Below are 60,948 nucleotides of genomic sequence, written 5' to 3' on the forward strand. Positions count from 1 at the left end.
TTTGATGCACTGTGCCTGTTTTAGATTTGTTTGTGCGTACTGGGGTGCAACGAAACGACACAAGCTGGGTAAACGAGCAAATTCCCTAAACGGTTCGACTTGTCTCACAAAGGTCTGGAAAGTTTTGGGAACACGCCTACGAACGCCCTCGCATGGATGACTTTTGTCGTGCCGTGCCAGTTTTCAAAATGACAACAGGTAGGAAAAGTGCTGGTTTTGCAGGGGTGCCGTCTTGAAAGCTGATGGATTGTGAGGATGAGGTGACCTTTGAACTGTCCTTGAGATAAAAGTGCAACAGACAGAAAGGTCTGCAACGCGTGCATCTTTACTTCCAACAACTCCGAGTGATTTTGTGATACGAGAGCTCATTCCGACCAACCAGCCGCCCCCCCACCCCCCAACTCACACCCACCCATCCACCGTTCTCTTTCACTCTCTCTTCTCTTCCCCCCCCTGCAATTTTCCATAATGCCTTACAGATTTTACACTCAATCCACCTTTGCGATGACAAGGCTTTGAGGAAATCCAATTCCACCAAGCTGTTTTCAGAACTTACTCTCCACAGGCACACACTCTCTCACACACTCTCACACACACGCACACACCACCATCTCCACAAATTAGTCAGGGAACAAATTACCTGCATTCTGAGTGTGATCCCACGCACTTTGCCGGCTGCCTTACACAGGTCCCCTTTTGAAGAGCAGCCATGTGATTTCTCTCTCTTTTGCCCCGCAGGCCCCTTTGCCTTCTGCGAGGGATTCTGGAGTTGAATTTTAAAACTATGTATGGCTGCTGCCTGCGCTTATCAGCGCGTGCACAAGCGGCATGCAAATCAGACCGGGATCACACACCGCATTGGAGGCCTGCACTCAAAGGCAAGCTTAATTGCTAATTGGGTATCTAGGTGTGAAACTCCCGCTGCCAATGAAAAGCAGGAATGTGGATGTTTTAAGGCCAGTGGTTGAACTAATTAATTTGAATGTGAATGTTATTAAAATTTGTGGATTCCCTGTAAATTCTACGGGGGGGAAAAAAAACAGCCCAGGAGAGTGCTGTGGCAGTACTTTTAACAGCAATTGGACATGTTGTGGTCTGGTTTTCGTACGGCGTTAGCGGTGGTGGTTTTGCAATGTTGATGTGGTCAGTGGAGGAGGTGTTTACACACCGCAGTCACCATACAGCAACTCTGATATTTGTGAGGCGTACAGCCAATGAGAAGCACATCAAGATGTTAGAGATGCACCGATACTGATATCTGATATCGGCTATAGCTGGATCATTATTATGACAAATAACTGTTCAGTACATTTATATATGTATTTATGTGTAACATTTTGTTTTACAAAGTTAAGAAAGCAGAGAACTTAAGAAAGTTTAGGTCTAGCTTGATGTTGCCTTACAGTGAGGCCTATAGCTTATTGATTGAACACTTGTATTGGATCGGTACTCGGTACTGGCTGATTTCGGGAGTGAAAGGGATGCATCGACGCATCCCTTTAAGTGTCTTCTGTGAGGGACAGACTTTAGTTTCTGATTGAGCTATGATGTTTCCTCGTGCACACAAAGCACACTTAAGTTGTTATTCATATCCTTCACAAATGATGAAAAGAAGTGTTTTATGCATCCGGGTAACTGGATGTGATCTCACTGGCTGCCTTTTGTGTGATTGGGAAGGTTATGATCAGTCAGGCGCTTATGAGTGATATGGGTTTGTGGGTGGAGGGTGTCACAGGGTGTGGGTGTGTGTGTGTGTGCGTGTGTGTGTGTGTGGGGGGGGGGTTTGGTATCTTTTCACTGAACTTTGGACTTTGTGGGTCTTTTGTGTTGGATGAGGGTTTGACCTGCTGAACAAAAAACTGCTGCTGAACAACGGGCATCAACACCAGGAGGACGGTGGAATAAACACTGCTGCAAAAAGGGGCAAAGGCCAGCTTTTTGCGCGTGGACCCAACTCGTATAAATGGACGATCCCTTTTTATTTATTTGTGTTGGGAAGGATTCGTTTTATTCTGAAAATGCGACACTCGTACCTGCCGCTGAAACAGCGACAGCCCAGAAGAGCCGCAGGCGCTCCGATGCTAATGTTGTCGGGGGCTTTGACTTCTCCCAGCCATTGCGAAGGAGCAGCTCCGTGTGACAGCCACGGCGCCGCTCTCTCCCCCCGGTGCTCTCCATCCCGCTTCTCACGCCTCTCCGCGTTCGGGCAGGTGCGTTGAAAAAAAACGAACAAAAAAAAAAAAAAAAAAAAAAAAAAACAGCCGACCGCTTCCTATCTGTTACCGTAATGGACGAGACGGACATCATGGACTTAACGCATCAGAAAGCGAGGAAGCGACCGCGTCCAATCAGTTCCGCGGACGAGTCCGTGCACGCTGCCCTCAAACGGCTGCCGATCCGGGCGGCGGAGTGCAGGGAGCCCTCGCTGATGTTCGCCGTCAGAGGGGAGCCGGTTCCCGCAGCGTCTCTCAAGCAAAATGACCACTCGCAGACTTCCTCTCCGAACACAGTGATGCCGGCGCAGGTAAACGCGTAAAGTCCGCATTTGTGTGCGTGTGTGTGTGTGTGTGTGTGGGAGGGAGGAGAGGGGGGGGAGAAAAAGTAGAAATTACGGTCGCTTTTGCTGGAGGAGCGAAGTGACAGACACAGGTTTTATTGGCTCCGGTGTGTGAAGAGATTGTCTTACTGCTGTCCTTAAATGTAGAGTGCGCACTATTGTCACGTTTTTGGTTTTTTTGGAATAGCACGCACGCAAGTTCCCCTGCGTCCTGCTTTGGTTTTCATAGAATGTTTGTAAGATCTAACGCTTTGATAAATCCTCAGAGACTGAGGTGTAACAGACTAGCAGAACCCCCCCCACACCTCCCCATCTTCACTCGGGGTCTGAAACTTTAGCAGAAGTAATTCTCCTCCAAGAGCTTAACAGACATTTTCTCCTAATGGTGTTTGTAGGTTAGCAGGCGACTGTTTCTCCAAATCCTATTACAGTGTTCACATCAAGAGTCATTATTGCTCATTTCCATGTGATTGATGCTCCAAATTAATTTGGTTTTGGAGATTATGGCCCACAGGAACGGGTGCTTGTGGATTTTTGGCAACATCCAGGTCAAGGTCAGGCTGATCTAACTTGCAGAGATGAAAAAATCTTCCCTTTCACTCTTGACTGAGGAGTGTGTTGTAATACAGAAATATTAAAAAATGTTGCCTTCGTTTTTTTGTTGTTTTTTTGTTTCCAAATTTGAATTCCCTGATTTATAATAATCACATCCTTTGTGTTTTTTTTAGATGAAAAACTGAATTTAACACCTCTTACCTGTGTTAACATTTTCTCCCCCGTGTCATATGTTTACAGGATCATCGCTCCAGCATGTCCCGGCCCATGATCACTCGGTCACCGGTGTCTCCCATGAGCAACCAGGGCATCCCAACACCTGCACAGCTCACCAAGTCCAACGCCCCTGTGCACATTGATGTGGGCGGACACATGTACACCAGCAGTCTGGCCACATTGACAAAATTCCCAGAATCCCGGTGAGTCTGCTCTACCATGCATCTGTGTTTTAAATGTGTGTGATGGAGTATTTTTTTATTATTTTTTTGGTTTGGGCTGGTAGTGAAGGCTTGTGTCTGGTACTCGGCTCGAAACTGGGAAGGAGATTGCAGAGAGAATCAGCGTCTTCTTTTCAAGCCAGATTTCCCAGCGTCAGAATGTCATCCTGTTTAATGTTTAATGTCATCCTGTGACATTAAACAGTCAAATGTCACATCTCGTCAAATCACAGTGATGTCTCATGGGTGCACTTGGCGGAGAAACTGAGTATAAACGAAATGTTTACTCCCTCTATCCAACAAATCTGCAGCGGCAGTTGCTTTTGGATTTAGCAGGTAGTATCGCAGAATGTTTCCTTTGTGTAAGTTGGAGCCCACAGTTATTTCGGGCGGTAAACAATTTGTAGGAGTGCAGAATGCAGTGCACAGACAAAAGCGACTTGGTTATTCTGACAGATGTCACAGCAGCAGTAAAGGGCCAAAGGGCATGGGGGCCATCTGGAGCCCGGGAGGCCGCACTGTCGCTCCGAGGTCTATGCCCGAGGGTGACTGGCACCCTGCCTCAGGCAACCAGCTACCAGCTGGCCCTGACCTTTTCAGACCACCTCTGTTTTTTCATCTTTTCCTTTCTTTCTTTCTTTCTTTCCTTCACTCTTTCATTGTCTCTTCATGTTTCATTCGTGTCTCGAGCTCGGTAACGTGTGCATGTCTGTGCAAAGGTGTGAAAAACATTTCAGAGCTTGATAAAAAAATGAGTGAGTCACATCCCTTTGTACATGCTCTTGCTTCACAGTATCATTTTTTTTTTCTTTTTTTCCTCTCTCCCATGACGCCCACTATACAAGCTGAAGAGCAGCGTATCGATAAAGCATACTATTAGTTCACAACTAAATGCAAATATCAAGACATGTAAGATTCTTAATGTTGACATGTTGTCCCCCTCCCTCCCTCTCTCCCTCTGCCTCCCCCCACCACCCCGCCCCTTCTCCGTGGGTAGAATTGGTCGTCTCTTTGATGGCACAGAGCCCATAGTCCTGGACAGCCTGAAGCAGCACTACTTCATTGACAGGGATGGACACATGTTCCGCTACATCCTCAACTTCCTCAGGACGTCCAAGCTCCTCATTCCAGACGACTTCAAAGTGAGTGGGTGTCCATCCTAGAAACTGTAAAGTCCCATCAGCCAGTCAGCAGTCCCACAACTTAGCACACACAATGAATGCTAAGGCCGTAGAATGCCTTTGGTCGAAAGGCCTCGTTGGGTTGCTGGAAATGGTTCCCAGCCAACCAAGCTCAATCGTAATACATTTACTCATCACAAGATGCAGTTTTGGTCCCCTCCAGCAGTTAGTGGCCAAAGATTATTTTGAGATATGTAGGGGGAAAACAATAAGCCTGCATCAAGGCAAATAAATAAACGTCCTGGCACCCATGTGGTAGATTTCATCAGCGCTCTGTGTTCTTAAGCCAAGTGTCCATCCAGGGTGAGTCTCACTGTATGTGACACATTAGCATTCCTTCCCCCCCCCCCCCCCCCCCCTTTTCTTTTTAACTCTTATGTGTCATTTAGTCAGTAATTACTTAACTTGCCCCGGGAGAAAACAAATAACCACATTATCTGATGGACTGTCCACAGGGTGACTCAATCACTGCAAAGTATGTCAGCTAAAATAAGCAAAGACAAAAGACAGGCTCAAGTTCAATCCAAGGCCACGTTCACATTGAGCAGATTTAGAGAGGAGCATGAGAAAAGTGGAGTGTGGTGAGATTTAGGCCCTGCAGTCCTGTGGGTAAAGGATCTGCTCCTTTACCCCACGCAACCCTGTGTTACATGTCGCACCGCATCTCCTCTGCTCTGGATCTTTTGTAATTTTTGCTGAATGGTGTCTTCGCTTGGGTTTATTGCTCGTTCATGTAGAACAGCGGTTTTCAAACTTCTTTGCGGTTTCCTTTTACGGTTTGGGTGTACATTAGAAAGCAAACTGATTAACTTATTCTGGGGGTTTTTTGGAAATCATTTTGCTCTCTAGTACAGCAATATTGTATTTAGGCTGCCAGTCTCATCCTATTCAGTTTAGTCTGCCTTAAAATACAGGGGAAGTATCTTTGTATAATATATATAAAATTGATTTTGTGGGAATGCTGGAGGCAATTACCGGGCCTCGTATACATTTTTTTATAAATAAACAGGAGAGATTATGGGCTATTAGAATAATAAGCATTTTTAAATGAAATGTCAAACTACAATTACTTTTGCACACATTACTCAAAGTATGTGAAAAGGTTTTTTTTGCTAATCACAACCCTTGCAGTGTTGACCCTATGACCCAGCATGAGTCACATACTGTTCTCACTGTTATTATTTGGTAAATATTTCCATGTTTTCACAGTGTTTTTATCTTTTCTTCACAAACTCTGTCAGATGTGAAAAAAACATTTCACTGGATTAACATCAAACTGAAATTGAAACAACATTTAAATGTTAACCTTTAAAGTATTATTTGGAAATATTTACTTTTGTCAGACAGGAGACAGTAAAGACCTGATTACATGGTCAGTGTCTCAAACCTTTTTAAAACAATTGGTATCAAATACAAAACGTGTAACTTGACCCGGTAAAGTGAAAATGGACACAAACAGAACGATATAATATCCATGATATCCTAAAATGCGACTGCCTTTGCCCCGTCTCCTACAGGACTACAGCCTGCTGTACGAGGAGGCGAAATACTTCCAGCTGCAGCCCATGCTTGCTGAGCTGGATAGCTGGCGCCATGACCAGGAGCTGGGCCGGGTGTCGCGCCCCTGCGAGTGCTTGGTGGTGCGCGTGGCACCTGACTTGGGCGAGAGGATCACGCTCAGCGGTGACAAGGCCCTGATCGAAGACGTGTTTCCAGAGATCGGTGACGTCATGTGCAACTCTGTCAATGCCGGCTGGAACCACGACTCCACGCATGTCATCCGCTTCCCACTCAATGGGTACTGCCACCTCAACTCCGTCCAGGTAAGCTGTGGGTGTTTTCTCCATTCGGGTGTTTTCTTTCCATCGAGTATTCCTCGATAAGCATACACATTTAAAGTTTATAAAGTGTTTTTCTATAATTTTCCACTCACTTATATGCCCGAGGCATTGACTGAGGTGGTGATCTGTTCACCCAACTTTTTTTTTCATCTGCAGTTATGCTGTAGACTTTAAAATTTTTACTGACATCTGATTGCAAAATCTTATCTTTTTTAATCTAATCGAGTCACAAGAACAGCCTTACGGGGAAAAAAACGAGCTCTTTGATGAGTTCATCAAAGGATCAATTTAGCAAGTCATCATTACACAAGTCTACCACCATCTTTACTTTTCTGAGATCCGACCGGAATAATGATTTGGACTTCGGCTTTGGAGCTGGTGGATGGTCAGATTTAATATCGTGCATTCCTTTGCAGTGCTCAAGATTCGGTCCTTATCTCACCCAATTGCCTTCCGTTTTCCATATGCAATAAATAAACACATTTGGCTAAATCCATAAGTCATTGCGATTGTTTTAAAGTTGTGAGCATCAGATCCGACCTGCACAGAAGCAACAGTAAATGGGTTGAAGGTGTATTTCAACCCATTAGGAGAACGGCTGACACCTTGAATCATAGTGGAGATTCATGTGAATGCTCAAGGTGGCAACAGAAAGAGGAAGTGGGCAATTTGGAATGCAGTGAAAAACTTAAGCTGACATTTTGTGTAAGATTTCTTACCAAATAATAGATCTGCAGATCCGCAAGACTCATGCAGATTCACCTTAATACCGGCAATTATTTTTAAGGTTTGAAGCAAGTGGTTCTACACCAAAAAAAAGAGAAAGTTAGAGAAGTAGTCTTGCCGGCTATTTTTGTGAATCAAAATGACCCTTTACTGTTGTTTTGATTAAGACTTTAAAGGTGTTGGGAAAGTTGTGATTTCTAGCGCAGCAAAACTATAACTTGAAGTCTTTAATTATCCAAAGATATCGTTCTATATGCTGTATTAAAGGATTTAATATGATCCTTTCACAGGCATTATGAGGTCTAAGTAAACCATCCTTGAAAGCCAAAACAAGACTTTAAAAAGAAAACTTCTACATCAAGTAAAATGTGTTAAATTCATCTATTATATTCAGCATGTAATTGGCAATATTGTATTCCCCTGGTTATATATTGATATTCCACTAATTTATTGATAGTGAAATGCTCAGATACGCATCAATAAACGATGGACGAAAAGATTTCATAATGATTTTGGACTGTGTCTCCATCTGAGGAAGTCAAATCTCCATCTCCCTCGGAAAAAAAACACACACACGCACACACACACACACACACACACACAAACAAACCCCGTCTCTGAAGTGTGTGAGTCGTGGAGAGCAAGCAAGAGAGTGAGCATGCTCCCTGGCAGGTTGTCCCCAGGCAGGGCCCATAATCCTGTTTGGTTATTAAAGCACGCCGGCGGTGGATGCTGTATCTGCGGCTAATGGAGGCAGGGCGGGGGTTTTGAGAGAAGGAAGGGGGGATGGGGTGGGGGGCAGAGAGAGCTGCCAGCAGTAGGGGGACCTTTGTAGTTTTGGCGGAGGCTTGGGCCTGGGGGCTGGGGGAGAAATGGGGAGAGGGGGTTTTCGCCGAGCGGCCCACACTGAGCCAAGTGGCAGAGAGAAAGCCTCAGAGCTCCCTGGGGCCTCTTCATTGGAATGTGATCCTACAGCCCCCCCGGACACGTCTGTAGATGTCTGCGAGGCTGCGAGATCAGGAACAGCTACACACGCACGCAGACAAACACACACGTACTGCGGAAAACAATGAAAATGAGGCACGAGGCAAAAACGAGAGGCTCTTGGTTTTTTAGTGAAAGTCTTGTAGAAGTCTCCAAATTCCCGTCACAGGCCGTATGTTGCAGCTCACTCCCAGAGCAGCTTCCAGTGCTAGACTTAGCTCTTACTCTTCAGCATATAACTAAAAGAGTTTTCGGATGAGTCCGTGCTTTCCAGTTTTACATTAAACAAAAGCTTAGAGGTGAAATGAATGTCTGAGCATCCTCCACGGATGATTATCGGGCATCTTGACCAGGTTGGCAGTGATTAAAAGCACTTGTATTGCTACTCACGTCTCTTTCTACCCCATTCCACCTCTTCCAGGTTCTAGAGCGCCTCCAACAACGTGGCTTCGAGATCGCCGGCTCCTGCGGCGGAGGCGTGGACTCTTCCCAATTCAGCGAGTACGTCTTGAGGAGGGAACTGAGGAGGACGAGTCAGCGAGGCTCCAATTCGAACAGGATAAAGCAGGAGCAGCTGGACTAGAAACCTCCCGAGCAGCAGGAGGTGCTAGACTTTTTTCTGTGGCAGCCAAGCACTCGATGCTGCAGAGCTCTGTGGACTCTGTTTTTTTTTTTTCGTTTCCTTGTTGATGTTTTTGTTTTCTTAAACTTGAGAACCATCTAGAGAATTAAAAATGAGGTGCAACAGGAGATTTTTCTGCCATAAGAAGATACAAGACATTTGATAAGTTTGAGATTGCAAGGACATTTGTGAATGTCTAGCCCCCATAAACCAATTTAAAAAGGATTTATATACGCTGGATCCCCAAAACAAAGTTTGTTTTAAAACTTGGAGCCTACATTAGGTTCAATATGATTTCTATTATACCCATAACATTTTTAGAAAAAGGCTTTTATTGCTTATGTCGTATCTTGCATAGCTTGTCACCAGTGACTTGATTTTGATGTCTAATTTTATCCCTCGCTGTATAAAGGTCACTAATGTGTTGCTTACAGTACAGAATGTCTCAGTTGTCATAAACAGTTAGTTTCAACAAAGCATCTTTTTCACAATTAACATGATGTTGAATATTGTGATGCCAATGAAGTGGGGTTTTTTTTTTTACTTTAATGGAAGTTATTTTATTGGATTATGCCATGAAAGAGTTGAAATTAGTATCATCAAAACGAAACATCCCAGACCATTCTGTACGCAGTTAAAAAAATATACTTTAGTGAATTATTATGTCACACCATTTGCTTTATTAGGGAGTATGAATTAGTTACCCCCATGTGCTACCTTTGGGATTATTGAATTGGATCATAATATTCATAAATCATGACCTGTAAATTTGATCATTGTATATGTGTTTGTGTTTTTTACATTGAATCTTTTTAAAGCAAATGTGTTGCCTCGGACATGACTGAACGGATTATTGTACCACCCACTCTAAGATCACTTTTACTTGTTGCACATATTGAAGTTGGATATAAAGTATTTCTAACATGACTGACCCACCTACGCTCCCTAGATTTGAGTAAAGAGGAATGTAGCAAACAAAAAAAGAAGTGAAATAAATCTCAACTAAAGTTGTCATGGTGTCTGTTTCGCTGTTTGTACATCGCTGTAGGGACATCGCTGTAGGGACTGCTATCACACGTCTGCATAGTTACATAGTATTTCCTTAAATCTGAATTTACTGCATCTGTCCTAACTCTCACGATTCTTTATTGCATCCTGATTGTGTTCAGTGTCAAACAGGAAGCCAAATCTTTTACATTATGTAGTGTTTTATTTCTCTAAAGCTAACTTTACCAAGGCAATATTGTACCTTGGAGGATTTATGCTGGTGCATCAGTGACTGCATGGGGCATTCTTTACTTAGTTATATTGAATGAAGCTGACTTCTCCACGCAAGTCCTGTCAGTTGTGCTTCCACATATCCCTGCAGGGCCAAAATCCAAAGTGAAATCCCACACGGAGCCCTGTCGTCTTGTCTTCATCCCTTTTGGCAGAATCTCCACTTTCTTTGGCTATCTGCGGTTTATGCTATATGTCTCCCTTTCAGGCCTCTTTGCCCTAGATTCCCTTTTGACTGACTGTTATTCTCATAGGCCAGAGGTGCAACTGTGAGTGGTACACAGCGATGCTTTGCTCTCAATCATAAAATCAAAGTATTCACGCAGCAGATATCAAACACATCAACACTCAGCTAAAACTATTCTAGTTTGCAGAGTTAAAATAAGTTCAACTCAGCATTTAATGTTGGAGGCGATATTTCACTGATGGATCTTTTTAACAAAACAAAATACAAAATTCTCAAATATTCAACTTAATAATGAACCATCTTATTTTGTTTCTCCACAAATTCTCAGTATTGATCAACATACTACGTGATAAATATTAAAAACATGTAATTTTTATTAACTTGCAAATATTGTTTTCAAGAATAGTTTGACATTGGGGAAAAGAAACCTGTAGTCGTTTTCTTGCCAGGAGTTGAATGAGAAGATGGATATCACTCATTTCTGTACAATAAATACAGCCAGCAGCTGCTTAGCTTAGCTTAGCACAAAAACTGTAAAATCACAGTGTATTAGGTTTGCTTCTTGTTTTTTTTTACATATTAAACATAGATATAACCTGTTAAATAGTGAGCTTTATAGGTGCTGATGAGAGCCAAGCTAGCTGTTTTCCCTTGTTACCAGTCACTGTGCTAAGCTAAGCTAAGCTAACCGGCTGCAGGCTGTATATTTATTGTTCAGACATGTTAGTAATTTCAATCCTCTCATCTCATTAATTCTCCTAAAAACTCTTCCTTAAAATGCATGTTGGTAAAGATTGTTTTATAATGAAAAATATTGACATATATCTGCTTTGCCAGTTTGAAAATCTACATGAACCCAAATGGATAAGGTCCTAAAAAAATGTTGTTGTCCTAAACTAAAACATTGTTAAGGGTGGTGTGAGAGAGAGAATGGACATGTGTTTAGTTTAGGATTCAGCTGTACTTTTTTTGTGCACCCTATGTGATTTTTAAGTGTGTTACCTGTGGGGCAGCCTGAGTATAATGAGACCCTGTTTAGCCCTCTTCTCACTTCCTGGATTCAGACTAACTTGAAAAGGAATTAGAGATATCCTCCTCTCCCAGCCTGTTGGAGAAAAGATGAATGGTATTAAGAGGCTGACTTCAAGTCCTTTAGAGGACAGGGGGGTTGAGGGGGGGGGGGGGGGGTTGAGGAGAATAAAGTAATTTGAGATCCTCCTCTCTTCGGTGGTGTGTCTGTGATCATGTCTCTCTCACTCGCTTTCTCTCTAGTGATTATTTCCAGTCATCAAAAGGCAGAGTAGGGCCTGGAGAAAGTGGCTGTGGCCATCTTTCCCTCGCTCCCCAGGCTCTGCTTACTCACCACTAGTGAAGGTCAGTGGATGGACTCATTCACCTCGTCTTCAAATCATCAGCCCTCACGATGCTCACTTCTATAGCGCCGAGCAAGCAGTGGCTGCTGCTGCTAATGAATGTCCTAACTAAATACACTTATTAGCTGATGTACTTTGTACTCTGGATTTAGTCTTCTTTATATCTGCAGTCCTCTGTCTCTTGTTCTGCGTTGATCTGTAGGTAATATTCTGTACTGTAGGTGCCTCCTACCTTTATTGAAAAAGCCCCTCGGCCATTTTATGCCAGCAAGATAATTATAAATGTAACCCGTGGCAAAATAGCAAAACACAACTCCCACATCTCTCCCTTGCCATTTCTGTCTTTCTCTCTCTCTCTCTCTCTCTCTCTCTCTCTCTCTCTCTCTCTCTCTCTCTCTCTCTCTCTCCCCTCCTCCCCCTCCCCAAGCCTCCGGAGCTGATTTCAAATTTTCAAAGATATCTCCTAGTGAGGCTGAGAGATTGAAGGCTCATAAATACCTTTATTATAATATAATGGCCACATATTTCTGGCCATTATTTCTCGTGGAGAAATTAGTTCATCTGTTTGATGAATGCCTGCACAGTCTTTGGGGCCTTAAATGTTCTTAGATGGACAATCGCTGGTAGGATAATATCTCAAATGGACACTCTCCAGTGGAATAATATGTCACAGTGGCTTTGCTTGAGTTATAGAAATCCAAGTCTTAATGTGAAAAGGCGCCGGTATAAATACCAAAAAGGGGAGCTCAGCACCTGTGCTGATGGGTTCTTGTGCTTGAACTTGCTTCAGATGAAGGCAGCATGCAAAAGAGAAATCACTGTTCCGTTTCTTTCTGCAGTAATACAAACTCCTTAACGTCCCCCAAGTTTTTTTTATTTTGTGGGAGCCCTAAGGCAACTTGTAATAATCCACTTTTAATGTATAACAGATTCTAACCCAGTAAGCTTTGATGACGTCCATGGTTGGTTTGTCAGCTCGGCCGTACAAGATATTCTGGCAGCAGCACAGTTTCTTGGACAGTGAAGCAACAGTGGAGGTGGATGGTGAGCCAACATTTTTCCTCCCATGTATTTGCTAATTTTCTAACAGTTTCCGTGACTCTTCATAAATAGTACCAAAACACCACTTTTAATAATGTAAACCTTACTGCAGAGATTTAGGGTCTCGAGAAATCAATGCAGCGGTTTTAGTCTCTTGTGAGGGGCAAGCTTCAAAAACACTTTATCCTACAATTCCCAGAATGTTTAAGGTGCAATGTGCAAGATATGGACATTAAAAAATTTACTGACATTATCAACAGAATGTGAAGTAACAGTGTAGATGTTATCTCAAAGACGTCTGTATATTGGGTTGCATATATTTCTACTGAAATGAGCATGCTAACCAGCTAGCCCCAGTCCATCTTGTCTTTTTCCCCAAGAGGCGATATTGAGTCACTTTAGCGTCCAGTCTGCCCTCAGCTCAACATGAGAGGACAAAGTGGAGCTTCCCTGGGGGCTTGTCAATCACGTTGAAGAGACAGCCCCTAGTTAGTGGAACAGTAAACACTAAGATGGCTGAAGCTCTTAAGAAAAATGAAGCGAAAAACTAATGGCAACACAAACTGTACTAAAAAACCTTCCAAACTGCTTCAGGTTTTGATTTGGGTATTTTCCTGCTGCTATGGTTTTGCTAAAACTAAAAAAAGTTATAAAAATTGTAAAATAGCAGTTTTAATTTGACTGTCAGAGTTTCAGCACGTCAGTCGAATTTTACGTATTCTTGTACTAGTTATAATTAGTTAGATGGCTTTTTAAAAATTTGTATTATTGATGACTATAAATTCAAATTGTATGGACCCAGTAGTAGATGATTGGTTCACCACCAAGATTGGAAGTTTATACATTTTTGAGGACATTGCAAGTTTTGTATGTCTTCGGAGGAGGAGGTGTCACAGTCTGGCTCATGCCCTCTGACTTTTTATGCCAGCCCAGTTCTCTTGTTCTCTTTCAGTTGGTCTTCAGTTATGTTTGGACATCTGTACCAGTTTGCCTCTGTCCTTGCCTGCTGTTTCCTGCTTTTTATATTGGACTGTAGTGTGTAAGCTTTTCTTTAATAAAATATTTGTCTGCATTTGGATCCATCCTCTGTTGCCTGCTCTTCAGACCATGACAGGAGGAGGGTGGGAGGAGGTGAAATGCTGCCTCCTATTTGTTTGATGCATGAGGCCAGGCATTACACATTGCATCTTTTGCAACTAACAGTCTACAGCCATGCTAGCTGCTCTGTTAGGTTTTACTTAGGCCTAGTGGTGCTATGAGATGATACTAATGTCAGCATGCTAACTTAAGCTTACAATCACAATGCTATAATGCTTATGTTTAGCATGTATTATATTTACCATGCTCACCATTTCAGTTTAGAATTTGGCATGCTAACATTTGAATAAACAAATTAGCACTACACAAAGTACAACTTAGGCTGACGGAAATGTCATTAGTTTAGCATGAACTGGTCATAAACCAAAGTCAGAATCACCAAAGTTATTCCCAATCCTCCTAAGGGAGACTTGAATGTCTGTATTCAATTTTGTGGCAATCCATCCAACAGTTGGAAAGACATTTCCCTCCAAACCACAAATGTTAATCACAAACAACATTAGGATGGATTTTCTGGTAACCATGAATGTTTGTGCAAATCCAGCTGCTACCCATTGATAACTGACATTTTTGACCTGATGAAAAATCAGGGGATCACTAAAGTATCTAGGAATCATCGTATGGGCTGGGCACCACAGATATCTGCACCAATTTAATAGTTGCTGAGCTATTTCACTAAAGATCCTCACTAGAAGAGTCAAGCTGCTAGATGTATTAGAGAGAAAGTCAAGGGACACAAAATCTGAGGGATTCTTTTTCTGGGGGCCATGAATGTCAAACTTTTTTTATTTGAATAACAGAGAATCAAATGGAATCAAATGGGTAACCACCCTAGTTGTTTAAAATAATACACTCTTGTTAACTCTCTTTTATCAAATTTACATATTTACTTTTAATTATAAGTATTTAATTAAGATCATGTCAGTGTACAGTACATTTCCACCAATCTCTACAGTGTTATATACATGTATCCTGCACCATGGTGCAGAAGGAACACACTTGGCTCCCCTCCCTTGTCAATAACACTACATTTTTGTTTCTCCAACCTTCATCCGACTCTCTACTCACCTCCTGGTGATTGGGCTGTAATATGTGACAGTGCTCCATGTGGAGGATTTGTGGTAGTGCAAACATGCTGCACTTTCCATTGTTTATTTATCAGTCAGGCCTTGAGTTATGGTGCACTTGCAGTGAGGAATTTTAGACCGGACTATGGTCGCTGCAGGCCCCTTGGCATACACTGTACACTGAGAGGGAATCATTTATATTCTACTCCAGAGGTAACAGAAGAACATGAGATTGGGAAACAGCTCAAACACCACTCTGCTTGTGAGGCTTAAGGCACAGAAAAAAAGTCAAGCTGTAGTTTTTTTTTTTTTTTTTTCGGGCTGCAGAGCATATTCAAGCAAGTTCTGTTTTTTTTTCTTTTCTTTTCTGTTTTTTTTTTTTTTTAATAGTTTCTCCAAAAACCTCTCATACATATGCTGTGCTCAGTTCTACCTTCCTGGTCACACATTTTACTCTGAAGCTGTATGGCTCAATGGAGGTGTGATGGAATGCTGGCTTTGGTGAAAAATTTCAGCAGCAATGAGATCTGACCGGTGAAGCTGCCTGTAAATGCTATAGGTGCAACATTCTAACCTGTATTGAAAAAGCCTGGAGGGCGTTTTAAGCCATTGAAATAATTGCAAATGTATCCTTTGGCAAAAACATCAGCAAACATCAGAGCCCCTCCTTCACTCCATTCCTCCTTTCTCTCCCTCAATCCCTCCCCTCTCTTGGTTGAGAATTAATAAGGGCTACCTATTCTTGATTAAAAGGTCTCAACCGCACAATTTTGCTCACCGGTAGCGCCCCTCCCTGCGCCAGCCTTTCACATGGGCAGACCTGCATGTTAGGAGTGCTCTAATGATTCTGGAGCTTGCCATTCGAGGGCCACCCATCCATCATAGCGGTAAGGCCAGCGGCTTTATTATAATACAGAGGACAGACATGCTCTGAGGCTATGTGGGACACAATAGAGGTCTTTCAACAGACCTATAAATACATGATCTGTCAGAGTTGCTGTCCTGAGGGCGCTCTCAGCTCGGCTCTAGCCCTCAGGTCGGCCATCACTTATGCTAAGATATGCGCCAGCCCCCGGGCTAAGGCTAAGGCTCAGTTCATTTCAGCCCCTCATCAACCACCACATTCTACCTCCAGCCATGAGAATAAATAAGAACAAGATGAAAAAAAAAAAAAAAAAAGTGATTCATTATGATGGAAAGCAAAAACCTTAACAAAACAAACAAATGGAGGGAGTGAAAACAAACAGTGATAGCCTTTTATGGACTCTTTTGGCAGCAGCATCTGAGTAGTTGTTGCTGAAAGAACACAGAGGGATTTTTGAACCAACAACACACTTCAGTGTTGGGAGAAGCCTGACCATACGGGATACATGCTGAGACATTCTTTTTTATGGTTATTTCTTCTTTGCTACATTCTTAATCCTGACAAACAACACCTGCAAGTGTGTGCACCAAATTGTTGGTTTAGAGAAAGAAGTGGGAGATCACTGTCTCCCCTCAGTTTTTCCTCCCAACATCCTGCTTTTGTAAGTATATTTTAAGTGATATATGCAGCTCCTCGCCCACCTCCTCCTCCTCCTCCTCCTCCTCCTCCTCCTCCCCCCATTCCCCCTCCTCACCTTATCTCAGGTGAGAATCTCCTCTCAGCATTGCCCCCAAGCCAAGATCAGCAATCTGGGTGTTGGGTGTGTTCTTTTAGAGATTAGTGCGGATGGAGGCTGTTGCGTGTTAGAATAATAAACAGGTGAACACTTTAACGCTGCATAATTCTCTATCTCGGCGCCACCTTAATGTATTAAAATCGTATTCTTCCTCGGGGCAGGAAAACCAGCAGCAGATTATGTCCAGGGCACGGCGAGTGGAAACCCAATGACAAATCCCACAAGTCGCACACAACAATGATCACCTGGGCAGGCGGTTGCTATTTATCATGCTTTTCACCAAATCCTGACATGTTGAGGGTGCGAGCCGAGCTGTTTGAATTGTAAGTATTGCTAATGCGACTGGCGATGTGGTAATGTCATGTTCACACTGGGACGCACTTCGCTGTGTCTGCAAACAACTCCTCACTCCAAACACATGTTCACGTTCGCACCCCCCTAAGTTCTTTGCTTTTCCCATCCAGACTGGGCCCACTCCACCAGCCCCCTCTTTGAGTACTCCAAGGGTTATTCCGGTCCCCTCGACAGCCGAGCCAGGTAGGGGGTAGTGTTCATAATAGCTGGTGTTCTCAGCTTTAGATTTTAGTGCCCCCTCCTTTCACACTCACACACACACACACACACATGCACACAACAACGCCCCCTGCACCAGTCTCATCCACCCCCAAGCGCTCCCTCCCCAACTAACTCTTCTTCTTCTTTTTCTTCTTCTTCTTCTTCTTCCCCCAGATCTCTCTTTGCCACAGCTGCTGCCTCCCGGCCTCGCCCAGAGTCTTCAGGAGGCTTCCCAGCTCCCTCTCCTCTCCCCTGCAGCCAAGAAGGGAAAGCAGGCAAAGGAGGAAAATAAAACTTCAGGCACACCACGCAAGGCCATCTGGGTAATCTTGTTCAAAAGGCTTGAGGTGATAGCTGCAATTTACACAGGCAAAAAAAAGAAGAATAAAAAAAAGAGAAAGAAAAAGAACAGACCTCATTTCCATACCTACCAGCCTCAAGGAGATGAAATTGAATAAACTAAGAATTAGAAAAGAATTACAGTAAAACCAATACGGAATATTCAACATTAGTTCATTTTGTCCTTGTACCACCCCCTTCCTTACACACACACACAATCACACACACGTATACACACACACATACATTTTGTGATTTACCAAGAAAGAGAACAGTTTGGGTGACATGACGGTGCCATGGACAACTAACAGAAGCACACACACACACACACACACACACACCCACATGCACACATTCACTAAAACACAGCTCCACTCAAGTACACGTGCAGACACACACAAATACACACACACAGAGACACACACACAGCCGAGGGGGGAAACAATATTTGTGATGAAAGCAAATCAAACTGAAATCCAACATGTTAAAGTCAAGTTGATTAGTGTGAAAATGTAAAAGCATTTTCAACTGGCATATCCCACAGTCATAAAGATATGTTAATTTGCAACTTAATGGCTGAAAGCATCATTTTGCTTATATAAACCTTGAAACATCCTGCTTTTTTTTTTTTTTTTTTTTTTTTAAATGTGCCTTAATTTAATGAAGTAAACACCACCACAAAACAATAAATGTCCCAATTAAAATACAGGCATGAAGAGAAGTGTCTATTCCCCATTTTCCCCCCGCGGACATATGTACTCAAGCGTGTCCGTGCATTTACCCGCACGCAGAAGCATATGCATCGTGTGCAGCTCGTAAACATCATGCTTTCACATTAACATATGTGCAATGTTGTTGAAGATGTAGGTTATCTGGTGTGAGATCCAGGCTACATGTTTATGGCGATATCACTGAGCGGGCTAGGAGTATGTGTGGTTTTTATGCAAGTGTACGCTAATGACGCTGTGGTGTTACTGTATAATTAGTGCATAATGTAGTCACGGTTAACATTCATAATTGCATGCATGTTATTTGAACATATTGTGCGTTGAAGGCAGGATGTGCCATCACTCTATTCTTCCTTCCTTCTTTGCCTGCCCCTGTGTCTGTATGTCATCTGGCCTGCTTCGCACCCCCCGGGGGGCATATCCCATCAGGCTCGCTGTGCTCCGATGTGTCCCGACAGACCTGATGTGATCTGAGTGGCTGACGGGTTTGTCCCTGCTGCCCGCTGTCTTTTCTCTTCCCTGTTTCAACCCCCCTCCACCGTCACACACACACACAAACACACACACACACGTGCCTAAGAAACCCACACAACCTGATGCAGGCTGACCGGGGTTTTAGCACCTCCTGTGGAAAAGCCTCTGATCAGTGCACGCGTCGCCATCCCCCTGCATATTTTTCTTTCCGACATGCACGCGGTGTCTCGCGACAACAATCTCCAGCTCCATCTTGAGTTTCAATTTTACCGTGGATAATTCGAGTGTGGAACACGGTTACGTGCTTCACTTCCACTTTTAGTATCCATTTGAATGAGTGCATAAATGTGAACGTTCAATTATGAAACCCCGCTGGAGAGAAACAATGCCCTCTTGGTTCAGTAGCCATGTTACACGCACGCAGAGGCCTAAGGGGATGCAGAGAGAGTGGGGGTTGGATACCATGAGACTAGGGCATCAAACTGGGGCTTAGAAACAGAGATATACCAACTGGAACCTTATACCTACAGGCTGTGTGTGTGTGTGTGTGTATATATATATATATATGTGTGTCTGCTCGCATCCTTGTGTTAACAAAAACTCACACATATGGAGGAAGCAAGTGTCATACTGAGGAAGGGAGAATGCTGCATAGGGGAAATACTGTTTTGTTGAGGCTCTGTGTGTGTGTGTGTGTGTGTGTGTGTGTGTGTGTGTGTGTGTGTGTGTGTGTGTGTGTGTGTGTGTGTGTGTGTGTGTGTGTGTGTGTGTGTGTGTGTGTGTGTGTGTGTGTGTGTTTGAATATAATCTAATTGCTTACTAGTGGAGGACAAAATTGTTTTGCCTCGAGGTATAAGTATGGATGGCGCTGATGAGAACTGGTCTGATATCTCAATCCACCAATCAGCTATGCAGGGCTGCCCCACAGCCTACCTCTTAAAATACACGTGCTAATGCTGCGTATGTGAGCGTTACATGTTTCGCTTATAAAAATGTGTTTCATGCTCTAAAGTCTGTGTTGGAGTACAACCGCAAACAGAGAGCATCAGGCTTTTAGCCTTTAATTAAAAAAAAGATTGGGGGGATTTTGTATTGATATTTCTCTGCACACTTCAGGCACAGAACTAGAACGCCCCGAGTCCTCAGTAATGTTTTTTTGATCAATGATTAACTACCTTAGTCGGGATCGTAGATCACCTTTAGGTGCTCCTTGCAAGCTCGTTTTGTCTTGTGGCTAAAATGAACCACGACATTGGAGGAAATGGCTGCAGAAATGGCTCAGGGAGGACGGTGACGGAGCAATGTCATTATCCTGCTTGTGTCCATTCAAGCAGCAAGCATTTGCTTGAATTCAAGGTAAAGGTCCGATGAGACAGGTGCCTTGTATCACTAATTTGCTCTCAGTGACCATTGAAGAAAAGACAGATGGCGTGCTTAGTTTCACTGTAGCGCTCAAACTTTCTCCACATGAGTAATGTTGCAGCTATACTGCTTTAAGATGACACATAAGGCTGGCCGTTTCTGACATGATGTTTTGACACTGTCAACTCGGAAAATTCTTCCCTCAAAAGCCCAAGGACATAACCGCCATTTTTTTTTAGGGGAAGGGCAAATGTGACCTTATACCGCCTGTGATCATTCTAACCGACTCGCCGACATAAAGGGAGGGGTTTCAGGAGGCCAAGCAGGTCAGGAGTCACTCGAGTCATGTGACGACCCCCAGGGCGTTTGTTGGGAGTGACAGGGAGACCAAGAAGCAAAGCTGTGGTGTAGCTGCAAGCCCACGGGTGAAAAGGAGGTCAGTGGCCACAGGAAGCAGTGCAAAAAGTGCCCAGAGCTACTGCCCTTAATGAGAGCACATCCCCTGGGGTGTAGATCCCAGCAGCCTAACTGCCACATGAAAAACTCCAATCTATACGGAGAGCTGCAGGCACAAGAGAGCAGCCATTTTCATGGTCCATTCCCTAAGCCAGGAGCCATCTTGTGAGGTAAATAAAAAATAAAAAATAAAGTTGTGCACCGTGGTTATGAGCCAGTGCTGTTCACACCGTGCTCCATGATTCCTTCTCTCATCGTTTGTTCGGTTTTGAAATATCCTGACTGCTCAAGTCTCAAAAGGCGCCCTCCTCCTCCTCCAAAGTATTGTAAATTGATTTATTAATAAAGTTTGTGTGCTGCCGAGGAAACCAAGGCTAATAAAACAGGAGCCCTACAGGGCGAATGGGGGAAATGCATTTGAAAATAAACTTTGAGTAACTCATTAGATTAAGAAAATTATAAGAATAATAACCCCGAGCACTGCCCAGGGAGGGAAATCTCATTAACAGGTTTTTCGATTCCTCCTTTCAATACATTTGTTCAAAGTGCCAGGGCGCGTTCAATTATCGCCCGCCCTCTCACCTCCGAGACACAGGGTGACGAGAAACCCCAGAGAAACCCGCGGGGCAGGGGAGGGGCCGTCGACACGAAGCACGCGCATATCCACACATGTGCACACATGCGGTTTCACTTCACTCCCCCTTGAGAAATGGGCTTTCTGACCATTTGTTTGATACTGGCAACAAACAAGACCAAGAGCTGGGGGGCTACTCAGGCAATGCAATCCCACTCTTGAATGAGTATGAAACACGCACCCATGTAAACTCTGAGGTCTATATACATGTCCAAATGTTCATATCCTGAAAAGAAACAACAATATTTATTACACCCGACCGAAACTGCTTTCATCCAGCAAGGTTTCATGAGAGCCATCAAGAGGCCCACCAAAAGTTTCTTTCTCTCATGTGTTTCCAATCTTCCTGTTGGCCTTTGGGCTACATCCTTGAGGCAGGAGGTTTGGAAGGCTATATTTGCTCTGGAACCATTTACCGTACCCTCCTCCTTCTCCAGACATGGCGGAGCGCCGGAGGGGGGCTGCAGCTCGGCCCACCTGGAGTGCTGTGTCTCCACCCAATCCCAACAACCCCCCCTCCCTCTGATGGTAGTCGCCAACACTGTGAAGCATTGCGTTGTGCCTCGCAGGTCTCCAACTGCAGCGACTGCTTGGAAAGACGTCACAATCTGGAGATCAAGATTGAACAGTGCCAGCTTCCAAAACACCACTTTGTACGGCACAAAGCTGAGAGAATGGATTCGAAGCATATGTGGACAATTGAAAGATTGACCACAGCTATGTTATGGCAGCGCCCATTACCATTTACAAGCTGTTTTTAAAAAAAGCAGAGACAAGATGCGAGATTCAAAAGAAAGTTGAACTCTATGCTCTAAGTGCACACTGTACTATTCCAGAGTTTATTTCTGGTACCAACTGGCTAACAGTTTGCTTCACAGCAGCAACACCTGGAGCTAGCACCTCTTGCCAGCTAATATTCCTTAAAATAACTCTCAAGATCCATGCAGAGAAGGTGTAAAATGGACTTGTAATCAACTAAGACAGCTAAGTAGATTGTTGATTAAAAAGTAAGACTTCAATTAAGCCATATGTGGTAAAGCTGCCTGTGCCAAATTCTGCAGGCAAAAAAACCTATTTATGTTATATCAGAAAAACTTGTTTTTTTAACTTCTGCTAAGATACACTATTTCCACTTTAAAGAATGCATTGGTCGATGTAACCATCTTTTGCCTATCAGTGTTTCCAATTAATGTGTAGGTCTAATAGCTAGTGCATTATGTGTGTAATTGTGTACTAAACTGCAGAATTGTTCGTACCCCCGTTCTAATAATGATGAATCCTGTTGTCCACGTAAATTGAGAGCACACGCCAGTTGGTCCTAATAAGCAGATGTAAACACCCTGCCACTCCACATTAAAGGGAATGAGACTGAAGGGTGGTGTGCAAACACAGAAATTGAAACCCCCAAATGAAAGGTCCAAATAGGGCAGATTGCCGGACTACAAAAGTGAAAAAAACCAAACATTCAATAGCTCTGAAGTGGAGGTACTTCTTCAGGAAGCGAATGCCAAACAAGCTTACTGTACTTCAAATGCAATGACATCAGTAGTGCAAATAGGCTACAAAGCCACAGCTTGGCGGTGCTTTATACGATTTTAACAGGCCTAAAAAATAAACATCATTACAGAATATAAAAAAATAATTTAAAAAATGAAATATATCAAGTTAATCCATTTGTTGTCATATATGAAATAAACCCAAATGAACACTGTAAACGGACTACCTGATTACTAAAAGCTAATTATTTAGACAACATTTGCATAGGAATGATTCTGTCCCAAGCTTTTTGATCTATAAGAATAATTACAAATGATAAAAGATATTATTGTTATTCAAATCCTTTGTTATACAAATGTAGTATTGAAGGAAATGCAATAACCTCTTATTTTGTACAAACATGTCAGCAGTGTGCTATTGAGTGTGCGTAGATTTGGTTCTTACCTGAAACAAATTGGGAATAAGAAGCATTGGTGAATGAGGCTTATTGTTGCTTTGCTGTAGAATGTGATTTAATAACAAATTGTGTACAGAGCACATGTATGATGACTATTTGTTATATTTACTCACATTGTACACAAGGGTCTGTTCTTATGTAAACAGGGCAGATGATTTGCAGATAGGTACAAATATAAAGAGATGACAGTCTCTTAACTTTAGGCAAGAGAGAAGTCATTTCTTTTTCTAGCCCTCTAGCAGCAAACCTCGGCGTCATTCATTTCCATTTCTCTGTTGTCTATGTGACTGTTGAAACTGCAGCGTGTGCTTGGCTTGTTTCATTTTATATCCAATGGATTGGCATTTAGTGTGACAGAGGAAAGGAGAATAAGTGAAAAAATCAATCCTCTGAAAATGGGTTTTTCGTCGGGGCTGCAGTGTCTGATGTGGGAAGTTTATGAACAAGGGCACACAGTGCAGTGGCATTGATGCAAAGCACCAGAAACCAGGACCAGACGACATTATCAAACTACAGAGCTGCAGTCCTCAGCCAAATATTAGCAAGGAAAATAACAGCAATTTTGGAACCTGCATGTAGATGATGTGCATTTAGACCTTTTTTCCAGCAGAAATTTTGAGTTGTCACAATAGGAAAACCACAAGGGGTAATAAATAATATTAAATATGGCTCTGTTCTATTCGTGTGAGAGTGAATGAGCATGCACAATACCAGCACCCTGAAACTGAAGCAGCTGAATGGAATTTAGCCATCGTTCATTTCATTATTTACACCTGTTCTTTTCCTACTGTGACAAGTCAAAATGTCCTCCATGAATAAAGCCTACCTACAGGCAAAGAAAACAATTCATTCAGCGACTGCAATTTTGATATTGTGCTACAAAATGTATATATATTTTTTTCATATCTGCCATTTGTGTGTGAATATACATACAGTATGTATATGTGTTTGAGGTTAACAGTTTAAAGAAACTTTAAGCCCAACCATAGAAGGAGACATTTTTTTATTGTGTTTTATAGCCACAAACTAAGTTGTGTTACTATTTAGATATTTTTACAGTATATGATATCTGCTGGAGGTCAACTATCAATTATTTTCATTTTGGTTAAAAAAATTGTAGAAAAACAAAGACAATAGCAGTAACACTCATTGCCTGTAGGTGGTGCAAATGTATAATTTAGTTTGCCTGTAGGTGGCGACATTAATGTTTCTAATTAGGATTAATATCGCATTCACACATGGCGATTTGTTGCTATATTGATGGAATACATATATTCAACAAAATTGTTTTGTGTCTACTGTTTCGTGTAATTATTCTAGTAATGCATGAAACACAGCTTACTCTAAATAACTCTCTTTGGTCTGAAGCAGCTATGTAACATCCACTTGTATGTCCTGTTGCGAAGGACGCCAACGTTTATTTTAACTTTGTACCATTGCAGGTATTCTTTTGTAATTTTCTCGACCCGCCACAAAAATGATATCCGCTTTGCCGTCTGCCTGTTTCCATGTGAATGCAGCCTGTGTAAACGGCCTGAGAGTGACTGAACAACTCTCTCTGGTGGAGAATCTGCAGCGTGCTAAATGTGAATTTGAGTTTGTGGGTGAGTTACGAGCAATTTAATTATGTGTTTCGCTAACATATATATAAAAATTTAAAATAAAAAACATTGAGAAACAAACGTTGCTCTGTCTATGGTACTCACAAACACTTATTCCCTGGCTAAGATTACCCATTTGCTGTAGGCTACACAGTATAAGGTAAAAAGCAAAGACCGAAAGGAGTAATGATGCATTCATGATAGAATGTAGAGCAGAATACACAGGCATACACACACACACACACACACACACACACACACACACACACACACACACACACACACACACACACACACACAGACACACACACACACACACACACACATACGCACAGCCAAAGTTTTAGTGCTTAGTTTTGATTCAGCTCTTCATTAGCCACAGGGCCCAACTCCGGTTAGCTCCAGTATTAGGCTCAATTAGAACAAGATCCAATTAGAGGGCTCCTTTCCCCTGGGGCAAGGAGAGGCAGGAAATGGAGACTGAGAAATGTATAAGTCGACAACATGCGGACACAGCCAACATAAACAAACTTACTTTGTTGATCTCTGCTGTTGCTACGCAGGAGTCCTCTGGGAGTTAAAGCCCTGCTAGTCTAAGCTATGAGATAAAACAAAATAAAAAAAAAGCCCCGCAGCAAAACATGAACTCTGTGAACACAAGGGCTCCGACACCATGAAGGGAACGTCTGGGCCCAGAAAATGAAAAGCCCACAGGCGTTTTCCATTTACAGCTAAAAATCCAGCACTAGCTCCTAGCCAGGGTTAGTATCAGACTCTCAAAATGAACACTTACACTACGGGGGGAACAAATGAGTAGCTTTATATCGTCGCTCTATTAAATCTGTCGGCTAATAGACATATACCTTACTACTGACAGAAATCAATAATGTACAATAAGATAAAGGGCATGGAGGAAAGAAAGAAAGAAAGAAAGAAAGAAAGAAAGAAAGAAAGAAAGAAAGAAAGAAAGAAAGAAAGAAAGACGGAAAGAAAGATAGAAGGAAAGAGGGAGAAAAAAACAAAAGCATAATTGGTAAAAAGAAAAGACAAAGATCCAACAGTGTGATTCGGAGCTCAGTATTTCTGTCCTCCTATCAGTATGGTTAGAGGTGGTGATGGCGGCAATGTTGTGCGAGCTGTTCGGGCTTGCCCTTGCCTCAGGCCTCTAGTGTTCCTCCCCCGGGCGGCGTGTGAAGGGAAATGGTGTGTGGTGCGAGGGTAAACCTTGACCTGCCTGCCAGGAGGCTGCACACGGAATGAAATGAGCACAAACAAAGCAGAAGAGGAGGAGGAGGAGGAGGAGGAGGAGGAGGAGGAGAAGGAGGAGGAGGAGGGGTGTCAGACAGCAGCGGAGGAGGTACATGGCTTAACTTGTATCACCGCTACACCCCCTTTCGTTGCTTTCTGATATGACTCTTGAGTGGCAGGGTGTACACTATACATCTGTGGCGGGACCCACACACACACACACACACACACACACACACACATTTCTCTGATTGGGAGCGCTCAGGTGTTGTGGGTGGCATCCTGGTAACGCTGCGAAGATGGAATGCGAAACATTTCCCTTCATGCTCTGCCAAGTTGTGGTTCAGGGAAAGATGGAAATCCCATTATGTCGCATGCCTAACTTGGCCCCCACAAACTCCGAAACTCATTTGTGAAATTGGGTTCAGGTCTTAATGAGTTGCAAAGTGCTTTTGGTCTTATAAGTCTGCAGAGGATATATTTGTTGAGACATGGATGTGTATCAGTTCTGATTTTGAGTTAACTTAACAACCAACTGTCAAGCTGTAAACCTCAAGTTGCTATTCTATTCTGATGACAGTAAATATTGTATTTGAAGATATCTTTATCCCGTGAGGATTATAATCGCTGTAAAGCAGCGTGTTGACAGAGGTGTGCGTGCCACATCACCCTGCTTACCTGTGAAAAAGCCCAGTGAAATCCATTACATACTTTAGAGACGACTCATGAATGGAATAATTAGCACAGCATGCTTTCCGCCCGGCTGGAAGTCTCTCTCGATAATGAACAAAGGAAAGGAAATTAGCTTTTGTCTCATAAAGTCACAACTTCAAAGATCCCTGCCATTGCATTAATACAGCCATAGCCTGCAGCAGCATGGGAGAGAATAAAATAAGCACTCTCACTCAGACCCCATTCCTATCAAGGTCTTTCTCAGGACAAATACCGGGAGCTGGGCTCTTACAGACCACACACACACAGACACAGACACAGACACACACAGACACACACACACACACACACAAACACACACACCGGACTGGACAGGATCAGTAAGTGAAATTAGGAGAAAAAAGGTATGCAAATCCACCCAAGCCAGCTCTCATAAAACAGTAAAAATGGATTCCGACTTTAAACATGGTTTGCATTAGTGAAAAAAAAGAAACAAAAGAAAACATTCTCCAGGTGTAACACTATTTCCACAAACACTCCCTCCATGCAGCTGGATGTACACTTAATCACATCAGGTCAACACTTGGGCCCGGGGCTTCCCAGCTGTGGCCTGGGTGACCCGCGACCGTCGTCTCGCCTAACTGCCGTTCCAGTCAGCTCCCCTCGGGAGCGTGAGTGGTACAGTGATCTGGTGCTAGGTCATCCTGCCTGGCACAACAGCATTACAGCACAGTTAAAAAAAAAGGGCTAAACAGACCAGTGTTTGTGGTAGAGCTGACACGATCAATGGGGACAGACGGAGTTTAGATCACAAATTGAATCAATGTGAGGGGTTTTCCTAATAACTATGCAGTATCTGTATGGAAAGTGAAAGCACATTGTGGACAAATTGCATTAAATATTTCAGTTTTTTCAAAAATAATATGATTCAACAACAATATGACTGGTTGCTTTCAACTCTCAAGCTGTACCCTCAACCTCCTCCTCATCATCATCAGTGGTTTTTGTTCCCAACAGTTGTTATCGCCATCGTCTCCGAGCTAAAAAGAAGCAGCTATGACGACCACGGCGAGGTTTGTCCGAGGCACTCTCCCCGCGCGCTATCTGCTCCTTTATCTGCCAGGATCAGTTGTTAGTGCTGGCAGTTTCCCTCTCCTGTCCTCTGGAGAGAGGTGGCTCTCAGCTGGAGAGAGGCGCCGCAGGCTATGCACCGTCTCCATTGTGTAGAGAGACACATGGAGGACTTGAGAGACTCAGTGCAGGTGCAGAGAGGAAGAGCGAGAGGGAACACACCTGAGGGGGCTGATTTTTATTTTAGTTTTATATATTTTTTCTGTCTCACAAAAGTCAGGCTTGTTTTTTTGGAGGGGGGCCTTTTAGGCGCAGGGACATTTGTTGTAGGGGAGGACAGATTTACTGGAGGTACACTAGACTGGAGGGAGGGAAAGAGCCCCTCAGTTAGAATGCTTCCCCCTCTAACTGCCAGAGACATTTGGTTACAGACGCGGGCTGCCAGAATAATATATTTTTCAGCGTTGAGGACAACCTGCAGGACAGCGCTATCACTGCTACCAAAACAACGATTTCAAAGCAGCAGTGAGCAGTTTGGACGTTTAGAGCGGTATGATGAGGCGTGAGACTGTTAGGTGCGTGAGGTCAAAGCCCAGGCTTCAATCAGGGTTAGGTCTTCTTGTTCGGACAGGTCATAACAAGCTGATGCTGATAACCTCACCTCAGACTGGGAGCTCTCCTGTGAAAGTGATCCTTTTGCTAACTGTTTGTTTAAAAGCTGACAGGCTACAAGAGTCTCTGTGACAGCATCTATTCATCTCGGGGTGTCAGACAGAGAGAAGAAAAAATAGAGGGAACGAGGAAGGGATAGAGAAACGGAGAGAGATTGAGAGAGAGGAGGCGGATGAAGAGAGATTGAGAGAGCAGGCCCAGTTAGAGTAAATGGTGTGCTTTCACAATAGGCTACATTTATCTTTAGCTTTGAAACACCTTCAGATCATCTCGGAAGCGATTTCAGAAATTCATCTGGCTCAGTGACTGAATGTGTACTGATGTTTTCATCACTTTGGTTTTAATTATATGTCTCACTCAGCACAGTCTTCCTTCTACTCGGCTAATTTAGATTGAGATCCTTCCAGGCTTTCCCCTATCTTTCATTTCCCTCCCCTCCTTCTCTCCTCTCTGCATCCCATCAGCCCCTTTGTAGAAAAAAAAAGAGGAAGGGAGAAAAAAAAAAAAACCTTCATGTCTGTGACTTTCTTGCCCTCCAGCATATGAAGCCCTCTTTTATTTTGATCATCGCAGCACAATGGATTCATGCCATTCTGGCAACTTTATTCAGTATCAGCCCGAATTTACATACTGCTTAACAAGTTTGTGCGTGACTGTTGATGCCTCTGATCAAAGTGCTTTTGGAAATCTTTCTCATCTGATTTTTTTCCCATCCTTCATTTCAAATGCATGCTGCAGACAGGCATCTTTAACTCAGGGGCAAATAAAGGTAACCTTAGTGCTGCACAAGCCCAAATGTCATCCAACAAGGAGGGCTCATGTCCTGGGGATAAAGATAATGTAATCTAAGCAGTATACAGTGTGTGACTGTGTGTCTTTGAGTGTGTGTGTGTGTGTATCCATGCTAGCCTCAGTGTTTGTTGGAGGCTTGGGTTTGGGGGGGGGCGGAGGAGACAGGGGATGACAAAAGTCAAAGCAGTCATGTGTCATTTTCGGTGCTGAAGGGCTGGGACCTGCCTGCAGGGCTGTCCTCTCTGTCAGACGCACTCACATATCTGCGCTGAACTCTCTCGCTGTCTCTTTTTCCTTCCTGCTCTCTCTCCATCCGTCCCTCTGTCTTCATCCGATGCACGCCCGCATTTAATGCAGCTGCATGTTCGTGCACCGACACGCAGCGGTTCCGTGCCCTGAGCAGCATGCAGCAACAAGGTGGAACAACAGTTTGTGTAACAAAAGATAATTTAAAGCAGCACATCTCAAAAACTGTAAACATCTGCTTTGGATGCATGGCATGCGGTGACTCATTTCATATTTCTTGATTGTTGCGACTTGATCACATCTGCCACAAGAGCAAGACTGGGAGGGACATGATTGGTTCCATGACCAGTGAGACACTGTGAGAGCAGAGGAGGATAAGTCGGGGGGGGGATCTTTTGACAAAGATCAGGTTGTAAATCAAGATATCAGAGGCCGATTTACAAACCAATGGCCCATAAAATTCCCATTGGGATAGAAGAGGAGGCTGCACACACACAGAACCCATTGCAAGAGCCCAGTAGCCTCCATTTACAAGTACATTCGTAAATATACGTGGCTACTAGAGCAAACAACGGAATTGAAAACATTAAATAACTGGAAAGGGAAAAATGGATTCAGAAATACAATGAAAAGAGGGCGTGGGTGGAAAGAGAGGAATCGTGGGAATGCAAGATTGCACCTCCCTCAGGCAATCGAATTATCCTATGGGCTGATGGTTCCTCCTTATGCGTCGGCTGACATTTTCCTGTAACCCCATCCCGTGTAATGCTATGTGATGTGTGTGACTGGCTTCTGCCACGGCCCTGAGAGGCCACGGAGCCCCGGGGCCATTTGCTTTTGGCCCGCAGCATCTTGGGAATTGTTTATTTTTGCTCTGTCTGCTCCCTTTTTTGCCTCGCCGTCTCAATTTTCCCCCCTCGTCTCTCCTGTTCTCCCGGTTTCTCGTCCTCTCTTTCTGGCCTACTGGTGTCTACTTTCAATTAGAGGGAGGATGCACTCGTATTCTCCTGCGAGACAAAACTCCCTGACAGGTGACTCTTGAGGGGTAACTCGAAACCATGCCTTTAGTCTCTTCACACAAACTGTTAGTATCCCAGCACCTTTTCACTGGACACAAAGGTAAAAAAAAAAACACACACACACACACACACACAAAAACAACTGAAGCTACCGGTGGTATCTGTTACTCAACTGTATATGTTGCTCTGTGTGATGATGATGATGAGAGTGGAGGGTGTGTTCAAGAGAAAGAAAACAGATGAAAATCAAAATGTGCTGTGTGTTGTGCGAGGGAGAGAGATAGAGAGAGATAGAGAGAGATAGAGAGAGAGAGATAGAGAGGAAAGAGATTTGAGGACAGAGAAGATGAGATGTGTGATATGAGATAATAGAATGATATTCAAAATACATCCCTGGAGCTAAGAGTTGAAACAGAACATTAAAAGAGAACATATTTTGATCGCTTATGGATATGTAAGCCAGCACACCAATATGCCCAGACTTTACTTCATACTGCTGCAGAGCCCTAAAGGGCATAAGAAGAGGAGGAGGAGGCGGGCCCAATCCCTGCTAATACACAAATAGTGTATGTGTGGAGCTGTCGACATGTGACAAGCAGAAAAGGGACAGTGTTGAGAGCCGTAGCCTTTTATGACCCAACACACTTTGACAGCTTGGCCATCGCTCGAGGTCACGAGCCGTGTTGCTTTTTCATCTGACAATTTTGTTAAGCAAAACAACCCTCCCTCGATGGATTCAATTATTCAGAGAGCTTTTGTGGCTGCGTGTCAAAGCACGGAGACAACAAAAAAAAGATGTCAGTGGCCCCTAGATTCTGCTCGCTGTTAGCTAGAGGAGTCACACTGTCAATCTGTAGTACGAAAAGTGAGATGAAAGTGTAAGCGATATGATGGGGAAGGCTGCTTTTATGCAACACTGCGCTCTGCTGGTGGAAGGTGATTACACCTTGGGTAAATCAGCAGCAGTCTTAACAGAGAGACTAATGTAACCTCGGTTCCACAGGGATGCTAATGTCTAATGCTTCTACCCTTGAAGCAGTTGCTTTATTTGGACCTAAGGACATTCGGCACTGACAAAATTTTATACATCCCAGGAGGGGCATACTTTGAAATATGGCCACAGGGCGGCACATTAGAATGACAAAAATGTAGATCCTCAAAGTGAAAACTGCCTGTGACTTGGAAATCAGCGAGAGAGAGGAGTAATGGTTTTTTTTTTTTTAGGAGAGGGCCACACTACTGGTGTTAGATACATCCAAATAGGACAATCAGATGCAATGTTTTTCCCCCGTTGTATGTTCTATACTAACTACAACATGAGAACACTCTTTGCCTAAAGTGTAAGTGCTTGACAGATCAAGAGAAAAGGAGATGTGGGCACAGTTTGAAAAAAAAAACTGAAAAAATATGTTGTGTGTTCACATTAATAGTGTTTGCTATGTGTATGTGCAATTGGCCTGTAAGCCGTGTCGGCGTGTGTGTGTGTGTGTGTGTGTGTGTGTGTGTGTGTGTGTGTGTGTGTGTGTGTGTGTGTGTGTGTGTGTGTGTGTGTGTGTGTGTGTGTGTGTGCATACAAACAATGCACTCAGTCGACAGCCCGCAGCACTGCTCATTCTTGCTCGGAGAGTACATGTCCTCGGGCCTCGTTCCTCCGTCGATGACCTCTGGTGAAGCCATTATTTTCTGCATTAATGATGAGCAGCAGCCAGCGATGAGAGAGATGGACTTTGTCCTGAGGCACCGCAGCGCTGATTATGGGCAACAACAATGCCAGCAAGAAAAAAAAAATAAAAGAAAGAAGAGAAAGAAAAAGAAAACTCTTCCCAGAAGCTGTTCAAAAAGACTTGGAGTCTTAGCGGCGGCACAAAATAAGCTGCTCTTGCTCGATGGACAAGATGGATCAGATAACCTCTGTGGCTACAGGATTATCTCGACTAAACTTTATTCAAGTTTACCTATAGCTTGTTTTGTCCTCTGCTGGATTCAGCACCTGCCCGTCAACAAACCAGTGGTTGTGACATCACGGTAATCTCGTCAAAAATCTGACCTGGAATGCATTAGTGTGGAAGCAATTAGCGTATGGATGAAACGGCCGAGTGATTCATACAAACCCCGTTTTTTTAATCGCCCTCCGAGGATTTAATGACATTACGTATGGGAAGTAATAGACGCTTAATTGATCCTCTGACTTCACCCCAAACACAAACCTTTAAGACGCACAAACAAGACAAAGTGCAATTGCTCTAGTCGAGGCAGCCGGGGCACCCACTCAGGAAATCCTGGCTCGGGGAGATGACTCTAAATGAAGGACTTTACCATTCACCATTATGTCTTTGGTGAGAGTCAGAGGGAACCCCCCGGGGCTCTTCAGCACAGCACGGCACAACTTTTCAAAGGGCTCCAGATTAAAGTCACTGAAAGTTCCCACTGGGGTCTGAGGCCAGGATCCCATTAAGCAGCCCTACCACACCGCCGGCCATAATTGTGTCGTTGAGAATTCAGAGCAGCGCTTGCTTGATAAGCGAATTTAGGGTGAAATAAAAAAAAGAGCGGCAAAAGGGGGTCTCGTTGGGCCACCATTAGACACTTCATTCGCTCATCACTAATTTGTTTTAAATGACTGAGGGAGAGGTGAACACTTTATAAAGAAATCCGAGATACTTTTTTTTTTTTTTTCCTCACCCAGTTCCAGGTCTGTGCGACAGAATGCTGATAAATGAAAAACAGCACTTCTACGGTAACAGTATACTGCCGCTAGTGCCGTTTTAAACTGTAGTTATCTTTATCGCAGTACTTGCTTTGTAGTAGGATAATCGATGAAGGGAGGAAACTCATTCTTCTGCAGTTTTTTCAAGTCCATATACTGTCCTCTTAAAGAAACCGAACAGTGCACTACTAGCTAAGACCATATTACTCACTCCTATACATGGACACAATCTAGTGAAGCCATTTGTTATTACAGACTGAAAATAGTTTCATAAATAACGTAAAAACATGTTATAAACAAGTCAGCTTTTATTGAGCATTTAGTTTCATTAGGTTTCTGAATGTTACAAACGGGTTTGTTATTTCAGGTTTATCATCGCTTTTTGGTGTATGATATAAAAACATCTTGCAAGCGTAGTTTAAGATCTAAATCCTAGCTTGAAATCTATGTATGTGCTTTTAAAACATCAGTCAACTAAATAGATGGAAGTATAGGAACTTGATATTCTTTGCAGGTGGCACGTTATCACTCGGAAAGAAATGCCAAACATTTGAACAACATCAACGGATCTCAGGTTAGGATTCCGGTCTTCACAATGAAATGAATGAGAGAAGAAAACCCTTTGAAACTTACTAGTATAAGCAACCCGAATATGCTATTTTCATCCAAGTGCAATAATGAAAAAAAAACAAAAACTCTTGGTTAACTGCTTCAAGTGGATTTTTTCTGTTTCTTCTTCTCTGCCTCTTCCTCTTTTTCCTTCTCAATCTCAGCCACCAGGGTCTCAATTTCCTTGGATTCCAAAATCTGAAAAGTGGCCAAGAAAAGCAATTATTAGCCATTAAATAAAAAAAAAAAGGTTAAAAAAAACCATCAACAGCACAAAAAACAGATATAATATGCAGCGACTCACCTTCAGTGGCTGATTCCGTCTGATAACAGCAAGTTCAATATTTTTCCCTCCTGACTGGACAACCTGTGACGAAAACAAATACCCGGCAATCAGCATAGATTAACTACTGCAGCCTCCAGCATATGTTCATGTTAAGGGTGTTTAAATGCAAATAAATACAGAAAAAGTAATTGATTACTGTAACTCAAAAAAACACCACTGAATGCACATATAAAAAGCAAAATGCCTGTGCTTTTATTTTCTTAAATTTCTCCTTTTTTGGCTGCATGTTCAGCTGAGCACAACAAGCAACCACGCAATGTCATGCTTGAAAACCAAACAATTATGGCAGATCACTTCCTGGTTCACATCTGGAAGCAGTTGGAGCTCTTTGATAAAGTCAGAAGGCAAGTATTAAATTCATGCCTGGGTAGAAGGAAACACTTTCGACGGCATCATTTCTCCACTTTCGGTTTTGCAGTATTTGTGACATGTTATATCAATTTGAAATTGAAAAAAATAGAATGCTTTACAATACAATTACCTCAGTGTTACACAAAATGTTCAAAATCAAAGGCTAAATTTGACCTTACCTCAAGCAAAGCTTTGATAGCCAACTTGATTGTTTCATTGTCCCCAGCAATGGCTTCATCTGTGTAATTCTTCTCCAGGAACTCTCTCACAGTTTTTGCGCTACGGCCGATGGCATTTGCCTGTTTTTTCCCCCCATTAGAATCAGACAAAAATGTATTATTAATCAAATTCAACAAGTAGAATACAAAGTAATGTACAAAGAGCAGACTCACTGACCTTCCATGCATGGTAGGTTCCTGAAGGGTCCGTCTGATACAGCCTGGGAGTTCCATCATCATCAAAGCCAACAATTAATGCAGAGATGCCGAATGGCCTGCGCCCATTGCTCTGGGTGTAGCGCTACAGATGTACAGACAGATGTGACTGGTCATTCTTAGAAAACCTTTATTCATATAAGCAAGCCTATGGTTCCCGTCGTTGTGAACTATTCTATTAGAGCACAGCAACTAAAACGATAAGCTTTTTTCATGTTCTTGCCCACTGAATATGAAATATTACAGATGCCTTTTCAAAAATGAATAGTAAACAATAAATCATGGGTAAGAACGTTGGGTACCTGTTTCAGTGTAGCTATGTAGCGTGTGATGTACTCCACTGTGACTGGGTCCTCAACAGTTAGCCTGTGGCTCTGGCACTCGACCCGAGCTCTGTTTATCACGATACGGGCATCTGCCGTCAGACCTTGAAAGAAAATAGAAAGATGTTAAATGGCTATACAAACATATGGGTAAAATACATGTGCTACATAGATATGTGTAATGACGTATTGTTTGAAACAACTTTTCATAGTCTAGTAGTTCACTATGCCATGTTTCATGATAAATGTATTATTCGGTTATTGAAAAGGTTTTGTTGTTTGAGGTACCTGCAAAGGCCATGCAGACGTGCTCGTCCAGGGCACATATCTTACGGACAGTCCTTTCCTCCTGCAACTTTGCCACAGATTTCTTCTCGACACCGAGGACAACGATGTCTTTACCTCTGATTCCCACCTGCAAAGAGAGAAAACATCATAATGACTTTCAGAACTTGGCATCACAGCACATTCCACTCCCAGTGACAGCCAATTGTTGATAATACGCATTGAGTAGTAATGAGCAAATATCGAAAACGTCAAATAAACTGACCTAAGACTCGGTTTCAATAAGTAGGTTAACTTTAATTAGTACAGCTCAGTAATTGTGTTTTTACCTCAATTCATCTTTGTTATCAGAGGGGCTATTTTGATGGTTTAGATGTTCATCAAACACACTTATAACGGTCAGGTCTTTTATGTAGGTCTAATCAACTAAATTGGCTGAACTTTAATCAGAGTGCTTACTATTACACTTAAGATAAAAGCTCTTCTATACATTTAAGGGGCTTGAAGGGTTAACCATAAATAACGCAGGATTCGATGGACGGACACAATCCGACAGGTATCGGTAGATGTAGTTCTTCCATAACTTCCTTTATAGGCTACAAAGTTAAAACGAAGTACAACAATGTTATTGTTTTAACAAAATATGATTTCGCATAAAACTGCGTAAAAATCCAATATTGTTTTAGTCAGCTAGCTGTAGTTGATCTTATGGAAACCGAAACTATAGTGAGTGACACAGCGACAAAATGCTCGCTAATGATCCTTCTCATCTTCAGTATTTGACGTTAGCCTAACTGTTAAAAGTGCTTGTTTAAGGTACATTAAATATTAACAGATGAGCAATCCAGCAAGGTCGTGGAAAATAACAACTCTTGGGTGCATTGGATTATGTTATGAAACAAAATTAGCTAAATAGAAGAGTAACAAGGGTGTCTGCTAGTCGCTAGCTTAGCTGGTTGGCTAACTGCCGTGTGCTAACACTAGCTTGAGCATTAGTTTCATTTTAGCACTTACCGCCGTGGAGCCTTTCTTTACAGCTTCTTGTGCATACTCTACTTGGAAGAGATGACCGTCGGGAGAAAAGACCGTGATAGCTCTGTCGTATCTTGCCGCCATTGAACTGCCAGACAAACGACGATACAGTCACAAGAAAAGGTGAGACTTGGACCAAATGATTCAGCTAGTTAGCAACTTGTGTAGCTGTAGCTGGCTGCCCTGTGTTGAGAACAGCGCATGCGCATGACCTCTGAACTGGGGCGATACCAACACTAGGGTTCACGCGTTTGCCAGAGGAAATGTGCAACTAACATTTGATTAGAATCCTCGCTATTTGATTTGCTGTGCGAAACAGTAGTTTTTTATATATTTGAAAGTTACAAAACGATTTTTTTCTTTTTTTTTTACGTTTTCTTTGACTCTGTCAACTTCATGACTGAGTCACTGTGCAGTGAGAGTTACATGTGGGTGAATTAAACACATTAAACTATGATTCATAGACATTTGTATCAGATATTATTGCATAAGTGTGGCATACACTGCATTATTACTACTAGTTAATAGAAATGGCTTAAAGCTCTGACTGTGTTTCCCCTTTATGTGGAGCATCCCATTTCCCGTGGCCTTTTCGACCATACCTAGACTGTTCCACTATATGAAAAAATAGGTGAAATCCCGATTCAATTAGGCCAATTTATTCAGTCTTTCAACTACATAAATAAATATGTTTAAATATAATAATGGACCAGGAATTATTTTGAACATCGTGTGACCCTGTGTAATTTTAAAATAAAAAATCTCAACTATATTTTCAAACGTGCTTTACGCACCCCCCCAGAACGGACCACTGCATTACGAAATTGAATCCTATTCTGAACTGCTTGATTTGAGTTCTACCGATTTGCGAAGTGTGTTAGCTACTTTTGACTTTTATGCTCACGTTCGCTTTAATTTCATAGAGTATCACCATGTCGGTGGCGTTTGCACCTCACAGGCAGCGCGGGAAGGGTGATATAACACCCGCTGGAATACAAAAGGTAATTCATTTGAGCGCGTCTCAGAATGGAGGCAACGGTGTCGGACGGGGCTAGCGGGTGAGCTAACCCATGTAGCAGTGGCCGCCCGAGACCGACGGTGAATAGATCGGGAACAGTTTAGCGGGGTCAAAGCGCGGCGAATACGAACCTCTCTAGAGTCAGGACGCCACGTGTGGAGCACGGTGGTTAGGTCGATTGGTCGGACTAACGCATAATTATATTTCTTATGAATGAGGGCCTGTCGTTTTGTTAGCGGAGGGCAGCTAACGTTAGCTAGCAGGACGCGTCTTTTGTTAGCAAGAAACGCACACTCATTTCACTAAACGAACCCGTCCTCCCCGTTGTTTCCAGACCAAGGCAGACTAACCTCCAGAACATAGAGGGGCAGCCATACAAAATGACTCCGCGTCTCTAATTGTAAATTGTGTTTTATTTCCACACACAAACACATGGCATAAATCTATGCATTTGCTGTTGCAGTTACTTGACGAAAATAACCAGCTGATCCAGTGTATAATGGATTTCCAAAGTAAAGGCAAAACAGCAGAGTGTTCACAGTAAGTTATAACCCCCCCTCCCTCTTGTATGCACGTAACAGCCACTTTAAGTTCACACTAACTCATAACCTGTACTGACGACTCTCCCCCTGCCCAGGTATCAACAGATGCTGCACAGAAATTTAGTGTACCTGGCCACGATAGCAGACTCCAATCAGAACATGCAGTCTCTCCTCCCTGCTGTGAGTATTGGTCCTTGCTGATTTGTATGAGTGAGTGAATTGTGCTAAACATTGTGACCTCTCTGCATCATAAGGTAATGTTTTAGCTCATGTCCAAAACGAGTCTCGTTGCTATTGGTTCAGTTCAGAACCACCTAAGCGATATTCAAGAAACCTTTAAAAAGTTAGGATTCTGATCAAAGAAGTCAAAGCAATATTACATTTACCTAGAAACAAGAGTCATGTTACAGTAACAAACAGTTTAAGTTGAGATGTATAATGTCATGTTTTTTCTTATTTAATGTCAAATCTAGTCTAAGAGGTTGAAAGGTCAGATGCACCAGAGTGCTCCTCTAAGTATCAGTGTGACCTGTTGAATTCATGCAGTTTTTATTCATGGATGCACACCCAGTATGAACTTCTTCTGTTCCCTTATGTTCGTTTTTTAGGTTTGCTTAAAAGCCCATTCATTTTGAAAGAATCAGAATCCGGTGTATTGCCAAGTATTTTTTACTTACAATGAAGTTGCTTTGTTGTATTTTTGCATAACCATTAACATAGTTAGAAGGAAAAAAGCAAATACTACAAAAGTAAAGAAATGGAGATTTAAAAAAAAAAAGTGCAATGATATGAAAAAATACTATAAAGAGTATGTACAATACATGTGTTTTTAAAAGTAGTAGCTTTGTGCTGAAATGTGCTAAATATTCAAGTTCAGCAAATTAAGTATGAATAGTATAGTCATATATCATAAAGCTGCAGTACATTAATTGGATTTAGAATTAATCAAATAATAATGGTATATGTTTAAGTATAAATAGTATAGTCATATATCATATATAAAGCTGCAGTACATCAGTGGGATAAATAATAAAGGTATATGTTTAACACTTTCTCCGTCATTTATGATTCCTGGTTATGACTTCATTAAGAGCCGTTAAATCGGTGATTATGTGACTGCATGCCTATTTATTGTCCCTTTTTTGAGTACAGTATCTTTTAAAACTGCTGGCTTCATTGATTAGTTAAGGCACATCTGTTATGTTGTATTATAATATTTAGTTCAGAGATCTTTGCTTTTATCTGCTTGTTTTACTTGAGTTTTCTCTTTTGAGTGGCTCTGGCTCAGATGTGTTTCTAGCGGCTGATGTGTGTTTTTTATGTCTTTGTTGTGCGCCTGCAGCCGCCCACTCAAAACATGCCCATGGGCCCTGGTGGGATGAACCAAAGTGGACCCCCTCCTCAGCCTCCTCACGGTCACAACATGCCCTCTGAGGGTATGGTCAGCGGTGGCCCTCCAGCCCCACACATGCAGAACCAGATGAATGGACAGATGCCTGGTAAGTGACTCCCCCTCTCACCTTCCCTCTCTCTCCTTTCTCTATTTTTTCTTTCCCCTTCTTCTCTCTCAGTCCCTGTCTCACTTGGGTTGCCTAGCAACACCACAGAACTGTGAGGGAGGTCGCACTGCTGAAGGATGATGTCACCAATTTGCCAGCATTGGTGGTCTTGGACTTGACCTTCGTTTGATCATGTTTATCCCTCCCTCCTTAGTATCAGGATTATTTTCAGTTTATGTGTTTTTTTTCGTTTTTCGTTTGCAAATTTATATATTTTAATGTGTCCTAAAAAACGCATAAAAGAAGCATTGATTGCTGCATCACGCAGGGATTGTAAATTCTCAAGGGTAAAAGTCTAGGACCATATTAAAAACCAGAACATGTTCCAACTATAGGGTGCTTTGCATGGTAGCGTTCACCTAAGGTGTGCCATGATGTTGCCTGGACTTCCTTTGAAAGCTTTCAACAGTTTATATACATTATATACATTTATAACAATATGTTATTACCCGTAATCTTTAGATGATTTGAGGGTAGGCATCATCTTTAAGACAGTTTGTGTTATCTTTGTAGCTCCTATATCACAAAAGAGTTGCCCTCCATTGGAGGTTGTTTTCGCTGCCAACTTTCTATTCTTCATTTAACAGATCGGAACCTTGCTGTTCTCTGATCTGCTCTTTTTTGCCATGCTATTGGAAGTTTGTGAAGTTGGCAATGTCATTTTTAATATTATGTGTTACGCACATAGCTTTGACTTTGTCACTAGTGACAAATGGTAAATCCTTAATAAATATCCATATTTTTACATTTAAATATTAAAGATTCACTTTCTTTTTGTGGGTGGATCAGCTTTAAATATTGCAAGCGAGGAATGAAAAAATGCAGACACAGATGGACTGATTGAACAGAGGTACAGGGGATACATTACAGTTGATAACAGCTTGGATCAGATCATTTACGCTACACAGGAACTACAACAACAATTGTCTCTCGCTGACCCATCCCTACAACCTGCCTGATCGGTACTGCACATGTGAAAATTAGTACTACACACCTGTGATCAAACACTCTCTACACTGTCAACAACAAATCTGTGCTGAAATTGGCAGGAGGAGAGCTGGTTAAGATGTTAGCAGCTAGTGAGCATCAAAGTCCTGCTTGGCTAAATACGTAGCATATGGCTAACTTCAACAGAAGTTCCATTGATTTACATAACGATGTGTTCAATCTTTATTCAGTAAAAATGAGTGATGGGTGAAGGTAAATTATAACTTTCTCGTGCTGTAGTTTTAGCAGCTGAGGAGAACAATGAAATAATAGATCCATCCCTTAGATATATCAGAATGTGATGGGAATTACACAGAAGTTTGAGTACTACATACGGTTATGGTTTTAAAAGTCAAGTCATGAATCCTCTCTGCTGTTGTTTTTCAGGGCCTAATCACATGCCCATGCAAGGTCCCGGTCCAGGCCCCAACCAGCCCCCAAACATACCCGCTGGCTCTATGAATATGCCCCCCAGCAGCCACGGCTCGATGGGTGGTTACAATCACGCCGTCCCTTCTTCCCAGGGCATACCAGCTCAGAGCCAAATGAACATGACCCAGGGCCAGCCCATGGGAAACTATGGGCCTCGGCCAAACATGAACATGCAGCCCAGTCAAGGTAAGGCAACTCATTTGTTAGTTTCCACATGGTTGTACTTTTTGATTTCGAGTGCCATATCACCCGTCTTATTCGTGCTTCGTCACCCACCTGCATTTGATAAGCCAAATACTGCGTTTATGCTTTTGGGTGCCTAGCAAAGTTTGAGAGTTGACTCTTTGTTGGTGTGCCACAGGCCCCATGATGCACCAGCAGCCTCCCTCTCAGCAGTATAACATGCCTCCTGGTGGTGCTGGACAGCACTACCAAGGACAACAGAACCCTATGGGCATGATGGGTCAGGTCAACCAGGGGAACCATGTCATGGGGCAGAGGCCGATGCCGCCTTACAGACCCCCACAGCAAGGTATACCCCTCAGTGTGACTGTGAAGTGTGCAAGTTGTGAGCGTTGGCCCTTCTTCTCCCCTAACCCGCCCTCCTGCATTTCTTACTCTTGTTCTTCTCAATTTTCCCTATTTCCACTTCTGCAGCTCACAGACATCTTGATGACTAAACATGTAATCTAAAGCCTCCCGATTACACAATTAGCCGAGTGACCAAAAGAAAGCTATCTAACAGGAATTAGCGGCAAAGGAAATCCATCCTCTCCACTCTTCCCCTCACACAACCGATCCAACAACACCTTGAATCTACTTGTGTGTATGTTGTGTGTATGTGTATGTAGGACCCCCTCAGCAGTACCCAGGGCAGGAAGACTACTATGGAGACCAGTACAGTCACGCAGGACAGGGAGCCTCAGAAGGTAGGAGAACCCTCCAGTCACTAGGAGAGAAACCAACAGAAAATAAGCCCAGGATTTGTGTTAAAACACAAATGATGCAAAGAGACTGTGACAAAACCAATATTTCAGTTTCTTCATTATTTTCTGGGAAACCAAAGTGACTTTGGGCTCTATCCAAGACAAAATCTGGCTTCTTATTATGAGGAAACATCCACATGTGAGAGTGCACCCCTGTTACAAAAGGTGCTATAGTCCATGAAGAAGTTAGCACCCAGTCTCGTAATGCCATCTCCCCCCCCCAATCGTGGCTGATACAGCACCTGTTGGTGTGAAAGAAGTCAGGGACAGTCTTGTGTGAGTCTTAATGGCCAAAGTTGTCTAAAGTAAAATCTTAATCCTTCAGATTCTCACAAAACAATGCCACAGGATACTTTGATAAATCCACGGCATGCTACTTGTTGGTGTGTTTGGAGTACTAATAACCAGAGTATTCATATTGCAAATTTGCAAGTACTTGAAGCAGACTGCCATTATTTGGCGATACACAGATTTTTGTGCACACTGATTTTCAGAAGAGCAGCGCTTGTCAATCATTTTTGAGAAATATGCTACCAATGCATTTTCCTCTAACTATAACACTTGCTATACTGCCTATTTTCTCCATGGTTATGTGTTAAGGGGTGGTATTAGTACATGAAATGAAAGATAACAGATCCATAATAAACAACTCCTTCTCTTTTTCTTTGTCTAATTAACATTTACTTATTCGTTGTTTGTTTGTTTGTTTTTCTCTACTGACTACACTATTTTCCTTTTGACCTTTTTCCCAACACAAGTGCTTTCATTTTTCATTTTGAAGTAACGACAGTCCAGCCATTTTGATAAAAAACAAGCAAACCCAGAGTTCTTGAAATAATATGGCTGACTCAAAAACTGCTGTCTACCTGTGTGCTCTGCTGTTGCACTGTAGTTGTGAACATGTTGCTCACATTGCCTGCTGTTGCCCCTTGAAGGAAATGCCCAGTATGGCCAACAGCAGGAGGCATACCAGCAAGGCCCCCCCCAGCAGCAGGGCTACCCTCCTCAGCAGCAGTATCCGGGTCAACAGGGCTACCCTCCACAGCAGCAGGGCTATGGTGAGTAGCCTTCTCTCCAATAGTGGCACACATTTGTCCTGCAGGAGGCACTATCCGCTCTCTTTCACTGCCTTTTTTTTTTTTTTTTTTTTTTTTTTTCTTTTACTGTTTACAAATAATTCCTCCTGAGTGAGTTGGTGGTTGCTGCCCCTTGGAAATGTAACTGTGCCAAATGCACGTCAAGACATCATCAAGAGCGAGGAATTAAAGAACCACCTTAATGAACGGTTGGGGGATTGGAGCTCGGTGGAAGAGAAATTTAATCAGTATAGTGGTGGCTGGCACCGCATTAGCATTTCTCCTGGTGCTACAGTTTGATATGACACACTGTTCTGAGGGAGAGGGAGAGGAGATTTGGCTGATGGGTACAGAAATTGGGCAAAGTGTGTGATGACTGCCAGCCAAACATTTTGAACTTGAGTTTTCGAATAGTAAAGCGAATATGTTATTTGTATACATATTAAAGAAAAGGTGTAAGATAAGTCATAAAAGATTGTAACTTCTTTTTTTTTAAGCTAGAAATGGCTGAATCATTGTTGAAACATTTTACATTCAGCAGTCTTCACTCTTTGGAGCTCATGATAGAAAAGGCAAGCTAGTGTACAAATGAACCCTAACTGAAAAAAAGTCTCATTGACTTATACCTAATCAGTATTCAACATTTTCGAACCTAAGGGCTTTTACAATAATCGTGTGGCCTCGGTTTTTAACCAAAATTAAGAAAAGCATGTTTAAAAATGTTCCACCTGCAGCTCTGTGCTCTTGTTCCTTCTTCCTCCCATTTTTCACCGGAACTTTCCATCACTCACCCCTCTGTCCGAGCCAGAGCTTGTGTTAGTAATGAGCTTGCGGAGAGGCAGAGGCTGTGAGGTGAGATCCATCTGGCACACACACACACACACACACACACACACACACACACACACACACACACACACACACACACACACACACACACACACACACACACTTTCTCTCGCTGGCCCTCACAAGGTTACGCTCAACAGCATAAGGCATTATGAGCTCCTAACGATGCTGCGTGGGCCTCATTTGACTTCGGCCACAGTCGAGCTTCGCGTGGTCCTCCGCAGCACCTGCATAGATAGCTACAGTGTACGGGGGCTGATGAAGTGATTATTTCTTTTCTGCCGCTCTAATGAAGACCACCAGAATCTCCTTGATGTCTCCTTACATTAGGAAACCACCGCCCAGCTCCAAACCCGACTCACTCATTCTCATTCATTACCGAGTCAGACACGGAGGCAGCCTAAACATATCCACCATCCTGTCTTTGTCATCCATCAGCTTCTTTTTTTTTATTATTTTTTTTTTTATTGCAGCCCATTAGTGATAGTAAACCAACAGGGATTCCCCGGAGTTTCTCAGAGTAACAAGTAGGAAACAGAAATGGTTAACGAGCAAAACATGGGCCGTTTTCACACTGGGTATCCTTTTTGTTTGAGTCCAAACCTGAGTTCCGTTGTCCCATCTCCATCTAAAAGCTGGTGATAAGGCCGAACATTGTGCCACGTTGAAAGAAAAAAATGTGCAATTGGCCACTCTTTAATGCGTGAGCGAGGTTTCGAATTGACTGTGCCCAACAGAATCTTTTGTCGAACATGCATCTTTTTAATTCTGAATTCTAAATGTTTGTCGTAGGTCCTTCTCAAACTGCTCCAGGACAGTATCCTAACTATCCACAGGGGCAGGGACAGCAGTACGGGGCCTACCGCCCTCCTCAGCCTGGACCCCCGCAGGGCCAGCAGCAACGTCCTTACGGCTATGACCAGGTGAGTATTGCCAAAACATCGGACAGTCACAGCGACTAGTTTACACATCGGTCTTAGTTTGTCCCTAGTTCTGTTAATGCCAGACTTAGTTGTATATTTTGTGTAGAGACACCAATATGAGTGAAGTTAGAACGTAAATATTAATAGGTAGAATGTTTTGCATGCTGACACCATATTGGGGGGTTAAACTGTTCCTCCCAAAAGAGTTTATATGCTACTACTGTCTTTCACATGATAAGTTGAATCTTAGTTATATATCCAGGCTGATAAGGTTAAATAATAAGGAATTCAGTGAAATATGAGGGCTTTACAAGGATTCTCTCTGAAGCGTGATGCAGACTGCTGTAGTGTTTAAAAGGGAGATCTATTTGTTGCCCTGCATTTCCTGTGGTCTTATGTGGGGACCACAGCTACACTTTGATATCTTTATCTTTGAATATTCAGGGACACATCAGGAAATAAAGACCGGGGGATTTGAACCCCTGACTAGCTCTGTAAGAAGCAAAGGTAATGGTTGCTGTGAAGACCTCAACGTTCAATCTAGACGTTTGACCACCTAGCCTTAATTTGCATTTGTTATGTTTCTTCTGTCTCTCGTTTGTCTTTATCTTTCTTCCATCTTTCTTTCTTTCGTTCTCTAATTTATTTTGTATTTTTATTTAAAACATTTTTTGGTACTATTTTATTTTGTTATTAACCAGGGGTCGAATTGTAGGTTACGAGGTCCAGAAACACAGCATGCTTAGTCTGCAGTAAAACAACCAGAAGCCTAGTGCTTTGGCTGTGTCCTTAATCTCTTTAATCTACTATACTGATTTTGATGACTATTGTGCTTATGATAACACTGTATATATTTGTATTGAAATGTTTTGTATATCAGACTGTCAGATTGTAGTTTGTTTATCAAAATTTGTGTCCATTGCATTTTGCATCAATGCCAAACACATACTTCGACCCCTGTTTAGAAATGCATCAACTACTTTAGTCTCACTTGAAACAAGTGTCCGCTATTTATCAAGGAATATCTTCGTGTCCTCAGCCATGTTGCTGCTGAAACCTGAGGTATGAAGTTAGAATTTAAGAGCTCTCAAGTTGTGAGGCCATGCTGCCACCTGCTGGTCAATACCAGCAAATGCAGCCATAAATCATGGTTTGCATTATGATGTGGTTTAAAAAAAAAAAAAAAGATGTTTTGTTTGCACCCAACCATGATCGTGCGAATAAAAGCTTTTACTGTGGGTTTTTTGAGAAGGTTCAGTAACACAAGTCTGTCTCATTTCTCTCCACAGGGCCAGTATGGAAATTACCAGCAATGAGAGATGGTCACAGCAACCCACACAGCTCTGCTCTGATCTCTGCCTTAGCTTTGACCTCTGGTCAAACGCTAAGCAGACTTAAATGATGGTTGTAGCTCACTGAGATTCTCTCAGACAAGAACATGCAACACTCAAAAATACAAGATACATTTCCCCTCTCTCTTTGGGCTCTGATCCCCGCCTATAAAATGTACAATGTAAAATACATTGACTTGATAATGTCAAAAGTCCATGACTCACCCTCTGGTCAAGTAGGTCTCAAAGCAGCAATGCCTTAAAAGTGGAACTGCCTTATCCCATAGCATTGCAGATTGTGAAACTGGCTAACAAAACTTTGGATATCCGAGATGATTTAAATGTACAGTTTCAATCTACTGTGGTGCACTGTTTCTCTATCCTTCAGCTCCTTGTTCATAAGAAGCAATAATGCCAGCACTAGGGAAATGTGTGTGGGGAGGGGGGGGAGGGTTGGAGATGAAATAATGCACCAGACGAACTTCCCGCTAGGCCATGGTACGTGTCTTGATGTATGTGATGATGTAAAAATATATTTTATGCTTTTTAGATCAAGCTAACTTTGTATAAGACATTGGAAACTAGTACTATAGCTGTGTTGTTTATTTCATGAAGTGTATGTGTCAATGTTTTTTTAATGATGATCCCATCCAGCACATTCTGTTTTTTTTTATTTTTTGTGTGTTGAATTGTACTTTTGAACGATTCACTTGGATCTGCTACATCAGTGACTTGGGTGCTGTATGAATTCTCTGTGTAAAAAAAAAATGCATCATTAAATGACATGCATGGATATTCCTTGAAGGACAAATGCGAACATCATGTCTGAAAACACATTCTGTGTAAAGCTGTGTATTTAAGTCTGTGAAAAAAAACCTTTATCAAATTTTGATCATGAGTATAATTATTTTTTTTTACCACATAACTTGACAGAATAATGGCCACTGGCCTTTTTTTGACAGATGTGCCCTAAGAGGTGATATGTAGCAGATGCCACTGCAAATTGCAAGTCAATGCTCTCTGGAGTGTTTTTTTTTTTTTTTTTTTTTTTTTTCTCTATTCAAGTCTCAGTCTGGTCCGTTGACTGCAAATTGGTGAATGGGAAAGATCAAACTTGGTATAATAAATATTTCTGACATGGACTTTTTGTTTTTTTTAGTCTTGACAATGCTGGAATCCCCCTTTCCCTTTGAATAAACGTCAAAGTTGATGTCATTCAAATAGTGTTGTTTGTGAATAATACAGATCATTACTGTCAAATATGTAACATAAGATGTGAAAATGATGTTCTCAAATGGATTCCTTTGATTTCACAGTAAAGACCGGTTGTGCAGTTTTATATCACTGGCTTGATATTTGTTTTCATGGTGCATACTTCATTGACCCCATTATGTACAGCGGCGTAAAGAAGAGGAATTCATTCGTCCTCCGATATTGTTTATATGGCTGTTTTAATATTTGACCCCATCCAAGTGGTCACGTGTGTCATGGCAATGTATAACTGTACATTACAATAAAACGGAAGAATCTTTAATATATATTTTTTGACTCTCGTTAATTACAGCGTTTGACCTTTTATTGAGACGCTGTCAATGACTGCAAGAGTGCTGAAAAATGATTCATCCCAACTCCAACATAAACAAAGACGTGCGCAAACGGCGCCGTCAAAATGTGACAGTGTGAAATAATTGTTTTGTCTTCATCCGCTTTCTGGTAATCAGTTTCCGACTGGTAATGACCCTGCACTGCTCAGCAGCATGTCTGCTCTGTCCAGATGCATCCAGAGAGGTCCAGAGCACATTTACACCCAAAATTACCTTCAGCGTCCCTCTCTCCCCTTCTGCTCCCTCCAGAGAGGGAGAGGGACTACCTGTCACATTTGGGGGAGTGATACAGATGGTACACCAGATGTGTGGCCGAAGCACGTGATGGGAGAGTGGTGTTGGAGTTAAGAGGGCCACGGGCTGCTTGGGTGGAGGTGAGTGTGTGTGTGTGTGTGTGGAGCCGAAGTGGTTTAGGTAAAAGAAGGAAGTGTCAACTTTTTTTAGAGTGTGCCCACGTATAAAAACTTGTTTGTGCATTTGTGTAAACCCCGCTCAGGTTTAGTGGCATCTCCTAGTCAACCCCTCCGTCCTGCTGCTCCACAGCTGGCCGCCCCACCCTTCCCAGCTGCCACTGGGGCTCCCCCCGGCCCCTTTGCTTGGCAGAGCTGGCGTTTTGGGCGCTCCCCCACCAGTCCTCCCTGGCAGCTGCTGCCCTCAGCTGCGCTCTCGCAGACGGTATTGGGGTCGGACAAAGTCACTCCTCCTGTGACTGTGTCTGGGGCCGTTGGGGGAGGATAAAGGGGTGGCAAGGAGACTCTTACCTCGTATGAAAGATCTCCCTTTAAACGCTCATGATTTTAAATTGATGGACGCCGGCCTAAAAGTGAGGCGGCGGAGGAATTCTGCACGAGTATGAATTTCTGCATTACATATGTAACAAAGTGCAGAGATGCACTGAAGATGTCTTTGGCTGTGTTCTTCTAAATGAGTTGTTATGAAAGCTTACAGGAGATCATTACTCAATGCATGTTCTAAGACGGCAAATAGTGAAGTGGAAGCATCATTTAAGAGGATGATTATCTTGTTCAATATTTTGATAATTATAATTCAGGGCACCTTTCAGAGGAGGCTCCTAACCGCTGAGGGGAAAGTGACATTGTGATCATAGCTGGCAGGCAAGATGTGATCTCTCTCGCTCCTCTCTCTTTCTCTCTCTCTCTCTCTCTCCCACTCGCTCACCCTTTCACTCTCTCATACCCACACTCTCAGTGTGACAGAAAGTCTATGGGGAGGTATAAGAGGTAGTTATGGGGGGAATGCAGCAGCCTCCACAGTTTAATTGGAGATGTGTCACACTAAATAAATGGTGCAAAAACAAGCGCTGACTGGAGGCTTGAGGGAGGGGCCCTGGGGACGCAGCCTGTTTTATTGGGCAGGAGCTTTGCTCCACTCCGGGGTGAAACGGGGCTATGCACCGCTGAGATACCCTCCAACCACCAAACCACCAGGCCTCCAGAAGACTACTGTGGAGCAGAGAAGACAAAGGTAGCCATTCCACTCCCGCAGTAAAGCATCTTATTGGCGCTGAGGAGAAAAAGGTCGTCGTTGAACCCGGCGACCCGGTTGTTCACTCCTCCAACGAGGGAGTGCATCATCGTCCTCATCTGCAATTTCAATTTCTGCACGCTGGCGAGCAAATCCATAATTGTAAAATCTCGAACAAGCCCTGTCTGCCTCACTTGCTCCCAGATCTTATGTGTGTCAATTTATGTTTGGAGAAGACGGCCAACAGCCTGCAGCCAATCCCATTTGCCTGTGTAATCCATACATGACCTCCAAGTTACCAGCAGAATGTGTTTTCCAATATTCTATCAATGTTGATATAACTGTTGTCTCACTATGCTCATACAGTGTGTGTGTGTGTGTGTGTGTGTGTGTGTGTGTGTGTGTGTGTGTGTGTGTGTGTGTGTGTGTGTGTGTGTGTGTACCACAGATTCCAGAGTTCATGGCACGAGTTATGATGTACCTCTACAGTGTGCCGCAGTAATTGGATGTGACACCATTCTCTCTGCTCTCCCTGGGGGATATAACAGGAATCTCACTATTATGGCCCCAGTCATGAATATGTCACGACAGCTGCAAACAAAGGCCCCTGATTTGGATAAGACTCTGTATGTTGTGTCTGCGTTGATGTATGGGATAAATGCTGCGAGGGCAAATTAGTTTTCGGTAAAGCAATTTGCAGTGTTTACAAAGAATGATTAATAGCCGTTGTTTGTAAAAAAAAAAAAAAAAAAAAAAAATATGGTCGTGTTGATGTTCAATACTACATGTTCATCGTTATGCCTGCCAGATACATCCTCGCCTTGCAGATATTTGTGTAAACTGTCACATCTAGTTTCAAAACAACTGAAAATATTTTTTGGACCTGACATACACAAAAGAGGGTGATCCCCTGGACAGACGTCGCTTTGCATGCATCTGATGTGCAGCGCTTTGTTTAAATCCCATCGTTTGTTGAGGGCTTAGCCATCAAATCAAATTGAGTGTGCTGTTTTGTATGTGTTCTAGCCTCATAAAAGTAGTCTCTGAGTGAAATAGCAGGTATGCTGATATCAGTATTCCCACAGCCTGCATAATTGCTGTAATTTGCTTTCCCTTTGGGTAATCTGTAAACATGGCTGTTTTGATGTTTTTGGCATCCTCCATTGGCTGAGCTCTCCACTCCTCCAGCGGAGCCCCCGTCCCAGCCCAGGGTGACACAAATAGATCCTTCCCCAGAAGGCGCACGTAGTTCCACACGGGCACAATCAATACAGCCCAGTCGTCACTGGAACTATGGCGGTATTAAAAGCACCCCGTGAGCTGCTTCTCACCAGGCCGGCGTTTTAGGGAAATAAAGCTATTGATCCTCAGGGGCCTCTGGCGGAGCATTAACCTGGGCCCACAAATTAGAACGTGCTCATCTGGACACATCTGCCTGCAATGCTCCCACAAAGCCGGTATCAGGGAGAGAAAAGGAGGGCTGTGAGGCCTGCTGCTTCCAATGATGAGTAAAGCACTACTTGACGTCCGTGTCGGAGCGGGGGAGGTGTCTGGATGCCCGGGACTTCCATTAGAGGCCCAGGATGGTGGCATGGGTCGATGTGGTAAGGTTTGGTTGGGGGTACTCCATCTCCGATCCGTGTGGTTCCTTCCCCCCCGATGTAGAGAGAGAGGGGGCTGACCCAAAGAAACCTAAGCTCCTGACTGGAAGGACAATGAGGGAAAGGGCTGCTGCTTCCAATGCTTGTTCCAGCAGTGTCAAAGACTTTGCCTCTTTACTCTGTCCAATTCTATTTACACAAAAAAAAACAGATGCATCATTTCCTGTTATTATTTTACAGAAATATCCAGAAGATTCCACTCCCATTCTATCTGCACACTGCAAACAGTAAATATCGCCTTGTTTGAAATATTATAAACCAGAAGTCTTATTTTTGAACATTTTTATTTCTCTGCAAAAACCTAGAATTACACTTCCCTCCATGGACACCACGAGGCTCTCTGAGCCATTGATTCAAATGTATCAGTTGCTGGTGTTACACAAATCAGTAATTATATTTGACTAGGAGATCAGAGTGTGGATTCACAGAGATAGAAACACAAACACAGTTATATGCATCTACATGCACAGACATGGTTTTAGCACAGACCTTCTAGATCGGTATTCCTTTATTTTAACTATATCTCCAATGCAACAACCCACCTATGACCCGTGACCCCGGCTTGACCCCATTTCTTTTGACACAAAATATGATTTAATTGTGAATTATCTAGTTTTCTTTTCACCTGTAGACCACATTTAAACATTCTTTGCTGAACAAACATTTAACATCGTTAGTGTTTACTGATCAAGAGAATGCATGTATGTCTCCTAACAGCGCATTTCACCAGCTACGCTCACACAGACAGAGACACTTTGGAAACTTTCCCTCTTTTTTTTGTTTTTTTCTCAGCCTGCCCTACCAGTGGGAGGCCTGGAAGTTCTCTGCCCCAGTTCTCCATGTCCTTGAGAGTTGTGCCTTCGGGCCGGGGCTGGTGGGGTCCCGCGGTGCACAATGTGTGCTTCTCACTCAGGCTCCCGCTGTACTCCGCCGCCCCTGCATGGCTCTGGAGAGTTGCCAAACTCGGAGGGGTTGACCGTGCGAGTGGGGGAGCGTGCACGTTACCACAGATCCCGCTACAAACATCTCACTTCCTTGCCCCATGACTGTCGACCGGATATAAATCGCTGTCCCGGATTGGCCGACTACAATGGGATGCTTGGGAAGATGTTGTTATGAATAATCAGACAAATGGCAACCAACAGTGTGTAGTGATGTGCATTTGACTGAGGATCTTTCCACATCTTGCTTTCACAAAGGTTAAACCATAGAGTGGAGTGTGTGATGCCAGCTTAGTGAAGTCAACAAAAGCCTATGTGAGATATGGAATAAGAGAGAAAAAAAAGAGATTATTTAACTTGTTTTATGATCAAATTAACATGATAAAAAGAAATTATAGAGGGTGGTCATAATTTGTAGCTGTATGTGTTCGACAAATCTCTTTATATTTTATTCAGTACATATGCAATGTGTTTTTTTGTAATTAATATGGATATTGGCCGACAGCAAAGATAAAGATCCATTTTCTATATTTTGTCCTTGGACTGTGCACTTAGGGAATTCACTCCCCTTTTTTCTTTTTCGTTTCCCTGGCTTAGGCATGGGGAATTGGTGGGATAAGAGGCTATTCCCTAAATAGCCCATGGCAAGAGGTATCCTGATTAGCATGCTGCCTGCTCTCTGGCAGCAGTCCTCCAGGCCACCAGCGCTATCACTTACGTGCTGTTTGTATTTGTAGTTGATAGTGTGTGCTGTTATAATTGGAATGAGCTCAGGAACCTCGTTTGCTTTTGATCCGCTGCCAGCCACTCAGAGTGCTAGTGGGCCACAGCTCTCACCTCAACACTCCCGGTGGATTATGGGAAACTGCAACGCTTATGTTCTAAAAAGCGCCTGACAGCATCTCACTCAAGGTCGAACAAAACAATGGTAAGAGTGGGGAGAGAGACAAAAAAAAGATGGAGGAAAAAAGTTGAAGATAGATTTGATGTAACACTGGATATTGAGTTGGGAGCTGGAAAAATGTTTTTTAGCATCGTGAAACAAAGAGGCAAATGTCAAAGGACCCTTTGTGATTGTTTGGGGGTAGTTTCAATGACATGCAGGAATACATGGAATTTTAACTCTCAGAAGAACTTAGCGTAAATGTGAACTTCTATAGACAGCAATCTGAACTGGTGATGCACATGATGAATCTGTACAAACAGCAGTCATTTCCACAGCGGACATTTTGACTTGTCATAGTAAGAAAAGTACATATGTTACAAATAACATTGATGTTCTAATCCTTAAGAATTCAGTCCTGGTTGATTTGGCTACAGCTGCATTAATACTACAGCACACACTCCTGGAACAGAAAAGTAACTGCAACCAAACAACATTTATTATTTTGGAGACACATTTTTTTGTCAATAATTGTCTGAGCCAACATCAGTGACAAATACATTGTGTTTCCTTTTACTGCTTCACAATAAAGTCCACCCTTTGTTTTCACCAGTGGCATGCTTTTAATGTGAAGCAGCACAAATAGGAGTTGTTCTACTTGCATTAGCAGAAACTTTACACAGATGTTGCAGCTGTGGGAGAGTGAACAGTAACGGTGAGGCTTAAATCAGTAAGATAATATTAAAAACAGCAACATTTGTTTCCGGTGAATCCCCTGTGCGGTGATTTGGATCCAGTGAAGATATAGAAGACTCTGTCACTATGAAAACTACTTTAATAGGAGACAATGACATAATGTGAAATCAGAATGTAATGTATCATCATTTGAATGAAAATCGCTTTATATTGACACAACTTTAACAATATCTCTGTCTTTTGAAGTGTCCCGTGAAAAACACCAGGACCCTGAAACTGAGGCAGCTAAATGGAATTCAGCCATCATTCATTTTATTATGTACTGTGACGTGTCAAAATGGTAAATGTTGCTTTAGAAATAGCACTAACTTAATGCATCATAATTCTGCGATTTAACAGTATTACTCACCTGGATCTCATCAAGAACCAACTCGTCAGATGCGGAGAAGACTCTCAATTGATGCATGCTTGAGGTTCACCTCCTCTCACTCTATGGTGTTTCTACAGTTTGATTTGCTGGCTCAGCACTTTTCCAGAGCTGACCAACTCCTGCGACTTATGGGAGTTTGATGCTCCCTCGCTGCCAAATGCCAGCAGGCCAGTGAAAAAGGATATCTGAAACTCCTAAGCTCAATATTTAATCAGGCGCTGGGTTACATGTGCTGTTTGATTAGGTAAGAGAATTCCACCTCCCAGAGTCTCTGATTGCTTTGAAAATATTTGGCCAAAAAAAATTAATACTCCTCTTTGAACTGTGTGCTCTCAGCACTAGTAAAAGTTTATAATTGTCACAGTTAGATTTGTACTGCATTCTAATTTCTTCTCCTTTTTTTTCCTCTTCTTAGAATATTCTAATTATTACTAACATTATTGTTTGTATCACTTATTATTGATGTTGCTGTGTTCTGTTGTTGTTACTGTTGTCCTATTCAGCAGCCTCATTATTATCCATGTTTTTTTGGACCATGAGTCCTTCTTGTCGCATCCTAATCATCCAGGACTGCAGAAATTCACCTGAGAATAACCCTGATGAGCTTGTTCCAGGAGGGCATTACCACTGGTTAAGTACAAGCACCTGCTAAAATATTGGCAATTAGGACATAATTAGCTGCTAATGTATTTCTAATCCGAAGCGGGCCATAGATTTGTCTTTTTTTGCGTAGACTCCCTTTTTTTAATGTTCTCCGTTGTTATTGTTTTCCTCAGGTATTTGTATCCCGAGAACATTGACTAAGTGCCCTAGTTCATCATATGCAAATGGCTTATTAATTACACATGCATTATGCCCGTATTCAGAAGACATCAAAGGGCCTGCGAGTCTTCAGATGGTCCCCCTCTGTAACACACTCAGGTTACAAATGCCTGCGTGTGCACTTTCCTGCATGCCTTTTCGGGCAGAATAACTACATCCTCAATTAAAAAAAAAAATTCACAGGAACCTCTTTCTTCTTGCCTCCTAATATTTGAGGAACACCTCCGGTGGTCTTGGCTGTTTGGTAACTGCAAATTGCAAAGAATCAGCCTAGATTACAGAGCACTATTAGAAAGCAGTGTGACTGTGAGTGTATCTTCGCAGCAAAGCAAAACCAACATTTGCTCTATTAAATGAGAGATGCCTAGAGTCGTTCAGTGTGCGACCTCACTAAGTTGTACCAGATCTTTCCATTGATCAGCTCCTTGATCACTATAATACTGTTTTGCTAGCAATGGCCAAGCCACAGCTTCAGACATTTCTGTTCTGTGTCTGCAAGTTCGCTCTGTCTATCTCTCCCTGGTGAGTTCTCTGTTAACGACCCATACAGCAGGTGTCAGAGTGTGATTTATACAACCTATAATGTCTCACATTGATTAGCAATAGAGCACTAATGGGATGCCAGCTCTCAAACTCAGGTTAAAAAAGGGGGGGGGAAAGCATTGCGCACCACACCTTCTTAGTGCTCTTCTATATCATGATGCATCCTTCTTTCTCATGAATATCAGCAACCCAAGCTGCCCAATGAGATGGCGTAGAGGGAGTTTGCGGTGTGCAATCACTGTAACCCTGGGCAGTCCTCTGTTATCTGTCCCTGGTGGGCTGCTCCGACTGGGTGCTGCTAGCATAATTAGCACAGCGTTCACTTTGATGATAAAATGGGTAATAGAACATTCCTTCCCTCCCCTGCCTACCTGATTTTACCAGCGTTTATTGATCTAATTAAAATAATTCTGCTGTTAATGGTGTGTTTTTTTCGTTATGGGAAGGAAGTTTTGATTACTGACACTTAAAAAGATATCATGCGTGAGCAGAGACATTTGATTAGATTTATTGTATCTGTTTGAGAGGTTGTTTTATTAATGCTATCAGTGCTTGGTGCTGACAATAAATGTCTTCTGATTTAACCACCCAGGATAGCTGAAAAAAAAAGTCTCCCAGTGTCAACACTGCAACTATAAAAGTTCTGTGGATTACTGATATTAGAACATTTCTTTTCTGCTCATATATAGGAGCTTAAAGTGTACATCAAAGCCACCAGGTGGGGCTGATTCTTTCACAAATGAATCACACTTTGGGCATTTTTGTTGAGAATCAGAGTAGAAAATGCTTAAATGAGTTGTTATTCTATGGCATTTTTGTATGGCATCTCCAAAACTATCATTTCTCATTAGGAGAGCAAACTGTTTGTGGTTGTCCTCATTACTAAAAAGATAGAGCTCTACCCCCAAAGGTAACTTCATCAACACCAGAGACAAATCTATCTTAGGTGCTCTATTTATATTTCTGACTCACTGCCACAAAGATTTATTCTGCACTCCTGTCAATCCATCTCTCTAATGGGCAATGGCATCCTTTTTAGTTTTGTGGTGTGTGTGTGTGTGTGTGTGTGTGTGTGTGTGTGTGTGTGTGTGTGTGTGTGTGTGTGTGTGTGTGTGTGTGTGTGTGTGTGTGTGTGTGTGTGTGTGTGTGTGTGTGTTTTTGTCAGATGTTCACACAAAAACAAGTACCTCGAAGTCACAGAGCCCGTCTCATCTCTAAAGAGAGTCATCTTTAGATAAAGAGCTCAGATGTCATGTAATTAAGATGATAAAAAAAGCCCATTTGCCATTCCATGGGTTATTAATGTGGACTAATGAAGCTCAGATCAACTATAAGATGTCTGCTTGTTATGGGGTTAATCTCCTCGTTCTCGCAAAAGCCATAAAGATAAACATCTTTACACAGAAATGGGCTCATGAAAATCCCCCAGATACTTTATCCCAACTTCATAAGAAAGTTTGAAGTACCAAAAATAGAACTGCTGCTCAGACTTGGATGGTCATTTCTGCAAAATCTTCAGACAAAGCAAAGCCTTAAATCTTAGATTATTTTCAATGCAGCATCTATGAACAAATAAATAAATTTGCACAGCAAAAAATACATGTTCACTGATAAATATTTGTAGTAAGCCATTTAAACACACTAACATGTCAAATATAGTAGAACTTCCATTAAATCACATAGCTTAAAAGACTATTTGTAATTGAGCTTAATATATATCTTTTTGCTTTCTTAGTATGTTTTCAAAAGGTGCCAATTGTGCAATTGGTACAATAATTCTTAATCACCTTTAGGGGAGCTTGTAATCCTAACATGAGACACATTCAAACTGAAGATGCAAAGTTTTTGTCTATGAGGTGAAGATACGATAAATTGTTTGTTGTCACTAAAGGTCACTGGTGTAAACTCTAAATTAAAAATGTTAATCGCTTCTGTTTCTCAAATGGGCGAAATCATGAGGAGTAACCCGGGGTTCACCAGAGTGTATGGGTGGTAGACGCCCTCCTAATATAACCAATGTGTAAATGTCATGCCTTCTGATGGCTCTATCATGAATGCTGTGATCATTACATTGTCATTAGGTAGCAGACTTGGATGCACCTCGTTAATGCACACGAGCAATCTGAGGAGCGGCAGATAATGTTGTGTGGTGGTGGTGTTTAATGAGGGTCCATATTTGCATACTGGCCTCCACCCCCACTTGCATTCCCACCCCACTCTCATTTATAAAAATAAATCACATTAGAACATCACCAGCTAATAAAGTCGACTCCGGCCTGCGTCCCACGTCCCAGTGATAGCCAAATCTCAGTGCAGGAAATACAACAAAGCAGTCTCTCAGGATTAGGGAAAACCTATTACAGAAAATTCTCATATGGCACGGCAACATTCTTCATATTAACACTGTGCTGCTGAAGTAAATTATACCAGTTGTTGTGTTTGCTACAATCAAATGATTTATCAAGGAATCTCCGTTGTAAGTTGGAGAAAATGTTGAAAGTCAGCCTATCAAATAATGCGACCACTTAGAGAAGTCAGATTTAATTACACATCCCATCACTGCAAATAGAAGTAAAATAGGAGCGTGTTTGATTTTGAAGTAGTTTGTAATCTTGATTGCACATAATTGTACAGGATACCACCTGAGGCGAGCTAGTTTCACTGCCATTTCTGCATTATTGAAAGGCTTTGATTTTGGGAAGAAAAGATTGCGGCTTTGATTGTCAAAGAAATGCAATTAATAGCAACACTTGGATTTTGAATTCAAATGGAGAAGCCTGTTTTATATGCTTCCCTGATACCATGTAGTGCTGACTACGAACATCACTGCCCAAACTAGAGGGGTCAAGAGCTACAACCTTGTGAGGGTACTTAGTCTTGTGTCGGTGTGTCTGTCCAAGTGTGCACACGTTTATGCCCCCAAGTCAAAGCCCGCTAAATAAACAGTGTGTTTCCTGATGCCTAACGGTGTGCACGGCCCATGCACCGCCGATGTCAATCCACCCAGGACCACCAGTGGCCCCACTCCGCGCACTTACTTACTCTTTGGCTCACTCCATCCTTCCTTCATGCTCAAATTGACACTTGGTGCAGAGGCAGGCAGACAGGGGGCCTCTCCGCCCGGCGCCTCCAGAGATGTGGCCCAGCTGTCAGCCGTCTAATCCAGTCCAAACCTCCCCCTGAGCCAGGCAGGAACTCCGGGCTGCTCCCCCCCCCTCATCCTCACGCCTAGAGGCACAGCAAACAACTCTCCCCCTCGTCAACACTAACACACAGCAGGCCAGGAGGGGACCACTTTGCTAGTCAAATCAGTCTTTGGCCATTCTTCATAAATCAAGTAGAACCGTGTGACGGCACACCCCAAAACCCCATTGTGCATGAAGGACAACAGGTTATTGACATTTTGTTAACATCGTGCTGGAATATACTGCATTACATATCACAAAACCAGTTAAAAAAATGGGATTTCTTAAAGATATTTGATGATGTTGTTTGTTGCACAACCACTGAAGTGCTGCAGACAATTTTAATCATTTTGGTTTCCAATCAGCTCTCACAATTTGAACAAAGAATCCCCTGGCTGTACCTTCTCCTTTTACATCATAGGTGCTACTGTTGGCATTGTTACTATGGAAACAACTGTACAGAGAAAATAGCATATTGGCAAATATAGATACACCGGTGCAGGCATGAGTGAGAGTATCCAATAAACTGCTGTCTTTTAGAGATATTGTCATTTGACCTGACAATTTGATTCTCCATCAAAACAGCAGTCAAAGAAATGTCTATTTATGTTTGTTTGGTTCATGAGTACTCGTGGCACAGTCGTGGGCATGTGTGTTTTATATGTCTGTAGTTTGGCTCCCCATGGCATTCCCAATATCAGTATTCCTGTAGATGTGTTTGATGCGTTTGAAGCCACGTAGCATACCTTGGAACATGACAGTAAACATGGCAGAGGCTCTCCCTCAGTGGAGCAGTGATGCACGTCACCCCTCAGAAGTGTGTGACGGGTGTACAAACCAAACCCACCGGGCCACGTCGTCTCTTGGGATTCTCCCCTTACTATGCTGCGCTGGCTGGCTGCGCGTTGCTCAATGTTACGCTGTTTCCTCAGCCTGAAAAAAAAAAGAGCAAACTAAAACGGGAGACAAACAAAGAGTAGAAATGCAAATGGACTTGTGACAAGTTATGGAACCCACTTAACTTGTTATCTGACCCAGCTGCAGCAGATGTCATGATATATCCTGCTCTAATGTTTTCCCGGTGTTTCATCCCTGGAAAAATCACTAGTGTATGCCTCCTGCATGCATCCCGGGGGAAATTAAGAGGCACACTATGTATCTCTTGAGGATTCCCCCAAGAATGAGAATAAAGCAGGCAGCATGAAAGAGTAGTGTTGGTGTGAGGGAGTTATTGGTCTGGCAAAGGGATTGCCAACACATCAAAATAGCATGGGTGTTGAACAAGACAGAAACTTGCACCATTTACACCTGCCAGAGAGAGAAAGAGAGAGAGAGAGAGAAAGAGAGAGTGCCATCCTGACATGGAAAATTTCCATAGCCACAGTCACACAGCATGATGTGAAGTGCAAGAGTTGACGCTTCATGTCAGACTGAATTTCATGAAGTGACATGTACAACATGTTCACATGACAGAGGTGCTTTGAATGTTGTTTTTTGGGGTTGATAAGATAAGTCATTTGTATACAGTAGTAGTTTAATATTGTCACACAGGCAAAGCTTTGAGAAGAGAAGTCTATGATCTGGGACAGAACATTTTAAGTGCATCAACAATTTGACAAAATAGTCAATAGTGCAAGGTGTTATCAAGCTTTTCCTCAGTGTGATTGTCACTGAATGCCAACAGTGGCAAGAGTGACGTTACAGCATAATGAGACTCACAGTGCAAAGATTGTCTCTGGTCACACCTGGGATACTGTAACAGCAGACATACAGCATTGATTAGTAAACATGCATTCATTTTTAAAACACTAGCAATAGCAATCTGTATATTATTGGCCCAAAAAAGCACAACAATTCAATCAAATTAATAATTAAGTCATTATGGGGTTTAGCTAGGTTTTCATTATTGGTATAGTTAAAACAGACAAATATCACTGATTTAATGCACAACTTAGCAGCTAAGTGAACAAAATCAAATGAATCCATGATGCTGAGTCACATTGAGTCTTGCTAACGTGCTAAATGCTAAAATACTCATAGTTGGTCCAGACTTCAGCATTCACCTAGGATTTGTTTTTACCTTCGGTGTGTGAGGCCATTCTGCTTTTTGTGACAATGGGACTGCAGAGCCTCATTCAGTAGAAAACGCTTAGAATTTATCGGAGGAGCGCAGGCTGAGTGGACTGGTTATACTGGGACAGAGATGCCGGGTGGACTGGTAATATCATGCTTTGAGAATGAACTAGCAGATAATTTGAATCAGAGCAGACTGTGGAAGACTTTGCTGTGCTCAAGACTCTCAGACCGATGATCAGACAGACAAGCTTGATGTTCAAACTCGAACTCACCCCCCAGATTAGAACATTAACAACCACTGCGTTGCCTAGAAACGTAGCTTGTGTGTACGTGTGAGTTTATAGCCTATTGTTTAAGCTGTGCTCTCTGCCTCTGTGATGTTTTATTCTGCTGTTGGTTTT

General features: G+C 42.6%; 3 protein-coding genes across 16 annotated transcripts in view; 2 read left to right on the forward strand and 1 right to left on the reverse strand.

Moving 5' to 3' along the window:
- The window catches only part of LOC129114657 (BTB/POZ domain-containing protein KCTD1), a 13,366-nt gene extending 3,472 nt beyond the window's left edge, over positions 1 to 9,894 (forward strand). For 9 of the 11 annotated variants that reach the window (XM_054626685.1, XM_054626687.1, XM_054626690.1 and 6 more), the window contains 4 exons: positions 3,353 to 3,531; positions 4,547 to 4,691; positions 6,248 to 6,553; positions 8,703 to 9,894. In XM_054626685.1, the coding sequence (XP_054482660.1) occupies positions 3,353 to 3,531; positions 4,547 to 4,691; positions 6,248 to 6,553; positions 8,703 to 8,864 (792 nt within the window). In that variant the 3' untranslated portion in view covers positions 8,865 to 9,894. Of the gene's footprint in view, positions 1 to 738; positions 879 to 2,264; positions 2,525 to 3,352; positions 3,532 to 4,546; positions 4,692 to 6,247; positions 6,554 to 8,702 lie in introns of those variants that run through there. The other 2 variants (XM_054626681.1, XM_054626677.1) reach the window with 2 other exon arrangements.
- A 23,534-nt stretch (positions 9,895 to 33,428) lies between these two features.
- Positions 33,429 to 36,747, reverse strand: psma8 (proteasome 20S subunit alpha 8). Its single transcript, XM_054625560.1, has 7 exons — positions 36,501 to 36,747; positions 35,490 to 35,616; positions 35,181 to 35,305; positions 34,841 to 34,963; positions 34,624 to 34,743; positions 34,052 to 34,114; positions 33,429 to 33,945 (listed from the first exon to the last, which is right to left on the reverse strand). Exons 1-7 carry the CDS (start codon positions 36,600 to 36,602, stop codon positions 33,850 to 33,852), a joined length of 756 nt encoding a protein of 251 aa, XP_054481535.1. The 5' UTR covers positions 36,603 to 36,747; the 3' UTR covers positions 33,429 to 33,849.
- A 401-nt stretch (positions 36,748 to 37,148) lies between these two features.
- ss18 (SS18 subunit of BAF chromatin remodeling complex) lies at positions 37,149 to 47,741 on the forward strand. 4 transcript variants are annotated; one of them, XM_054625066.1, is made up of 10 exons: positions 37,149 to 37,519; positions 38,000 to 38,076; positions 38,174 to 38,258; positions 39,421 to 39,577; positions 41,012 to 41,242; positions 41,418 to 41,588; positions 42,978 to 43,100; positions 44,760 to 44,890; positions 45,335 to 45,397; positions 46,180 to 47,741. In XM_054625066.1, exons 1-9 carry the CDS (start codon positions 37,451 to 37,453, stop codon positions 45,350 to 45,352), a joined length of 1,062 nt encoding a protein of 353 aa, XP_054481041.1. In that variant the 5' UTR covers positions 37,149 to 37,450; the 3' UTR covers positions 45,353 to 45,397; positions 46,180 to 47,741. The 4 variants fall into 4 exon arrangements, with proteins under 4 accessions (XP_054481041.1, XP_054481034.1, XP_054481049.1 ...); XM_054625059.1 differs by lacking the exon at positions 45,335 to 45,397 and having other exon boundaries at positions 37,150 to 37,519; XM_054625074.1 differs by lacking the exons at positions 37,149 to 37,519; positions 45,335 to 45,397 and adding an exon at positions 37,534 to 37,576.
- Positions 47,742 to 60,948: the final 13,207 nt, after the last annotated feature.

This window comes from Anoplopoma fimbria, chromosome 3, assembly GCF_027596085.1.
Source record: "Anoplopoma fimbria isolate UVic2021 breed Golden Eagle Sablefish chromosome 3, Afim_UVic_2022, whole genome shotgun sequence".
NCBI classification, from domain to species: Eukaryota; Metazoa; Chordata; class Actinopteri; order Perciformes; family Anoplopomatidae; genus Anoplopoma; species Anoplopoma fimbria.

Bases quoted from the DNA above. Each gene is read 5' to 3' on its own strand.
- psma8 (XM_054625560.1), bottom strand. From the start codon at position 36,602: ATGGCGGCAAGATACGACAGAGCTATCACGGTCTTTTCTCCCGACGGT. The intron at 35,306-35,489 runs GTACCTCAAACA...TTTTCTTTCAAG, and splicing joins CGTCTGCATGGCCTTTGCAG to GTCTGACGGCAGATGCCCGT. The intron at 33,946-34,051 runs GTGAGTCGCTGC...GCCACTTTTCAG, and splicing joins GACGGAATCAGCCACTGAAG to ATTTTGGAATCCAAGGAAAT.
- ss18 (XM_054625059.1), top strand. From the start codon at position 37,451: ATGTCGGTGGCGTTTGCACCTCACAGGCAGCGCGGGAAGGGTGATATA. The intron at 37,520-37,999 runs GTAATTCATTTG...TTGCTGTTGCAG, and splicing joins CACCCGCTGGAATACAAAAG to TTACTTGACGAAAATAACCA. The intron at 43,101-44,759 runs GTGAGTAGCCTT...TGTTTGTCGTAG, and splicing joins TCCACAGCAGCAGGGCTATG to GTCCTTCTCAAACTGCTCCA.